We start from the raw sequence: 72,089 nt of genomic DNA, 5'->3' as shown, positions 1-72,089 counted from the left end.
TGATCACTAGGGCTCTCATGAAAACATTTTTACATTGCATACCCTACGTACAGATCCAGAGTACAAAATATTTTTACAAACAAAAAGTATGAACACTTTTTTCCAAATTCATGGTTCAGTCATATAGACTGAGGGGCCAATCTGAGAGATTGGGAAAGTTCTGGTCTGAGAGGCTAGGGAGTCAGTCTGGGAGGCTGGGAGGTTAGTCTAGTGGGACTAGAGAGTTAGTCTGGGAGGCTGGGAGGTTAGTCTAGTGGGACTAGAGAGTTCAGTCTGGGAGGCTGGGAAGTTAGTCTAGTAGGACTAGAGGGTTCAGTCTGAGAGGATGGGAAGGTAGTCTGGGAGACTAGGAGGTTCAGTCTGGGAGGCTGGGAGGTTAGACTAGTGGGACTAGGAGAACTATTTGATTGCTTATTGGTGACTAATATGATTATTTGATTATATGATTGATTGTTTGTGCATATGTGTGTTTGTGTTACAGACATCATGCCTTCATCTGGTACTGGAGAGTCGGACACTACAGATCCCATGGCTATAGTATCAGACGACATAGTTTCATCAGAGCACGAGGTGTATACTTCAGACACTACCAGCACGGACGATGACGACTTCCAGCTCTTTGCGCTGCCGGATGTCGTAGCAGAGCCTGCTGATGGCCATCTTGTTGGGGATTTGCCACTCGCGGTGATCCCTGCTCCTGTGCCCCTTGCCGCTTATCCCGCTGTTGATATGCCCCTTGATATTGTTTCCGACGATGACGTCGATTTGTTGGATGAGGACCCACTCGAGGATGACTTTGAGGGCGAGGCCCATATTGCTGCTGGTGATCTCCTACTTCTTGCTGATGCTCCTGCAGAGGAGGCACCCATCCATTCACCTGTTCGGGACTCCTTTGAGTCTGTGGCATCCGCACCTTCACACATGCAAGGAGTGTAGCACCATTCGCACGACACAAACCCTGATATGGCATCATCCGCTGCACCTGCCCCTGCCCCTAGCTTTGAGTTTGATCATGATGTTGATGATGATTCAGATCCTGTTTTTCCACCTGGCTTTGATCCCGATCATGACATTGAGTTTATTCATTTAGATCAGCCCATGGAGGATCCCATAGCCCCTGTCGATCCCTTGTTTGTTGATCCAGCTGACTTTGACATGGAGTTTGCTGATCCGGAGCCTGCTGTAGCCCCTGAGCCAGTTGTTGCTCCTGACCCCGCGTTAGAGCATGACCCTGATCATGCCGATGCACCTGCTGTTACTCCTTTCATTGGTGATATACCCGTTGATGATCATCCTGTTGTTGCTCCACCATTAGTGGATGATCATGCTATTGATGCTCATGTTGATGCTCCACTTTTGTTAGAGGTTCATGTTGTCGCACCAGCTCTCGCACCACCCGTTGCGGACCTACCTATTGTCGAACCACTTCCTGACCCTGTGCCGGTACTGTTAGACCATGCACCTTTTGCGACCCATATTGATCCACGATACGCTCACACCCACAATGGGTGGATAGACGATGATGATGATTACCCACCTTTCGTGGTACCTGTTACACCCCCCGTAGCTCCCGTTGCAGCCCCTGTTTCAGTTCCTATTGATGTTCCTTTGCTTCCCGTACACACCACAGATATTCACCGCACCGACTTACCTGTCACATTTCTCTAGGACATCCCTCCACCACGTCCTGGGGAGGGTTCATCACGACAGCCTTTTGGTTATACACCTTTCATGATAGGAGGAGATCAGTTTGTACCTCAGATTCCTCATCATACTATTGTTCCCACTGTTGCACCATTTACTGTACCATCCTTTGTTCCATCTAGTGAGTCGTTCCTCTGGACTACGCCCCTATTATGCCACCATCTGATCCGTATCATCCATATCACATGGGGTACTCTACAGAGGATATTCTCAGATCTTTCATGATACAGCAGGAGGCGCTCACCCGTTGCGTACAGGAGCTGGAGAGAGCTCAGCGACCCCCGTGCCAGTGCCGACTCCACCTGCGGTATCACACCCTCCACGTCCACTTTCACCCAATTCTACCGCTCACTTTTGGACTCCTGAGTAGTAGATAGCTTACTTGTTACGCTCTCATCGCGCTATGGAGGAGGACTGGCTTCATATGCGACGCTTACTCTTTTCTCATTTTCCCCCTCCTCCACCGCCATCAGCTTAGGCCTTTTTGTACGACACGGGTAGACCTTGATGAGAGGATCGCGATTGTGCAGACTATACAGCCTTTTTCAAGACCGCATTTTGGATGATTATGACTTTTGATGTTTTGTATTATTGATGTTGATGTCACTGATTTGATAGTTTGGACTAGGGCGATGTGGCCCTTAGATACTGATGATGTACGATACAGTTATGTACTTGTAAACCTTACATTGTGGTCTTGATTTATGACAGCGCAATCGTAGTATGCTCATCATATGTGATGTTTGATTGATTGTTTATGTTCTATAACATGAGATGTTATGTGGTTGATTTATTTATAACATGAGATGTTATGTGTATGATATTGTTGTTACATACGTATAATTCACTTACTATGACCTGACCAACGTGAAACATCTTTTAGAAGATGCCTCCAAGACGCCAGACGCGTATGCCTGCCAACGAGGCAGAGCTTCAAGGAATCATTGCTGCCGCCATAGTGCAGTATGCAGCCTCACAAGGAGGAACCAGTGGAAGCAATTCGAACAACAACGGCAATAACAATCCACCTCATGGTAATGTTAAGTCGTTGAGACATACTACGATACATTTGGATATCTTTAGCACGTTCGCTAATGCCATTTGTATATTCTAACGTATGTGCAGGGTGCACTTACAAGCAGTTCCTTGACTGCAAGCCTGTAAACTTTGACGGCACCGGAGGTGCTGTGGCATTTGTCAGATGGGCAGAAAAGACAGAATCTGTGCTCCGAATGAGCAAGTGCGCTCCAGACCAACAGGTGACCTACATTTCGGGGCTATTCCTGGACGGAGCCCTATCCTAGTGGAATTTACAAGTGCAAACTCTAGGTGAAGCCGCAGCTTATGCGATGACATGGACTGAGCTGAAAGAGCTCATGCGAAGAAAGTATTGTTCACGTGCGGAGATTAAGAAGCTGGAAACGGAATTCTGGCACTTGAAAATGGAAGGTCCCAAAATCACGGAGTATGTTCAGAGATTCCACGACTTGTCTCATGTGGTACCATATATGGTTACGCCAGAGTTCAAGCGAATCGAGCGCTTTATATGGGGTTTAGCTCCTCAGATCATGAGTATAGTCACTACTTCCAAGCCTGCGACAATCACAGAGGCCATCGATCTGAGCGTGGCTCTTACTAAGGAAGCTATCCGCTTAAATAAGTTTTCGGATGTTGAGCAAAAGAAGAAGGAGACTCACGTAGAGTCGTCCGGGGGTAATAAAAGGAAGTTCTCGAACTTCAAACAGGGTACAAGCAGTAATGGCAAGAAAGGAGAATCAAGCACACCGGTCCAAGCTACAGCCGGTGCTGGAAAGAAAAGAAAGGGTTAGGTGGGTACACATCCCAAGTGTAACACCTGCCAGCGTCACCATTCTGGCCGGTGTGGGTCAAAAGTATGTGAAGCTTGTGGAAAAGTTGGCCACCTGAAGGATTCTTGCTAGGCCAGTGCTAGCCGGGGAGGCCAAGGAGGTTTTGGTAATAGGAACAATAACCGTGGTGGTAATGGAAATCGGCCACAAGGAAATCATGGAGATAATGGAAACCGAGGGAACAATGCAAATCAAGCTGGTAATGTGAACCGAAATCAAAACAACAATCAAGCTGGGAATGGAGGTGGAAATGGGCAAAAACTTGGTTGTTTAAAACTGTGGTGACATTGGGCATTTTAAGAGGAACTGCCCAGAATTGAACCAAGCACGAGGAAGAGTGCTTAACATTGAGGCGAAGGAAGCGCGCCAGGATCCCGATGTTGTTACTGGTACGTTCCCTATAAACCAACGCTTTGCATCCGTTTTGTTTGATACTGGTGCCGACTATAGTTTCGTATCATTAGAATTTAAGAATATGCTTGAGTTAGCCGCTAGTAAATTAGATATCCCGTACTCAATTGAACTGGCTAATGGAAAGCTGGTTGAAGCTAATGAAGTTGTCAGAGGTTGTGTGATCGATTTGGTAGAGCGTGAGTTTACTTTGGATCTACTACCAGTCAAGTTGGGAAGCTTCGACGTGGTAGTAGGGATGGATTGGTTATCGAGCAACAAGGCTGAGATTGTCTGCCACGAAAAGGTCATTCGCATCCCAACAGAAGATGGAGAAACAATCGTTGTTCATGGAGAAAAGTGTGATACGCCTTTAAGAATCATCAGCTGCCTGAAAGCCCGAAAGTGTTTACAGAAAGGATGTGCTGCCTTCCTGGCACACATCATGGATAAGAAAGCTGTTGAGCCAAAGATCGAAGACATCCCTGTCGTAAAGGAGTATCCTGAAGTCTTTCCAGAGGACTTGCCAGGATTGCCACCCCAAAGGCAAGTGGAGTTCCGTATTGACTTAGTTCCAGGCGCTGCACTTGTAGCTAAGGCACCTTATCGACTTGCCCCTTCAGAGATGCAGGAGTTGTCAACACAACTCCAGGAGCTACTAGATAAAGGATTCATCCGACCAAGCTTCTCACCTTGGGGAGCTCCAGTTTTATTTGTCAAGAAGAAAGACGGTAGTTTCCGTATGTGCATTGACTACCGGGAGTTGAACAAGTTGACTGTCAAGAATAGGTATCCTCTGCCAAGGATTGATGATCTGTTTGACCAGCTTCAAGGTTCAAGCTACTACTCGAAGATCGATCTGCGATCAGGTTACCATCAGCTGAGGATACAAGAGGAAAGTATTCCAAAAACAGCCTTTAGGACTCGCTATGGACATTACGAGTTCCTAGTTATGCCGTTTGGATTGACGAATGCACCTGCAATTTTTATGGATTTAACAGAGTTTGTAAGTCGTATCTCGACAAGTTTGTGATTGTGTTCATAGACGATATCTTGATTTATTCGAAGACGAAGGATGAACACGAACAGCATTTGAGAGCTATATTGGAGTTGCTGAAAAAGGAAAAGTTGTATGCCAAATTCTCAAAGTGCGAATTTTGGTTGCGCGAAGTCCAATTTCTTGGACATGTGGTTAATGGAGATGGGATTCATGTGGACCCCACAAAGATTGAAGCAATAAAGAATTGGGAAACTCCAAAGACGCCAACCGAGATTCGTCAATTCTTAGGTTTGGCTGGGTATTATCGAAGATTCATCGAGGATTTTTCAAAGATCGCTCAACCATTGACATTCCTCACGCAGAAGGATAAGAAGTTTGATTGGGGAATCAAACAGGAAGAAGCGTTTCAGCTGTTGAAAGACAAGCTTTGCAATGTGCCGATCTTATCGCTACCAGAGGAAACTGATGATTTTGTGGTATATTGTGACGCTTCACGTCAAGGATTGGGTTTCATGTTGATGCAACGCCAGAAGGTTATAGCTTACGCTTCGCGTCAACGGAAGGTACATGAAAAGAACTATACCACGCATGATTTGGAGCTAGGCCCAGTGAATTTGCGTTGAAAATCTGGAGACACTATTTGTATGGTACGAAGTGTACAATCTTCATGGATCATAAGAGCCTACAACACATATTCGACCAGAAAGAGCTAAATATGAGACAAAGACGTTGGGTCGAATTGTTGAACGATTACGACTACGAGACCAAGTACCATCCAGGGAAGGCGAATGTGGTCGCCCATGCCCTAAGTCGAAAAGAGAGGATCAAGCCCATAAGGGTTAGGGCTTTGGAGATGATTATTCAGACAGATCTGTCACTGCGCATTCGTGCCGCGCAGAAAGAAGCTCTTAAGGAAAGAAACATTGAAAAAGAATATCTCCGTGGGATGGAGAAGCAATTAATGCCAAACGAGTAAGGAATGTTATGTTTCATGAAAAGGATTTGGGTTCCTCTGTTTGGTGGTTTGAGAAAGGTTATTTTTGATGAAGCCCACAAATCACGGTACTCTATCCATCCAGGAGCGGATAAGATGTACCAGGACCTTAAGGATTATTATTGGTGGCCTAGGATGAAAGGCGAAGTTGCTGTTTATGTTAGCAAGTGCTTAACGTGCGCTAAGGTAAAAGCTGAATACCAGAAGCCTTCAGACTTCTGCAACAACCTGAGATTCCCAAATGGAAATGGGAACAAATTTCAATGGATTTTATAACGAAGTTGCCAAGAACGCCAAGAGGTCATGACACTATTTGGGTAATAGTAGACCGGTTAACAAAATCTGCGCACTTCTTACCTATCAGAGAAAGACAACACGAGCAAATTGGCCGCAATCTACATGATAGAAATCGTTGCACGTCATGGAGTGCCTCTCTCGATCATCTCTGATAGAGATGGAAGGTTTGTGTCAAGGAATTGGCAGTCCTTCCAAGAAGCTTTTGGCTCACAATTGAATCTAAGTACAGCATTTCACCCGCAAACTGATGGCCAGAGCAAGAGAACTATTCAGACATTGGAAGACATGCTGAGAGCATGTGTTATGGATTTGGGTGGTAGCTGGGATAAACATTTACCATTGGTCGAATTTTCATACAACAACAACTACCACACCAGTATTGGAGCCGCGTCATTTGAAGCTCTATACGGACGCAAGTGTCGATCACCGCTTTATTGGTCTAATGCAGGTGATAGACAATTGGTTGGTCCTGATGTGGTCCAGGAAACCACAGATAAGATCGCACAGATCCGAGATCGCATCAACGCGGCTCGCGATCGACAAAAATGCTATGCGGACCGAAGAAGGAAACCTCTAGAGTTTGAGCTAGGTGACATGGTACTGTTGAAAGTATCACCCTGGAAGGGTGTGGCACGCTTCGGGAAAAGTGGAAAGTTGAATCCGCGTTATATTGGTCCATTCAAGATTCTGGAAAGAATTGGGTTAGTAGCATACAAGTTGGATTTACCTACCGAGCTGAATGGTGTTCACGATACATTTCATGTATCAAACTTGAAAAAGAGTCCAACACAAGATACTGTTGTCATTCCCACAGACGAGATTTATATTGACGATACGCTCCATTTTGTCGAAGAACCGGTTGAGGTTATAGATTGGAAGATTAACAAAACCCGCAGGAGCAGTGTCAAACTCGTCAAGGTTCATTGGAACGCAAGACATGGTCCAGAATACACCTGGGAGCGTGAGGACCGAATGAAAGAGAAATACCCCCACTTATTTCCCGAGACCCCTGCAACTAGAAGCAGAACCTAAAATTTCAGGACGAAATTTTTCTAACGGGGGGAGTATGTGACAACCCTCACCAAAACAGGTATCCGTACGAATTAATTAATATTTAATTAATTCTTAATTACTGTGCTTGCTTACAATTGTGGTTAAACTGCTACTTGATTTCTGATACATACATGTTCATGCATCATACTTTATTGCTGTCACTCCATTTATTTACACAGAACTATAGTGACAAACTTGATGCACAAAAGCACAGTAGCACAATGAACGGATAACCCAGTAAACATGCTGACATAGCCAGCACTAGACAGACACTGTCTCTGAGGCCAGTATGAGCCGAGAATAGTTTACTACACTAGTAGGGAGTGTAGGGAGGTGAGGATTGTAAAACTACGTCGCTAGGTGATAGTTATAGTGACTGGATGTGCCTAAAACATGCTCTAACTACAAAATCCTGCACTTTATTACAAAATTCAGCATTTAAACTAACTAGTAAAGTGCAACATGGGAAAATAATACTAGACACTTTCCAAAGTGTCGGGAATTCTTTGTGTCACTAAAAATAATATTAAAGACACTCTAAATGCTTATTTAGCACTTTAACGGATCAATATCCAACCGAACAACCGGACTTTACCCGGAACATAAAAATAATGTCAATGACACTGTTTTTCCTTTTCTGAGCTAGTTAGGGTCCCCGAACACCCTAACACCCGTTATAATACACCACACACTAATAACTAACTTAAACCCCTAACTAACCTAACTAGTACTTAGCCATATCATTGAAATCCAACTAAATACCCCCCCCCCCTCAACCGAATCGGTCCCCATGTGGGACACAATCCACAAATTTTATGATTATTTTATTTATCCATGTCCCATATCTAGAATGCACATTATACAATGGTTATTAGTTAAGTTGGTCTATAAGTATGTATGAGGGTTAAGCACATCATTTACATCAAACACTTAACAAGAAAATTGCACTCTCCCTCTCCTCTCCTTACAATCGGCCAAACTCAACACCCACCATCTCACCATCTTCGAGTCTTGTTCTTGTAATTTCACATACACACAAAGGTGAAAGGTCACACACAAGGAGGCTCGGTGCTTTCGGAATCTCAAAGACCTCACTACGTTGCTTTTATCCACCTAGTTTTCGCTTTGATTCTTCCCTAGCCTTGAGCTAGTTGTAAGTGCTTCTAAACACTCTCTTGTTCATGTTTAAAGTGGTTAATAAGAGGTTTAACGGATAAAAATCAAGAACACTAAAGATCAAAACTTAAAGTCTTGAATGAATGATCAACTCGATGGATAAAGAGTAACAAATGGTGTAAATTTTGTAGATCTTGTTTAGATGTGATTATTTTATGTTGTTTGACACTAGTAGTGGAACGTATCGTCATCTAACCACGCTAGATCATGTTCATGGAACATGAACTAGCAATATGTTAAGCTTGAAAGATACAAGATGATGAACCTTTTCACACATAAACATGAACTTGTGTAATGATTTTTCTTGTAAAATGGAGTTCTAAACTAGTAGATCTAAAGATCTACAAGTGGTATTTTCGAAGAACCAAGTGTAAGATGCAAACCTTATTTAAAAGCCGGATCTTTCATGAACTAAAAGCATTTTTGTGAACAAACAAGTGTGTAAACACTTGTGTGACAAAAGGATTTAACAAAGAAATATTTTCGTAAATTTTGACTAAGATGTTGTAAAGTTACATCTTCTTTAAAAATAAAGTTTTTCGAGAAACTGGTTTTATTTTTAAAGATGGAAAGATCTACTATATGTGTTGGAAAGTTACTACATACTTTTACACAACTTACAAGTTCATGTGTTTGCGATTTATGCTTACTTTTGACTAGTTTGAAGTTTGAATGATGTATGTTGATGATTGGAAAATTTTTGATTGAATTTTGAAAAGAAAATGATACGCTAGTAAGCGTGGTCACCTCCAGTTACAGAGGAAACTCTGGCAAAATTTTTCCAGAAATATAACACTTGGAAAATATTTTTGCAACAAGTGTTATGAGTATATTTTTAACTTGCTTTTCCTAAATAAAATTCGCCATGATTTTTATTTCAAAATTACCAAGTGTCGTAGGTGGATTTTCATAAATAAAACTTGTTGAATATATATTTAGAATATATATTTTTCATAGTAAAACGCTTGTGCGATTTTATGATTATTTTTGTGAACCATATATTGTTTTTGGAGTAAAAATAATATAACCTGGAAAATATCATGAAGTTACGACTTCCAAAATAATACTAACGCCCTCACAAATAAATATTTAAGTTACACCGGTATTATTATTACCACACGAACCTTAAAATGTAACTTATGTATTTTCAGAAAATACTCTTAAATGCGTATTTCGACAAAGGTGTTATTTTGGGAAATTGTATAGAATAAAATATAATATTTTTAGGAAAAAATATGTATATTTTGGAGATAGAATATTTTAGACAAATAAATTAAAATATATTTTATTAAGTGAGACTTAATAATATATTTCGAAGTTATACAAACGCACATGTATTAAAACCCTCATCCTTGGAAAAGAATATAATTAATAAATAATTAAGAAGTGTAAATACGAAATAGTTGCCTAACTATTTCCCAAAAACTTAAACCTTAAGCCAAGGCACGGCCGTCCGTCTAATAGAAGTTAGTACGTGTAGGTCGTTACGTAGCAGGTTGATTGGGAGTTACTATTTCGAGACGCACTTCTGTGAGTTCATGTCCCCCTTTTCTCTTAATTGTTTTCAGTTTTTATACTTCGGGGGTGAAATACATGTTACTATGATTACGAAGACTTTTTACATGGTATGGTTAGCGTAAGGAGGGTTACTACTTAGATCATGTGAGTGAGTAGGCGGGAACTGGAGGCCATTAATCCTCATTGTAGGACCGAGGGTCATTAGCGGTAGATCTATCTGGGTGTAGCAAGCCCAGCCCCAGGCCCAACAGAACGGACCTCGGGGTGACTTTGAGCCCGACGCAAAAATCTGCTAGGTTTGAGTCTTCCTACTGCACTTCACACATATCAATGGCCTTGCAAACCATTGGTGATCTCTTTATTTCCTTATTTGCTACATACCAGGGATTTTTATACTTACAAAGGTTTTACATACTCACTTTACATGAACTCGCTCAACATTTTTGTTGATTTTTCCAACTTACATGTATTTTAGGGAATTAAGGATCTGGCGAGGTATGCTACGTTTCCACGCTGCGTAGGAGTTATGAGGTCATCCAAGTTTAGGGGTTGTGGCTTTTACCTGGACGAGTCACAAGTCTTAAACTGTGTTTATTTCATGTCTGTGGTTGTGTCTTATGAACAAGATTTTATTTTATTGTGTTGTATTCCGTTGCATGTGTCGACGTTTGAAAACAATGTTGTGGTATTTTGTCTTTAAAACTTGAATCAATGGATGATCTTCATGGTTTTACTTTCATATAGCTTTGTTGTGATTAAGCCAGTGGCGGAGCCACATACTCGGCAACGGTGTCGGCCGACACCATTCAAATTTGCGCTTTATATGTATCGTATAAGAACAAATACGAGCGACACCATTGTTTTTTACGAGCGACACCATTGCTTTTTTTATGAGCGACACCATTGCTTTTTTCGAGAGACACTTTTATTTTTTTTAAACATTTTACATAATAAACAAATTTCTAGTTTAAAAATTAAGCCTAATTAGGTATTTTTTTATATTGTAAGCTTTTAATCATCAAAAAGCCCATATTTTTCTAACTTTTATAACCCAATAACTATTATAGGCCATATCCAATTAGTGAATTCAATTGTTAAACCTAACTTTAAAAAAAGTTGCGTGATTGATCTCCCTCCCTCCTGCTGAATCACAATTAAATTACCAAAATACTAAAATTCATCTTGCCTCTTGAATCGTAATTTTGAATTCTGATCATTATCAATCAAATAAAATAATATGAGTAAAGGTTAGTTTGCTCATTCATTTTTTATCATTCAAATATTTAATGCGTATGTATATATTATAATTTATAGATCAACATTGAAGTGTGAAGATGGCATATTCGCATGAGTGAATGACAAATAGCAATTCTCTGATCTCAAATATTTGGTGTTACATACTTATGTATTTTATTGATTTACACCGAATTCCGAACCCTAATCCACTGTACCCTAATCCACGACAAGTGTTGAGAGATGATTTTCTGCTATGAAGCATGTGAAGACGGATTTACGAAATCGGATGGGTGATGAGGATTTGACTAATGCTTGCATTTGTTATATTGAAAAGAGTTCTTTGCGAAAGTTGCAATTGAAGACGTTATGAGTCATTTTCAAAACATGAAAACACGGAGGGAGAAACTATAAAATGTATTATATATATATATGTATATATATATATATGTTGTAAATGACTTTGTATTTTTATTTTGTGTTATTTCAATGAAATGGCACTTTTATTATGATATTGATTTTTATTATGTAATTCGACCCGACTTGACCCAACCCCATTCGAAAATTTGGACTCCGAGTTATTACAAACTTGGATATCAAGAAAAAACGACACCGTAGGAAAAAATTTCTGGCTCCGCCACTGGATTAAGCTATGGTATTAAGAAGTCACACCAAATTAACCCACGCTTCCGCAAAGCCAGGGTGTGACAGATAGAGTTTGAACAGAATGAAGCTTAACTCGCTCTCTTCGACTTAGCGCATTGGCTACGACATTCGCCTTACCAGGATGGTAGCGAATCTCGCTATCGTAGTCACTCAAGAGTTCAACCCAACGTCGTTGCCTCATGTTCAACTCCTTCTGATTAAGAATATGCTGGAGACTTTTGTGGTCTGTGAAAACCACACACTTCGTGCCATAAAGATAGTGTCTCTAGATTTTGAGAGCAAAAACTACAGCTCCTAACTCAAGATCATGAGTCGTGTAATTCTTCTCGTGAACTTTCAATTGTCAAGATGCATATGCTATAACTTTACCTCGTTGCATAAGAACACAACCAAGGCCTAAGTTGGACGCATCGCAGTAGACAACGAAATCATCGCTTCCCTCGGGCAAAGATAGAACAGGAGCATTACACAGCTTCTGTTTCAGCGTTTGGAATGCTTCTTCTTGTTGGGGTCCCCACTCAAAAGGCTTATTCTTTTGAGTCAAAGCAGTGAGTGGAACCGCAATCTTCGAGAAATTTGAAATAAACCGTCAATAATACCCAGCCAGTCCGAGAAAAGAACAAACTTCTGTGGGTGTCGTCGGTGTGTTCCAATCCTTAATTGTGACAATTTTGGATGGATCCACATGAATACCCTGCTCGTTGACAACATGTCCCAAAAATTGAACTTCCTTAAGCCAGAATTCACACTTGGAGAATTTAGCAAAAAGTTGTTCCTTCTTCAGGAGTTCCAAAGTTAAACGAAGGTGTTGCTCGTGATCGGCACGAGACTTTGAATAAATAAGAATATCATCAATGAACACAATAATGAACTTGTCTAAATAAGGTTTACAGACCCTATTCATTAAGTCCATAAAGATAGCTGGAGCACTTGTCAAACCAAAAGGCATGATAGTGAACTCATAGTGTCCATATCTCGTGCGAAAAGCAGTTTTGGGAATATCTTCTTCGAATACACGAAGCTGATGATACCCAGAACGCAGATCGATCTTGGAAAAACAGGTAGCACCTTGCAGCTGATCAAAGAGATCATCGATTCGGGGTAGGGGATATCGATTCTTGATGGTAAGCTTATTAAGCTCACGATAATCGATACACATTCAAAAAGATCCATCTTTCTTTTTCACAAAGAGGACAGGAGCTCCCAAAGGTGAATAACTCGGGCGGATGAATCCTTTATCCGATAACTCTTAAAGCTGTTTCGATAACTCTTGCATCTCAGATGGTGCAAGACGATAAGGTGCTTTAGCAATCGGGTTAGCATTGGGTACAAGATCAATATGAAACTCGACTTGATGAACTGGAGGCAAACCAGGCAGTTCATCAGGAAACACCTCTAGATAATCCCGAACAATCGGAATATCCTGAATATTCTTGTTCTTGCCTTTCTCCTCGGTGGCATGTGCCAGAAAAGCAACATATCCTTTTCGTAAATAACGTTGGGCCTTCGTGCATGACATAAGTTTTAAACCAACAGATGGTTTCTCGCCACGAACCTCTAGAACATCACAAGACGAAAGAGGAATACGAACGATCTTATCGAAACAAACAACCTCGGCATGATGTTTGGTTAACCAATCTATCCCCACGATGATGTCAAAACTCCCAAGTTGCATTGGCGTGAGGTCGATTGGGAAACGATGGTTATCGAGGTTCAATTGACAACCACGAAGAATAGAATCGAGTACGAGTGGTTTACCAGTAGCAACTTCGACAGAAAAGGGCTTCCTCAGTTTAGTTCTAGGTATTGCAAGTAAAGGCTCAAAGGATAACGAAACAAAACTCCTATCAGCACCAGAATCAAAAAGAACAGATGCAAGTTGATTGTTAACAAGGAACGTACCGTTAACAACCTCATTGTCCGCCCTCGCCTCGTTCGCGTTCAGATTGAATGCTCGTCCACGAGCGGGATTCACATTCGTGATCGCGTTACCATTCGGATTCGCATTTACCAATCTCGGGTAGTTGTTGCGGAAATGACCCATTTCTCCGCAATTAAAACACGAACCTGGTGGGAATCTAGCAGCATTCCCTTGAGCTTGTGCTGGAACCTGAGCAGCCTGATTTTGACCAAAACGACAAATGTTGGCCAAATGCCCAAGTCTACCACACGTAGCACACTGTTTACAGGCCTGTTGGGCAACATGGTGACCATTACATCGAGCACAGTGAGGTGCGGTACCAGCATACGCTTTCTTTGCAGGAGGTTGAGTCGGTGGGTTCTGAGGGTTCTGATTGGTGACAGCAAAATTTTGAGCACCCTTTCGCTTCCTCGACTTCTTCGACGACTCACCTTTCTTACCCTTACCCTTTTCCTTGTCAGAATCGGTTGACTTCTTTTTATCACCCTTGCGGGTGAGTTTACCCTTCCTGACTTGAGACTCAATCAGGGTAGCAGACAACTCGATCGCGTGACGGACGGTAGTAGGATTAACACCGGTCACAATATCCTGTATGGAATCGGGTAAACCATTGATATACCTCTCAATTGCCTTATCCAACGGGGTAACCATCGTGGGACACAACAAACTGAGCTCCTCAAATCGATCCGTATAAGCACGGTGTTCTCCCCCGTCTTGTTTCAAATCGTCAAATTCTCGTTCCAAAACTCGAATCTCGTGATGGGGACAGAACTCTCTCATCATGAGAGCTCGGAGCTCTTCCCAAGTTTGTGCTAGTGCCACTTCGGCACCCCTATCACGCATCACTCTGTTTCACCATGTAAGAGATCGCTTCTCGAACACACTAGATGCAAACTCAACTTTGCGCGCATTCAGACACTGCACATGTCTGAATGTGCTCTCGATACTCTCAAACCACTGCAGGAGCGCGGTTGCTCCTTGCGACCCAGAAAACTTAAGCGGCTTCGCAGAATTGAAATTCTTGAAATTACACGGTGCATTATTGTTGTTGTATAACTCGTGGATTTGGGTCACAATGCCTGGAAGCACAGCAGTCATTTGCTGAGAGACAAGGGTTGCGACTTCCTCAGCAGTAAAAGTTTGAGCATCACGTCGAGGAGGCATTGTCTAACAAGGAAACATGCGAAACGAGTGAGGTCGACAATTGGAGAAACAAAAGAGGTATTGAAAACATCAATAAAACACAAGGAAGGCGACCATTTGTTCGTTACCTCGAACAAACAAACGACACGCGGTGACTAATCAAAGTAAATGGATCAGTATAATGTATCGCGAAGACATGCTCGCCTATAAGTGAATACTCACCCCAAGAGTTCCCAGGTAAGAGTGACTGGTCCGATAATGCGGATTTGTACGAACACTCTAGCCTTAGACAGAAAACTCAGGGTACAGGCATTCACTCTTCCAGTTTGCACGTGTTCACATTATTTAGACCCAAACTTTGACGGGATTTTAAAAACTCAAAAGGCACAAAGCCAAAGAGGAATCAAACCAGAAGGGTTCAAAACCATATAATAGAGGGTTCAAAACCTTATAACAGAAGGTTCAAAACCTAGTAATCAATCATCCAAGAATAGATGATTAATTTTTTAATCGGATTCGTTATTGTGTTCTCGTTGTGGTTATCACCTAAGGATAGGTGACGGTATTGTTTTAAAATCTAAACACAAGTAAACTTGCGTTGGGGTCCTAGAAAGTTATAGTCTAGGTCAAAGCATTACTAATAACCTAATTCCCTATAACCATTGGCTCTGATACCAACTCTTCTGTCACACCCCGACCATGGTAAAACAACAAACCGTGGCGGAAACATCGGGGAGTGTTACAACAGAATTATTGTTCCACAACCATGGTAGTTAAAAGTTTCGTTTTATTGAAATATTATGCAATGTACATTGTCTTTAAACCAAAACAAACGAACGACACATTGTTTATAACTGTTTTTAAGTCACTAAGGCCTCGTCCAGGTCCTATGTGACACAAGCTTCCTAGCAAGCAACATCAAGCAATATCACCTGAAACATATGTAAAAATAAAGTCAACAAATAAATGCTGGCGAGTACATAGGTTTTATGGGAGTATCGGGTTCATGGCTCGTTTATATGTTGTAGTACCTCGTTAGACTACAAGAGTCAAAATACAAACCTCGTTTTGAAAAGTGTATTGCAACATAATTAACCAACTCAAATCAAGATGGTTATAGTATAGAAAATCTCGTAGCCATGACTCTTAACCCAATAACGTTTGTTTTAGTATAATAACTTGTAAACATCTCGTAAAAGCTCGTTAATAAAACTCGTATGGTTTATATCGTTTCAAAAACCTCGTTGTGTGACATCGTTTCAAAATCGTTTCCCCAGTGAACTAAATAATGACACGCAATGTAATATGATAGAAGCACTTATATATAAGATGTACCAGCGGCATATCTACCATGATTCTATCATACTACACCCGTCCCATTATCTAATCACTACCCAAAACCAATCGTTTATCTCGTTGAAGTCGTCTCAAATCGTTTAACTCGTCTCAAAATCGTATTCGTTTTAATAGTGAAACTACTTTTGGTCGTCTCGCTAATAACATTCAAACCTTCGTGACTCGTCTATCTCGTTTCTCGTATTAACAAACCACCAAAGGGTAAGTTAACAATCACAGATTCGGTCGTTACCTACATAACCCCCACACATAACCATGGGTGTAGTCTGATAACGGGATTTGTCAGATCCTATGGTACCATAACCTTATACTGGTCGGCTCGCCCAAAGCTAATGAATGTCATTCGTTATGTAACTACAACCAACAAGTCTTGTCACTTTATTGAAATCGTTATTAGTTTAGTATAAACCACCTTATTCGTTTTTGAAATCATCGTTTAAACCGTGAAATCGTTTTGTACATATGATTCACCCCAAAACAATTGAAAACACTAAAATAGGGGAACTATGTACTCACATTGAAGTGCAAAGTATCCTCAATCTAAAGAACTCAACAAGCTCAATCAAACCAAGGAAACTCAAGCAGCACCTAATAATCGAATCACTAGTCAAACAATAGACGCCTAAATCGGAAGATCGGAAAGAATGAGGTCTGGTAAACCAAATGAGTGTAGGAACTCATGTGATATGGTTTAACAAAGCCTACATTCTAAATCGGAACCTAACCTAAGTGCTTTCGACCCATTGCGACCCATTTAGGTAGCTTATGCAACTTTAACGCGTCGTGCGCGCAAACGCGTGTTCGAGACGTCTAACTAGTCCTATGACAAGTATTATATGCCTAAACATGTTTTAATAGGTTGCATAATCAGTTTAGGTGACAAAAGTTAGGTTACATATGCTTAAAGTCCAATTATGCATGAAAAGGGCATTTTGGTAATTTACCTAAGGCATATAGTCTACCTATCATACAACTACTTAAACTCGGTGACCATAAGGTATAACCTCGGAAGGTTATTCCCTATGAAACTATGGTCACTAACCATGCTTGGTCGGATCCTAATGATCGACCAAACGGGTCGAGTTCGAAAGTCTAAGCGGTGGTTTAGACCACTTGACTTACGACTCTAAACAAGCACTAAACTAAAAGTGACGAGCTAAGCATGTTAAAACATGCTTAACTAAGTTTGAAAACAGGTTTTGATATCAAAACATAATGTTTTGATATCAAGAGTAGTTTGGTTGCAAAATTACGCTTAAATGCGCATTTTGACCGAAACTACGACTCGTCACTACGCCTAGTCAACGTGGTAATCAGTAGGTATAGTCACTAAGGACTATAACCATCGTGGTTACGCTCACGTTGCGAAGTTCAAACGAACTTCTCGTTGACCAACTCGTGGTCAAAGCTGAAAGTCAAACAATGTTTGACTTTCAAGCTAGGAAAGCAACAAAAGAATGAAAGAGGACTTACAAAGGGTCCAAATAGATTTGATTCCAAGTTTTCTCAGGTAGGAAGTGAAATATCACAACCACTTAGAGAAATCTCAGATCAAATGTGCAGAAAATGGAATGGGGACATGGCCTTATATAGTTTTTCACAAACCGTTAGGATCATTTCTTGGCAAAGAGGGAATGATCTAGGCCATACAATTGTCAAAGAATGATTGGGGGACTTGTTCTCCACACAAACCAGCCCATAGCATGAAAAACCAGGGATTAAAACCATTGGAACAAGTGGAATGGACCAGATTCAATGTTTCTGCATTTCTGCTGATCTGGGGACTGCTTACGGACCGTAAGCACATGCCCATACGGTCCGTAAGGGACCTGCAGACCAGCACTTTCATAAAATGACAATTTAGCCCCTGAACTTGCAAAACTTGCATTTCGGCTCATTTTTTACATGTTTAAGCCCCATTAACCTCATTTCAAGGCTCTAAAATGAAGTTAAAGTATAGAGAACTTAAAATGTGCTCAAAAACATCTCGGATGTCGGCTCATTTGGTCGTACGATCGCGTTGTTTGGTTAATTACGACGGAAGTCATAACATACACAAAAACGATCCAAATCAAGCGACGAATGGAATTTTATCATGCCAATCACTAAAATAAAATATTTTAATGATTACATAAATTTTTGGGTGTCTGGATATATTCAGAACGTAAGATATGCGCGAAAATGCAAACTTGTGCACTTTTTGACGCTTTTAGTCCCTGAATGACCAATAAGTTTATTTTTGCGCACCAAACACCTCAAAGCCTATTTCTAAGCTATGTAAAGGATATTTAGGGCATATTTAACTTATGATCAAGTTCCGGAATGTTCGTTACCTTATGAATCGGTATAGTTTCGCAGTTTAACACAAATAGTCCCTGCGATCGAACAAACTTGTTTTCGATACACCAAACCATCCAAAACTTGTTTCTAAGTTATTTGAAGGTTATTTAAGGTGTGTCAAGCCTATTTCACTATTCCGGAGTGTTTGTCGCGTTTAACTGATTGCGTTTACGCACCAGTTTGCGTATAACTTTCTAGAAAGCGATTTAGAGCTTGAAATCGGATCGAATCAAATCGTAAAATCACCAAACACATAAAACACATATAGTAACACCAAAACACATTGTTTTATTAATAATTGACTTTGTTTTGCATTGTTCATCGATTAAAGAGCACAGTTGTCACATATTAACTTCAAATTCTTGTAATTGATTCTTAGAAATGAAATGAAATCTACTATTTAAATACTTGTCACAACTATTAGTGTTATGATATCTCGAGCAATCTACTTCATCTCACTCCGATGTTTTCACCATTGGTTAGGGTGTGACAATTATCCATGACGAAACATAGATGTTTCGCCACCTGCAATTCCGACGAAAGCAAGGTGTTTCGCCACACACATCTTCACGGCGAAACATAGTGTTTCGCCACACATATCTTCATGGCGAAACATAGTGTTTCGCCACACCTATCTTCACGACGAAACATAGTGTTTCGCCACACATGGTGTTTCGTCTCTATGATTCTTGAAATGTGAACTGAAAATAAATGATGCAAAGGATTATCTGTATTAGATGATGAAAAAGTGAATCTTTGTTAATGAAACAGTGGTTTTGACATGATAATAACTCTCTTCGAAATAATGAAGAATGTTGATATTTGAATCTGCTAATCGAGAGGTGACACAGATGATGATGTTGAATCTGTTAAATGAGTTAAGTAATGACAAAGATGCTTGAATATGAATGTTATATGAATTGGAAATAGGAGCTGCCATTAGAGGTGATAGATTCTGGGTATTCTTGAATGTACAAATATACTAGCATAGGGTACAACCTACCTTTATATTGCATGTTTTGAAATCTGTGAATTTAATGGAATTTATCCTATTTGGTTGATTTAAGGAGATTGTGATGATTGGGCTTAGTAAGTAGTTGGGCCGTGTGAGCGAGTGGGCTGCACAAAGGGCCGCGGGTCATCTGTGCTGGGCCGCATGCGTATTCGGACTGATGCTGGGCCACACAGATTGATACAAAGCTGATTTGGGCTTCGGGTTAATGGATCACACACTTTGGTTGGGCTGTGTGCTGATTTGGGCCGCCTACTGTTACGACGAATGTATGGATGGATGTGTGACATAAACACTTGATTTTGTGTGAATTAGTGGACTGTGTTGTGATATGATTGGCTATTGTGACTTGCATAATAATAAGTGAAATACATGTGCGCTACTTGTGAAATGTGAGTAAGAAACTATGTGGCTTGGGTTTATGTGAACTGATTGGCTTTGATAATCATGCTAGGACTTGATTAATCAACTTGAATACGTGAATAAACATACCGAGCAATCTAAGGTGAGTTCATTTCTCTTAAGCATGCGTCCCGGTGGTTGGGACAGTCATTGGGTATCCCGGAGAAGGATCGGTTTTTGGGTAAAATCTGGTATGTTGGATAATACACTCGTCCTATCACCTTTAAGTCCCATCTTTTTGTTACCGGAGAGGTAGCGTGGTATTAGTTGGTAGCGCTACTTAGGTTTGGCACCCTCACCCCATACCAGAGAGGACGGGTGTGAACTAATGACCCAGTCATGCCCAGTGCTTTGATAGGAGCACTGGGGAACGGGCAAAACATAAATCAGGAGCCGTCTTGTATCCGAGGTATTATCAATATTGTAATCAATGAACGGAACTAAACAGTTGGTAACTAACGTTTTTGTAAAACTATGAACTCGCCAGCGTTGTCTGATACATGTGTGTGCATGCTCGCAGGTTATTGATAGGCGTAGATGTGGAAGTTGCTGTCTGGGATGCTGGAGTGGACATGGGTCGAGAATCATGGAATGGCGAGACAAGTCTAATGGCTTACATACATATGGTTTATGAAACACATCACAAATGATTTATGCTTCCGCTGTACCTGTTGTATTACATTTAATGTTTTGTAACAATTCATGTTAATGAATGAAAGTTTTACTTAATATCTTAATCTCAGTTCAATGTGATTGGTGGCTAGTTCCTGGTACGTCACACGCCTGACGGGGGTTTCCGCATGTGGTATTTTGTGGGTGTGACAGTTTGGTATCAGAGCCACTGGTTATAGTGAACTTGGTTTTAAAACGTTTTTATAAAACCAGACTATAACCGAACAAGTTCTGAATACGACCATGACACTCAGCTCCAGACTGCAAGGTTCGTCTCTCGTTTACTCATTGTACTGCATAACTAGTGAACACTTACATATGATATTACATATGATTGCACGTTTAGCACAACAGTATGAATTCATTACTTGCATGTGTTATGTGATTGGTAGTGTGGTGTTTCCTTAGACATTCTTGACTCGCGTTTTGTGATGTTCTTTGCTTCCTACTCGAGTTTGACGAACCATTTGACATGAGTTAGGAGGAGCTGAGATGAGCATGCAAATCACAATATTATTGTGGGTGCAGACATAATAATAATGTGGGGTGCATGTGAGTCCCAGTGAGACTTAACGAGTGAAAAAGGGGTTCTGTTCCATTATTTTATCGATGTGAAACACAACAGTCTATAAGAGTCATAGCAGTGACTGTCTCTTACTCGAACGTGATCTTTTCACTCCTCTCTGAATCTCGATGCTATCGAGTATTACCTGAACATCCATCTGAACGCCTAGCGAACTGTGTAGAGTATTAGGTGTTTGTACGAACATCCCTGAGTTGGATGTTGCAGCATCAATGATTGGTCAATACCTTTTCACTCCTTTTCATTGGTTAGAACTCTGTGTATTGACGCCTTAGATCCCGAAGTGCGATCACTTCTGCAACACTCTCGCAACATACCATGCATTACTCAATTAACTTACAAGATCGATGGACAAGAGGATGAGCGTAGTGCATTACCGACCTCAATATTAGAACGACCCTGATTACCGGCAACGGACACCAGCACACTGACTTCAATCGAACCCTTAACCCTAGTCAGTGACTTATGGGAGTCAACTCTTACGAACCAAACGGGACATACACAATGATAATTGACTATACAAAGGAATGTATAACTGTCAGCGCAATGAGCAGTGCCTTAGGACGCGGCACGGAATGTGTTATGATGGACCCTGATGGGGAGAGATCATAGGGCTCCGTTTCGAGCAACAACAGTAGAGGCAACAGTCATGGCAACATCAAGGTACTCGTAATCGTAGCCTATAGTATGGAAATGAAGGAGCCTACGGCATGGTTCGGCCGTTGTTGAATCAAGACGACAAAAACCAAGGGAACGACGGCAGTACTGGAAATCCTCGTAACGATAACAACACTGGAAATGATGCTCGTGGAGGGGCATTTAGGATTGGCGTAGGCAACGCCAGGAATACAACAGCATGGTGGCCTGCACGTTCTTGATAACGAATCGCTTCGTCTTTGTTCTGTTTAACCCTGATGCTTCTTGAAACCGAACCTGTTATGGAATCGAGTAGTGGTAAGTTAATTGAAACTTCATATGTTCGTAGGGATGCAAACTCGACCTTGTGAGACAAGTGTTCGACGTCGACCTTCCTTCTGCTATCCTTGATAGTTTCGATGCAGCAGTTGTGTAGGTTGGTTATCTAGATATCGCGTAGATATACCCTGTGGGAAGAAAAATTTTGCGTCGCTTTATACTTTGAAGTGTCAGAATGGTGTAAAGGTTAGCATCACATCAGCGATGAAAGCCCAGAAAGCGTCCACGGAAGGATTACCCCGCTATGTTAGCACTCATTACTGATGTTAAGGCTAAGGAAAAGAGGATCGAGGATCCACCAATTGTTCGTGATTCCTCCCTATGTGCTATCAGAAGAACATCCAGGATTACTTCCACAACTATTAGGCAAAATCTCAGTTTGATCTCACGCCAGGAGCAGCCCTGATTACTCGTACTCCTTACCGTCTTGCACCAAGAGGGTTGCAAGAACTGTCTAATCCACTACAGGGACTGTTGGACAGGAGTTTTATCGGACTTAGCTTTTTTGCTTTGGGGAGCCCAAGTTATATCCGTGAAGGTAAGCCTTTTCGTATATGTACTGATTATCGAGAGCTTAACAAGGTGACAGTCAAGAACCGCTTGCCTCGACCATGTATTGACAACCTGTCGACTAGTTGCGAGGGACAAGCTTTACTTCGAGGATTGATTAACGAACGAACTATTATCAGATGGAAGTCTAAGGGGGAGAATGTTCCTGAAACGGTATATCGAATGCAATATGGCCATTGCGACTTTGTACACCATGACCATTAAGTTAATCAACACACCAACAGTTTTATGAACCACATGAATCGACTGTGTTTATTGATGACGTTTTGAATCATTACCAGGAGGAAGGAACCACGTGGCGGCATATGTATTTTATTTTAGAGCTCCGGAGGGAGGAGCCATTCCGCGCGAAGTCTTGTTAAAAAGTAACCTCTGGATTCGAGAGGTACAATTTTTGGTCATATAAACAACGAAGTAGGAATACACGTGGATCTCGCTAAGATCCATTTTGTTAGAAACTGATCGACACCAAAGATCCCTTTGAGGATACAGCAATTTCTTGGTCTCACTAGATACTATCGCAGATTCACCACAGGATTTACGAAGATCGCGTAGCTTTAATCTCTTTAACACAGCAGGGTGCTGTGTTCGTGGAAGACAAAACAGGAGGACATCTTTTCAGCTCTCGAATCCCAATTCTGCAAAGCACTGAACATCGCCTTTACCCGAGGGTGCGGGTGATCTAGTGGTTATCATGAAGATTCGAATCAGAGTCCCAGTTACACGCCGATACAACACGAGAAAGTGATGGCTTACGTAGTTGAATTACAAGACGAATTGCACGAATCACAACCTGCGATGGAAACCATGGTCTTTGGATTTAAGTTGGAGGCATTACTTGGATGGTACCAGATGCGCTACTTAGACCGATCACAAGGGCCTCCGTGTACCGTTGTTTTGAAGGAGCTAAAACATGTAATGACATCGCTGGATGGAACCTTTGTAATGATTTCAACTGTGAAACCTAGAGGTGTATGAACCTCACGACACACCATCGAATTTAACCTACGTGATCAGATTTTCCCTGCTCAAACCGAAGCATTACAGGAAGAGAAATTTCAAGTTGGGTCCATGCGGGGCATGGAAGAGCAACTTTTGGGCACGTTGAATGATATTCGCTACTTCATGGGACGAATGTGGACCTCACTATACAGCAATCCTAAGGAACTTGTGTTGAGTGAAGCACACCAGCCTTGATATTCTAGTCGCTTGGATTCCGATAGGAGGTATTAGGATCTACAAGCCTGGTACTGGTAACTGGGCATGAAGGCCCACGTAGCCGAATATATGAACGATGTATGACTTGTGCGAAAGTCAAGGTGGAATATCAGAAACCTACTGCTTTGTGCTAACGACCAGAAACACCCATATGGAAGTGAGAACAGACTGCCATGGATCTTGTCACTAGTCTACTTAAAACCCGAAACGGAGACAATACCACCTGGGCGATCGTTGATTGTCTCACGTAACCAGCACACTTTCTTGCAATCAAGGAAACTGATGAGTTTTTACAGCTTGTGAATGTTCCTCTGAGAGAGGTGACTTTTAGGCACGAGGTGCCAACTCCTGTTACCTCTAGTGTAAATCTATACCTGATTTATGACAGGCACTACACGACACTCTTGGCTCACGTCTAGGCATGAGCATTACTTGTCACCATAGGACAGATGGTCAGAGTAAACGAACCATCTAGACACTTGAAGACATGCTGCGAGCATGTGTGTGATTGACTTAGTAAAATTGGAAGGACACCTACCTCTGGTTGAATTTACTACAACAACTACCATTCTAGTACTCAGACAGCTCTGTTTGAGGCATTGCATGGACAGTAACGCTAGTCTCCTTGTTGGATTAAGGTGGGTGACAACCTAATCACAGGTCTTGAACTTATACTTGAAACTCTTGGGAAGATTACTTAGATCGGAAATCGTTGGCGGCAACGCGTGACCGTCAGGAAAGCTGATGAGCTTAGGAAACACTGGGAGTTCGCTGTAGGCGAACGTATCATAATCGAAAGTCTCACCCTGGGAGGGTGCGGTACGCTATGGAAAACGTGGTAAGCTTAGCTTAGGATAGGTTGGGACATACGGAATACTGGAAAGCATCAGGGGCATGGCCTACAAACTCAAGTTATCTGACAAACTGGGTACTGTTCACAATGTTTCCACATCTCAACCCTAGGGAAATGTTTGTCTGATGGAACACTTGTTATACCGTCACATGAACTGAAAGTCGACGACAGGTTGCGGTTTGTCGAGGAAACCATCGAAATCATTGATCGAAAAGTTGGGGTTCGTTGGCATAGTCGAATCCTAATCATGAGAGTTAGTTGAGTTCACGCGGGAACTCGAATATCAGATTTAAGCTCAAGTATCCTTACATGATTCAGCACTACTTGATAAATCCTGATGCAACTAGGTAAATTTCGGGACGAAATTTCCTTCAAGTTGGGGATGATGTGGCACCCACGGAAAATATACAGTCATCTTGATCTAACGCCGTGTTATTTTGGATTGCTTATCAAATTTCGGGACGAAATTTCTTTCAAGTTGGGGATGATGTGACAACCCGAACTTTCAAGGTTAGTACCGTTTGATCTTGTGATTCTAACTTCTCGTAATTCTCTCCTTCCACGCTCTTGTTATATTAAACTTTTCATTTAACTTCTTATTATGATAAACTTGTCGAATGTGAATTTACTTGATTATAACTTGGTGTGGTTGGATCCATTTAAGTGTTGGGTTTACGTTTAGGAGCCGCACATGATACTGGGCCACCGTATATGCATTGGGCCGCGAGTGTGTTGGGCCACGCACACACACACATTTTAGTTTTGTAGACATGGGTCCGACCCGAGTTGTTTGAGCCCACACATACACTTTAATTCACTTAAAACCTTGTGAACCTTTGGCCCAGTTCTCGCAAACTTGAATCCAAACCGGCCCAAACACTGTCCCATGTATATGTATTTAGGATACGTATTATCTCTTGCTTCAAACCCTAGAATCCCCTCTCCCTTATCAACCTCTGAGCGACGGCATTTAGGAGGCCCCGAAGCTTTCCCATCTCGATCATTCGGATCAATGCGGAGTTATGGTTAGTGTCTTGACTTTGTTCAATAGATTAATTCCAATGTGTAGTTTGTGATTGAATGATTATTGTTGCATGAACTGTGGTTGTATGTATATCACGTGTAGCCGTAACTGACGATTAGTGATTCGATGTATTGTGATTAAATGGTTATTGTTGATGATTATTGTTGTATGATTAGTGAATGATCCATGATTGCATATAAATGTATTGTGATTACTGTTAGTGATTCGTTGTTGATGATCGGCAAACTTAGGGTCGCAGGTCATCATAACTGTTCTGAGTTATCCACGAGGAAACATAGATGTTTCACCACCTGCAATTCCGACGAAAGCTAGGTGTTTCACTACACACATCTTCACGACGAAACATAGTGTTTCGCCACACATATCTTCACGGCGAAACATAGTGTTTCGCCACACCTATCTTCACGACGAAACATAATGTTTCGCCACACATGGTGTTTCGTCTCTTTGATGCTTGAAATGTGAACTGAAAATAAATGATGCAAAAGATTATGTGTATTAGATGATGAAAAAGTGAAAATTTGTTAATGAAATAGTGGTTTTGATATGATAATAACTCTGTTCGAAATAATGAAGAATGTTGATATTTGAATATGCTAATCAAGAGGTGACATAGATGATGATGATGTTGAATCTGTTAAATGAGTTAAGTAATGACAAAGATGCTTGAATATGAATGTTATATGAATTGGAAATAGGAGCTGCCATTAGAGGTGATGGATTCTGGGTTTTCTTGAATGTACAAGTATACTAGCATAGGGTACAACCTACCTTTATGTTGCATGTTTTGAAATCTGTGAATTTAATGGAATTTGTCCTATTTGGTTGATTTAAGGAGATTGTGATGATTGGGCTTAGTAAGTAGTTGGGCCGTGTGAGCGAGTGGGCTGCACACAGGGCCGCGAGTCATCTGTGCTGGGCCGTACGCATATTCGGACTGATGCTGGGCCACACAGATTGATACAAAGCTGATTTGGGCTTCGGGTTAATGGATCACACACTTTGGTTGGGCTGTGTGCTGATTTGGGCCGCCTACTGTTACGACGAATGTATGGATGGATGTGTGACATAAACACTTGATTTTGTGTGAATTAGTGGACTGTGTTGTGATATGATTGGCTATTGTGACTTGCATAATAATAAGTGAAATACATGTGCGCTACTTATGTAATGTGAGTAAGAAACTATGTGGGTGGGTTTATGTAAACTGATTGGCTTTGATAATCATGCTATGACTTGATTAATCAACTTGAATACGTTAATAAACATACCGAGCAATCTAAGGTGAGTTCATTTCTCTTGAGCATGCGTCCAGGTGGTTGGGACAGTCATTGGGTATCCCGGAGAGGGATCAGTTTTTGGGTAAAATCTGGTATGTTGGATAATACACTCGTCCTATCACCTTTAAGTCCCATTTTTTTTGTTACCGGAGAGGTAGCGGGCTATTAGTTGGTAGTGCTACTTAGGTTTGGCACCCTCACCCCGTACCGGAGAGGACGGGTGTGAACTAATGACCAAGCCATGCCCAGTGCTTTGATAGGAGCACTGGGGAACGGGCAAAACATAAATCAGGAGCCGTCTTGTATCCGAGGTATTATCAACATTGTAATCAATGAACGGAATAAACACTTGGTAACTAATATTTTTGTAAAACTATGAACTCACCAGTGTTGTCTGATACACGTGTGTGCATGCTCGCAGGTTATTGATAGGTGTAGATGTGAAACTTGCTGTCTGGGATGCCACTTGCTGTCTGGGATGCTGGAGTGGTCATGGGTCGAGAATCATGGAATCGCGAGACAACTAATGACTTATATACATATGGTTTATGAAACACATTACAAATCATTTATGCTTCCGCTGTACATGTTGTATTACATTTAATGTTTTGTAACAATTCATGTTAATGAATGAAAGCTTTATTTAATATCTTAATCTGAGTTCAATGTGATTGGTGGCTAGTTCCTGGTACGTCACACGCCTGGCGAGGGTTTCCGCATGTGGTATTTTGGGGGTGCGACAGACCTAGTTATAATATTATTTTTTATTTATTTTTATAAAGTTTGTGTGCATAATTGATAAACATTATTTTGTTAGATGATAACAGTTTATATATGGTATATCTCTCAATAAGTATTATCACTTGAATTTATAAATTTATTTGAACATAATTTTATTCAAGTAATGGAATAGACGAGGGAATGGAATAGATGAGGTAATGGAATTGATCATTACCATTCCATGTCTTGTTTGGTTACCGTGTGTGAATGAAATGAACAATTACTTTTTGTTGTTTGGTATGCGAAAAAAGACGAAGGAATAAAATTAAATGGCGGTGGTCAGTGATGAGCGATGATGGTGCGTGGTACTAGGTGTTAGTTGTAGCGGCGGCGGTGGTGGGTGGAGACAACAACGGATGGTGACAACGGTGGTGGTGGTGGTGGATGACGGTGGAGGTAGGCGACGGCGGTGGCGATGGTGGTGAAGGGGGTGGTCAGAGGTGGTAGCGGCGGCTACGGTGGTCGGAGGGGTAGCGGTGGCGACGGTGATCGGAGGTCGCAGTGGCAATGTTGGTGGCAATGATCGAAGGTGGGTGGTGGCGATGATCGGAGGTGGCAGTGGCGACGGTGGGTGGTCGTGGTAGGTGGTGGCAGCGGCGGTGGAGGGTGGCGGCGGCGGATGACGGTGGTGGTGGTGGGTGGTAGCAACGGTGGTGGGTTGTGGTGTTGTTAATGAAGGGTGAAGAGGGGATGAAATGGAAAAAAGAAACATGGGAGACGGATGGAATGATTTTGAGGGAATGAAATGCATTTTTGAATAGACGATTTCATTCCATCAACCAAACAAACACTCTTTTTTCATTCTTTCCCCATGATTCATTTCATTTCACCTCTCATTACTGTATATCAAAAGCTACCTTATACCACAAAAGCCGGTACGCGAAACATATCACCAAACAACCAAACGTAGAATCTAACACAAATTTGAATCCAATGATAATGTGGGTTATTGCAAATTACGTGAAAAGTGTTGCAACTTTTTGTCAATTTTTTTATTTACATGATTAAGGTACTTTTTTTTCCCTTCTAGTGTATGTGTATACAGAATGTTCTACGGATCTTTTAGATGAGAAAAACCTAACAACTTCGTTATATTTATTTATTTAATTCAAAAATACAACATGAGTTTAAACAAAAATAAACAACGAAAAAAAAAAAGCCTAGCTTACAGTTACATAATCATTTTCCAAAACCGGTTTCGTTCTAGTCTCCATTGCCACCGGCATCTTATCGTTTCCAACGGCGGCCACCGCCAAAGGAACACCACCTTCCGCCACATACTCCATTTTCTCGACCCTCCGCCGCCGCACACACCGCCGCAGCGCCACCAACACTCCCACCACCACTGCTGCCGCCACCACCAAAAACAACCCTCCCACTAGCCCACCAACCCACCACCCATTCCTCCCTCCATCCCTACCACCACCAACAGCAATGGGCATCTCCGGCGATTTCACCGGCGCTGGCGCCGGAACATTTTCTTCAACAACCACCACAAAATGCCCTTGTTTTAAACTCAAACAAACACTCCCATTTACCACACGTGCGAACTCAACCCCACCAAACAAATCAAAAAACGCACATTTCGCCAAAACCCCATCTGCCAAAACTCCTAAAGATCCAAACCTTATCATAATAGGATTCTCAGACGCCCGGAGATCCAACTCCGGCAGCATTTCCGCCGTCATATGTGACGCATTATACGCTAACAAACCCACCACTGGCGACAAAAACAAATACCCCGGCAACGGATAATAAACCTCCGACCAATTCCCCAAGTTATGGTACACCAAAACCACACGTGCAACGTACGGATTCTCTAAAACACCCGCCGGAATATCAAACTCTTTGTACCCATAATACCCTTTTCTCCTCAACCCACCACTTCTCAACCGGAGGGCGGAGACTGTAATTCCGGTGAATTCTGGTGCCACATTGCCGTCGTAGATGATGCCGGTTTTCGGGCGGTGTTGGGAGAATGTTTTGAATGCGTAATCTTGGAGAACCGAGTCGAGAAATCTTGATGAAACTGTGGTGTTTTTGGATTTAAGAAATGGGGATTTGAAGAGTAATATTGCAAGCAATAATTGGTAGAATGTTAAAGAATTCATGGGTTATGACACTTGAGAAGATTTGAAGAAGTGGAAGTTATTTCAAGATCTGGAAATGAGGGAGCATAACGGGTCGATCTTGAAGAGGGTGTCCAATAAATTAATTTAAGCTTGGTGAAAACTTTAAAAAGGTAATATTCTTTTTTTAACTTAGAGAAATGTGTTAGGATGCACTTTTTTTAACAACCGAGTTGAATACAAAACTAATAATATAGAGAAATGATAGCAATGAGATAGTGGTGGAGTAGTTAGAGGAAGACTTAGTGTTCCTTCTAACTCAGGTTCGACTTTCACTCTTCCTATTATTTTCTGTGTCATCTAGGTGAAGTACGAATACGGGTGGCGCCGGTTCGTCTTGTATGGAAGGCGAGGTTTTACCAATTATTCCACCGTCGTGCCTTCGGGCGGGTGGAGGTTGGGTTTCCGCGCATCTGGGAGAGCCAAGGGCTGGCGGCAGTCGAGTAGTCGACCTTGGCCACAGCGCCTGGTGTCACGGTGGTTGGCAAATCATTCCTTGCCGTTCGAAAAAAAAAAAAAAGAGAGAGAGAAATGTGTCAAACATATAAACGCTTAAAACTTGAGTACAAAGTCTCTGGAAAAATTAAGGGTTATAAGTGTCAAAGCTGAAAATTAAAGAGTAAAAATAAAAAAAAGGAAAAAGTCAAAAACACTGCTCATCCAGGTTGGTTATTGTTATATCTATTTTTCTCTAAGACATGTGTATGCGTACTCGTAACACCTTTTACAAAGAGTCATGCGATAAACGTTAAAAAGTAAAATAACGGGTTATATAAGGTTGATATATTATACATGAAATATTTACATTGTTTGTAGTGATTGTCTATAAAATATGCGTATCATTTTATTTATAGTATACCTTGTATGTGGTATGATATCATCTCTATATAAAGAAAATATTGTGAGAACAAGTAAACCAAGATTATGATTTATTACTGCTATCATAAAGAGTACGAATATTTCTCAATAAGACACTCAGAATGTCATACTCATGCATCTCATTATCAAGTTATGGAAGGTCGTTAGATGTTATACTGGTAATATTATATGACTCGGACATAAAATTACTTCTCAATTGTCACACCCTGACTTTTGCGGAAGCGTGATTATGTGTGACTTGCTTAATATCATTGCATTCAACCATAACAAATAGCTATATGATAAAACCAAAGATGTTCATCCATTGATTAAGTTTTAAAACATTACATGCAACATTGTTTTAAATCCCAAAACATAGACTTCGCGTTCAGAATACAACACCAACAAGTTTTAAGTTCCATAAGGACCCCACAAAAGACATTAATGAAAACTAGGCTTTGGAATATGTATCTTATCCTGGATAGGATACACACTTCAAACCATTCGACACCGGATGACATCTTTTGTACCAAACAACACTTGAAAACTTCAACACCCGCCAGATCCATACTTAGTTTACTAAAATACATGTAGTTTGAAAACATCAACAAAAGTTGAGCGAGTTCATGTGTTTAGTGTGTGAGCTCGAATAAACTTTGTAATCATTATAAGCAAGTATGTATTTGTAAACCCTGGTATGAAAGCAATCAAGGAAACAGATCACTAATGGTTAGCAAGGCCATTAATATGTGTGACGTGATGCAAGAAGGCTCAAACCTAGTAGATTTTGCACTGGGCTTCAGTTTAAAGACATAGTCACCTCTTGGGCCAAACCCCGGTCCACATGGGTGTGGGCTCACTACACCCAAATAGATCTATCACTCATGTCCCTCGGTCCTACTGCGAGGATTAATGGTCTTAAGCGTTGTACCCACCACTCACATGATCTAGCAGTACCTTTCCTTAGCTAACCATACCAAATGTAATCGTATGTAAACAATTTGTAACATGTACTTCACCCCCGAAGTTATAAAAACTAAAAACCGTTAAAGAAAAGGGGGACATGAACTCACGGTTTTGCGTTCTTCAATTCGACTGTAACTCAAAGTTTCCTATGGTGTACACGACTACCTACAACGTACTACGATCTATTAGACGAGCGGGTCGTGCCTTGACTTAGTATTAGTTAGTGTCTTTGAGTTACGTTTCGTTTCGTTGTGCCTTCAATATTATTCCAAGTTATATAATTATTTGTTAAAATAATAAATATTTTAACTTAAATTATATTTATTAAATTTAGAATAATAGTTAAAATAATATATTTTAACTTGTTACTTTTAATGTATTTATACATGTATATCCTTCCCAAGGATGGGTGTATTTGTGTTCGTATTCTTATACTTGTATATTTTTGCCAAGTATTGGTGGCGTATTCCGGTGTGTATTTATACATACGAGAATACGTATTTTTATTGTGTTTATTAAGTATCCTTATACTTAATTTTTGTATTAACTTTTCCGGAATAATATCTTTAATAAAAATACATCAATATATATTTCCGAAATATATATTTTAAGAAATATTATTTAGAAAAAATTATTCAAAATTTTTCCCTTGGCAAAAATATTTATAAATCTCATACAAGTCTAAAAAATAATATAGTTCCAAGTCTAACTTAGAAAATATATATAAATCCATTTTTCTTCCAAAAATAGTATATTTCAAGTTTATTTAAGAAAATACATTTTCTCCCAAAAATAATGTATTTCATGTATGTTTGAGAAAATATATATTTTCTTCCAAAAATAATACATCTTCTAATAATTCCAAGAAATATATATATTTTTACTTGTCAAAAATAATATATTTTCTCCTTGTCAAAAATATGATATATTTTGTAATAATTGTAAAAATCATATTTTTGTTATTTTGTTGTCCAAAATACTTATTACCAAACTATACTTATGAATAAATTTTCCGGAATATTTTGTAAGTTATATTCCTTTGTTTGGTTTTCCTCCAATATTGTGGTTATAATTTATATATTCATTTTCTTGGAATTTTGGTAATATTTTGGATTGTAATTTTTGGTATTTTGATAAGTTATATTATTTCAAGTCCTAAAATAATATAACTAATCTTTATACTTATAAATAAAAATGATATACACTTGGCTGGATTTCAGCCCCCTTTTTTAATTTTCTCCTAACTAGATGTATTCCCCAACTGCCACATAGGAATTTTGTACACGTGTCCTGTCATGTTCATTCTACGCGCTTTTTGTCTTCTCTTCATTCTAATTCTAACTAGGATTGCGATCCGCCGCAATGCGGCGGGGATTCTTTAGTTATAACTAAGTCAATCTAGGACCCGCACGTTATGTTAAACTGTCAAACAGGAAAAAATAGACGATGTAAAAACGTTCACCCACACACGCACGTTGCGTCATTATGTTAACTCGCAAAATTTAGAACGAAACCTAAAAACGTTAAACCAAAGACGCACGTTGCGATGTGTTAAGTCACAAAATTTAGAACCAAACATAAAGCGAAAAATTTGCGGAAAATGAAAACTATAAAGGAACAAAGTTGAAAGTAAAAAACGTTATGAGGATAGATTGCAAAAGATAAAAAGTTTTGGGTTAAAAGTTAAAAAAAAAAACAAATAGTTTTGAGTTAAAAGTAATTTATGAAATACTTTTGGGTGAAAAGTAAAAAAAATCAATTTTTTCTGGAAAACCCCAAAGCCAACGTTACGACAAACATATGCATAACTATTTTTTCTTTGAAAACCCCCCAAAGCACACCCCGCGTTGTGGCAGGGCGTAAAACGGTGTCAAATAGTACTAATGTCACACAACCGTCATCGACCACCAAAACTGACTCGACCTAGGATATGCGTGTTGCGACGAACCTGTCAAACATGGAAAAATAGAGGTAAAAACGTTGAACCACACATGCACGTTGCGTCGTATTAACTCGAAAAATTTAGAGCTAAACGAAAATTTGCGAGAGATGAAAAGTATAAGTGACAAAAGTTGTGAAATTAAATTGCAAATAATGAAAAGTTTTGGGTTAAAGTTAAAAAACAAATTATGTAGGGTTAAAATTGTAAAAGGTAAAAACCTTTGGGTTAATCTATCCTGAATTCTTGTACAAAGCGACTCTTGTTGGTCCTTGGCCGGGATTTTTAACCATGCCCATAGCATCATGCACACATGATTAGCATATGGACAATGGATAAATATGTGACCTGTCGTTTCTGTTGATGATCCGCCAGGTGTCCAAAGTAACCTGCACCCCCTCCTTTTTAGCGCATCCATCGTTGGGATCTTCTCCTCCACAGCTCTCCAAATAAACAAGTTTGCTTTTGGCGTTGCGATTCCGTTCCATTCCAAACAGTTAGGCTCGCTATTTAAATTCACAATTCCGCCCAATTCTGGTTATTTAGTTCAAAATGCTACAACTTAATTAATTAAAAAAATATTGTTTCGTAAGCAAAATCAAGAAAATGACACTCACAATATTATAAACAGTTTGTTTATCAGTTAATCAGTTAAGTAATCTTGTCATTTCTTTCAAATTTGTTCATAATCCAAAGGGTAAGGGTGTCATTATATACATCTACAACAGCGGACACCATATGACACCTGACAAATCATACGACTCATATGATGTAACCCTTTCAATTGGGTCGTATAGCAATCTTAGCCCTCTCAAACCTTGGGGCCGTATAAGGGTTGGTGTCTGGGTGACTTCAGAGTTTAGGAAGATTGAATATGAGCTAATACTATTCTTACAGGCTACAAATATAGCAGTGAAGTGAAAAACATACAAAAAATAAGGCAAGTGGAGAATTTTAATTTAAAAAGCCAAACTCATAATAACATCAGCAAACTCATTATATTTCTTGTAAAGACACTTATTTTAACTATTGGGATTATCATATATTGTTCATGAAAGACAACTTACTTGAAACAAAAACAGTCTTCATCAAGTGTCTATCATAAAACGAACCTCAAGTCCTCAATACGTTGACTACCTCCATCCTCCCCACGAATCTTACACTTGAATTTCCTTAAACTGATTGTTGTTGGAATAAGCATTCCAGTTCTCAATATACATCCAAATGGGTATAACCTAAAAGGCCATTCCAGTTCTCAATGGCAAGTCCACACTGATCTCATCATCCAAGTCATCCAAATGGTAGAACCCCCTTGTCTGGTGCTAAGCCCTTCTCTGTAAATAATTTTAAAGTTCTCAATACCTCCAAATGGGTATAAACTAAAAAAAACTTTACATAGTTTTTCATTGGCGAATAAAGAAAACATTACGGAAACATGGAAAGGTCAAAAGTGCAGTAGTCTAGGTCCACTCTCAAATGGCCATGTAGACAGTTACATGCGACAATTTTTCACGTATCTTTCTTTTAGAGGCAGTTAAGTGTGCATCTACAAAATTATCGAGAAAAAACTTCAAAAGGAATCAGCAAAACATATACCTATATGGAGCAGCACCATAGTAACCACCATATTGCCTCCAAACTACCAAACATTCCAAAACGACGCCCACAAGTTACTTGTTGCTGCTTTTGGTAGCTGTCCTGTTGTGTAACTGAATATGCAGCTAAACAATATTATTTTTGAGCATCCCAACTGAATTAAAATGGATTCCATATATCAAAATTCAAAAGTACACCTGCCATAATGATAACAACCAGCCCGCAATTTAACTTATTATATATAATGTAATGAACCATGAAGTTGACCTAAAATAGTCAAATTACATAATTCTTTTACAAAAACAGCAACAGTTATACTCTACGCCTACCATTAACATACTAAAAGAATACAAAAAAGAATCCTTTAAATCTATCTTCACTACAAATAATATAAAAATAATCCCATTAACCCTTTCGTAAAAAGAAGCCAAAGGTTTTGAGCTTGAACATGAGCGTACAAAATTAAACCCATATATAATTATTAACATTGAGTCTGGATGAAGAGATATTAAAGGGGGTTTATGTGGAAGTGGAACTCACATTCGTTAAATGTGTATAACTGTCAAGGCCAGACTATTGGATTCAAATTGTTTAACTTAGTGGATAGGAGTGGGTCTGGTAAATTGATGATGATTTTCAAAGAGGCTTGTTGTAGAGGTTTTTACATATTCAAATAGCTTCAACTAAAATCACTAAGATCTCAAATGGGTTTGATGAATAAGAGTGTGCTCTTTTGCAACTCGTTCGTTCTCTTGCAGTCGCACCGCAGCCCTCTTGCAGCCGATTCGAAACAAGACAAACCAATAAATATGATTCCACTCACATATTCAATCCTCTTGTCGAAGAATTTTTTATTCTTCACTGAACCGCAATTGAATCTTATGGCATAATCCGAGTGTTTTGTTTAGAAAAGAGAGCTATAGGGTTTTAAGTTTTTTTGAAAATGGGATCGAAAATTATATTGGGGTTTCTTGAAAGTAAAAACCAATTAATAGAAGCAATAAAAGTACAAACCTGAGACAGATTTGAATATCAAATGGCGTTGATGGTTGAAGATCGAGATTGATACAATTAGTAGAATATGGTGGGAAGGGTTTTCTTCGTATCGGGCGGCTGGAGGTAAGAGAAGAGTTGGGAGGATTGTCTAAACTAAAAACCTAATTATTCCATTCCATTCCATACATATAACTTTGTAACTTTTTTTTTATGCATTATCACTTGTACATTATGCTTTGGGTGTTTTTCAAAAAAAAAAATCAAAAATAATTCATGCCATATACCTCCTAACTGTTTGGAGTATTTGGATAAATAGAAATAAAAAGGTTTTTAATGATGAAATATCTGAACTGAGCAAACTAATAGAAGAGATCAAAGAGGAGTCGTTTGACTGGATAAACAAGAGATCAAGATTCTAAGGCATAACATGGAACGAATGGAGCGAGTTCTCGATCCCGGAATGATGAAATATGTATAGTCTGTTTGTTTGTTTTTTCTTGATGTATATGTTCTCTTGATTTCCTGGGATGTACTTATGGCTCTATAGCACCTTGCTATGTGCCGGGTTTTGTGGTGAATAAAGGTTCCGTTGTTGTCGTTCAAAAAAAAAACTAAATAACCAACTGTATAATCTAATAAGTTATAATCATGATAAGATTTTGAAAATACCAAGATTCATACTTTCAATCTTAATTTAGTTGTGTACACCCGTTATTTAGTGTTATTATTTCAACATTTATTTTACATAATATATTAGTTCAGCACGTGTATCACACGGGTAACTAACCTAGTACACATAATATACAGATAATCACATACATGATAACTTCTAAATATATATTTACTAAATACATATTTAGTCACTTTTATTTATAAAATCCAACCTCCAATATTTATAATTTTTGTATCCAAAATTATGGCAAACTTTATGTGAAAATTCATGATTTAAAATATACTTGTAAATATTTGTTTGAAAATATTTTTCTAAATGTTTAATTTTTAGAAAAATTTTGCCATAGTTTCCCCTAAAAAGGAGGTTTCCATGCCTTCAAGGCATATCATTTTCTTTTGTAAATCAACACAATCATCAACAAATCAATCTACACTTACAAATTTGCCAAAATCAAGCATAAACTACCACCTCATGAACTTGAAAATTTATAAAAGTGTGTAGTAACATACTAGTGTACTTAGTAAGTCTAGTTACCCATTAAAGTGTAGTTGTTTATTTAAAAACTTCATTTTTGAAAGAATTAGCTCTTTGCAACTTATAATTAATTTTTCTAAAAATGTTTCTTCTTGGATTTTTCTTGTTAAATACATGATCCTACACTTGATTAACCACTAAAAATGTGGTTTATTTATTTAAGAACCAAAATTAAGTAAACTTTGTATTTTTAACTTGATTTCTTGAAAAACCATTCTTGAAATCAAAGATTTACAAGACTTTTATACACACTTTGATCATCACTTAACAAGAAAACAACTTATTCTTTCAAGTTCATGATTTACATGAGGATGATCTATGGATCTTTAACATTTTCATCCTCTCATCTTGCTAGATTATGTTTTTAATCATTATCTAGCAAGATCATATGATGATCATCATAAAAAACATGAGTAAACAACAATCAACAAGCATAACAACACATAAACATCATGATTTCTTATGATTTTAAGCTTATGTTCAAGTTTTAAGTTTAAGATTCTTAGTGTTCATCATGATCATTAAATTGTATCTTCTTTTAACCACTAAAATAAGATGTAAAATGAAGAGTATGGTGTTCTTACTACTAGCTCAAGGCTAGGGATGATCAGTAGATGAAATGGAGTGGATAAAAGCACAAAAGAAAGGTCCTTCAACTTCCACAAGCTCCAAGCTTCCTTGTATGGCTTCTAGCACCTTTGAGTATATGTAGAATGGATGGAACTTGAATGAAGATGGCGGTTGTATAAGTGTGGGTGTTCGGCCGAGACTAAAAGGAAGGAAGAAGAAGATTGAGTGTTGGTGTTGTGTGATGAATATGAACTTATGAAACTAGTGGGTTATCTTATAATCTTTCCAACAAGTGTTAATCCATGGGTTAATATGTTATGAAAAGTGAGACAAGATCTAATAATTTAATGAAATAAAATCCATGGGGTAGGGGGCACATGAACCGTCCACAAGGGGGGTCTTGGTTACTTTGTAATGGTAAGTTAGTTTGTATGGTTAGATTCTAAGTATATTAGTTAGGTATTGTTGGGATTGAACCCTGCCAAAGGAACAGATAATAAAAGCCAAAACTGGATCAGAGCAATGGATCCAGAATAAGCAGATGTTTGGTTGCAAGTCTCTCCCCTTGAAAGTGGTTTCAACATCTGCTGACCTCCTATCTGCTGATCATGCAAACTGCTGACCTACAACTGCTGATCAAGTCAAAGTCTGTTGAAGAACTAAAGCTCTGCTGCTCAATCTATTGCCTTGGTTCAAGCACTGCTGATCATAACAAGTACTGTTGGGTTCACAGCAGTGGAAGGATGCAGCAGCAGTTTATGTTTGTTTTATGTATTGAAATGTAATATCAGTAGTTAGCATAGCAGTGTTTATATAGATCAGAGGTTAGAGTTTGTTAGGAGGTTAGATGTCACTTTCATGGTGACGTCAGCTTAGATGCTCAGTGGTTTGCAAGTGCCTATAAATAGAACAGTACTCTGTACTGTTCTGTTTAGCTCTTTCACCATCTTCTTCCTGCACGAACAAATACTGAGCTCGGGCTGAGGGGGAGTTTGCATATCATACATGCATTGTAATCAGAGTTTAAAAATAAATTTAATCATTTGATTCTGTGTTGAAAATGTATGATTGAAAGCATTTCTTCTGTTTGATTGTGAAAAGTTTGCTTCCATTTAAATTCCGCTGCACTACTCTTTCATTTGTTCATCTAAATTCAAACACAAATCACAATCAATCCAAACTCAGATCCTAACAATTGGTATCAGAGCTCGGACAGTCAAATTTGATTTATCAATCATTTTGACGTAAATAGTTCAACTCGAAATTGTTGATACTGATAGTTTGTTTGTTGTGTTGAAAAACAGAGTAAGGTTTAATCATCATCAAAAGTTGATTAATCAGTGCCTGTAAAACAACCGGGAAGATGTCTCAGTCACAGGATGATAAAAATAACATTGGCTCTTTGTTTAAACCACCTATGCTTAAAAGAAATGAATACAACATCTGGGAGCGAAGGATGTGTCATATCCTTGCTCAACAAAACACTGGATGTTGGAGGTCTGTTGTTTTCGGTCCTCATGTTCCTATGGTGCCAAGTGCGGAGGACACCAAAAAGTTCGTTCCTAAATCAACTGAAAATTACACTGAATCAGATTTTCAGAAGTTCGAACTTGATGCCAAAGCATTTAGCATCATAGCCTCTGCACTACCCAACGAAATCTATGCTGGGCTATTACATTGTAACAGTGCCAAAGAATTATGGGATGCCTTGAAGGAACAATTCGGGGGAACGGAAGAGGTTATTGAAAACAACAGGGAAATTCTGAATCAGCAGTATGAAACATTTTGTCACATCAAAGGGGAATCACTAACCCAACAATTTGAACGTTTCAGTTGTCTCATCAGTGAACTAAGGCTTGTTAAGGTTACATTTCCAAATGCAACCCAAAACAGCATGTTCCTTAGATCACTGCCAGAAAAATGGGACACAATTGCTTTTGTCACCAGAAATTCAGCTGAGTTCAAAGATCTGACCCTGACCCAACTCCATGGTAGACTCCTGACCTATGAAAGGGAGTTAAACCAGAAAAGGAAGTTGCAAGAGTCTGGGAAAGTTGCTGATGACTATTCATTTGGCAGCACAGCTCTGTTTGGTCAGGAAGAATCTGGTAGCAGCTGTAAGGATCAGAGTTATGATCACTTTATTGACATAACTGGTAGGGGTAATTTTAACAACTCTGATTCTCACTCTGCAAATTATGCTTTCACTGCAAATACTGAAAACCAGATATCAGACAATTTGTGCTTTGAGCTGAATGATTTGCAACATTTTGATCCCACTGACTTAGAAGAGATGGACATCTTGCATCAATTGGCTTTTCTTAGTGTTAGAACAAGCAAATTCTACAAAAGAACAGGGAGAAAATTCCCAGGACTTCATGGGAATTTAAGGGTGGGGTTAGATAAATCAAAAATCAAGTGCTTTAAGTGTAATAGGCTAGGTCATTTTGCTAGGGAATGTAGGAGTCAAACCACTGGTCCCATAATCACTCACCCTGGCTCAAACCCTAGACCACAACAACAAAACACTGTGCATTATACCCAATATGCCCCTGCAGCACATGTTAACACTGCTCATTATGCTGCTACCCCTGTGCCTGTGCATTATGTTCAAACCACTGTGCCACAAATTCAGTATGTTCAAGCCCCTGTTCCTCAGGCACAAGTGCAACCTGCTGCACCACAACAAGCTGCTCCAACAGTGACACAACCAGATCAGCAAAGCTTTTTCACACAAAGCTTTGTTGATTGGAGCAGCATGCCTGAAGAACTTGGTGATGAAAATTTTGCTCTCTATGCTTCTAATGATGCTTTTGATGATGAATTTTGTTTGATGGCATTGAGTCAATACCAGAAGGGGTTGAAACTGAAGGTGAACAGCTAAGTGCTGAAACAGTGGATGAAGTTGCTGAAGCAGTGGTTACTGCAGTTGCTGGTGAACTACTGCTGGGAGAAAATTCAGAAACCCTGCTTGAACCACTGTCTGACCCCTGGTCCAAAGAAGACAAAAAGGAAGAAGAAAAGAAGAAAGCTAGTGAGGAAGAAGTTAGAGCTGATGAAGAAGGTGATCATCAATGTGATTGTGCCATGATGGCTGCTGCTAAGGTATCACCTCAAGTTCTTGAAAAACTGTGTTAAGACAAATGTATTATTGCATTTGCTAACATCAAAGAGGTAAATGAAAACCTTAGGAATAAAGTCCTATCTGATGAAGTCAAATTTGAAAAGTCATTAAAAGAACTTAAAAACAAATTGACTGAAAAAGATAAAGAGATCAGCAGTTTAAAAGAAGAGCAGAGCATAACCAAAACTCAACTCCAAACTATGGTAGAAAAATACCAAGTTTGCCAAAAGGAGTTGGAGTCTACCCAGATCACCTGTGAGAGATGGGTGGAGTCTTGTAAAGGGTATGAGGTTATGCTTGCAAAACAGCTTGAAAGCAATGTTAAATTTGGTATTGGACATAGAAAATATGATGATCTTGAAAACATTGCTGGAAAACAAGCTGATTCAACTGAGATAATTCCAACAAACAAAAATGGCCAAGAGGTTAAAATAACTGATGTGAGTAAAATGCAACATATAAATTACATCAAATGAGGCATAAAACTAACCCTTTTTAAGTACTAATGTTGGAAAAAGTGTGCTTTTGTCTTCCTTTTGTATTTTCAGGGTTAAAAGAGCTTAAATGAACAAAAGAAGCAAAAATGCAGCCAAATCCAACATAAATACAAAGAAAAGGAAGAAACCTGGCATGCCCGACTCCTCGACAGCATCTCCCAAAGCAAAAACAAGAAGAAAGCTGAGCATGGGGCTGTGCCCAGCTGAGCATGGGGCTGTGCCCAGCTGAACACGGGGCTGTGTCCAGCGGACACGGGGCGTGTCCAGCTCAACACGGGGCCGTGCTCAGCGAGCACGGGGCCGTGTCCAGGATGGTCAGCCCTGGCAGAAAAGACAAAAGTGATAGAAGCTTCTATTGCCCACCACGGGGCCGTGCCCAGCGGACACGGGGGCGTGGTCAGAGTGCTGCAGGTGCATTTATTGTAATTGCGAATTACAATTAATGAAGAGAGAGAGTGTCAGACGGGCACGGGGCCGTGTCCAGCGGACACGGGGCCGTGCCCAGGCTTCTGTTCAGCCTATAAATAGGAGTGCTTGGCTTCATTTCAACTCATCCCTTGGCACACCACCTCTCTCACACTTCATCCACCACCCACCACCACCATAACACCATCATCCACCACCATCATCCATTGTCCATCGTAGAGTGTGTGAGTCGTCTCGGGATCCAAGATTGATCGTAAGAGTTCTTGACAATCAAGGCCATGTTTGCCTAAGTCTCTTACATCACTTGGTGAAGACAAGTGTTTAGTATAATACTTTTTATTTTTAATCTTTTGCACTTTTTATTTGGTTTTGTATTAATGACTTTAATAACTAGTTACTTATGTTGAAGGTGATCTTTCCTTATCGTTTGTCCGTGGTGTCTTGGCGTTATTTTACTGTCTATATAAAATAAAAGATTTTCACCATTCATATCTCCACGGTCTATATGGAGGTATGTTGGCTACCTGGTCGGGGGTTAAGGGAACGGTTTGGTAAGGGTCTTGCCCTTGTTCAGCGTTTAGAGGTCCTGCTTGGGACCTGGGTCAAATTTAGTAGGATCTCCTTCAATACCCATAGGTATTGGATGGCGGGGATCCAAACTCTTTGACCCCCTCATAAGTTAACTACTATTAATACTATAACCCGGCTATTTAGGACTGTATCCCTGCTGACTCAGACTACTTAGCCGAGGGTAACGTCACCGCCAAAAGCGGGGCCTACCACAATTTGCATTAATAACTTAATTCATTATCTTTCAATAATCCGACCCTTTAGGATTGTATCCTTGCTGACTCAAACTACTGGGTTGAGGGTAACGTCGCCTTCAAAAGAGGGGCCTACTACAATAACTAAGATAATCTCTTAAACAAGTGCAAAAGTGCGAAAATAATCAAAGGTTATACTAATACACATGTCGGATCCAAGTGATTCATCTTGTCTATCTGTTTTTATTTTATTTTACTTTTCAGCATTTAGTTAGTTTTTATCTTTCTTAGTTTAAAACATTTTTCTCACTTTTTGATTTGGTTAGACATTGAGGATAAACCGGTATTAAAAGCTCTTGTGTCCTTGGACGACCTCGGTATCTTACCAACACTATACTACGTCCACGATGGGTGCACTTGCCCATATGTGTGTTTAGTGTTAGTAAATATCGTGTTTTATAAATTTAAAACTTGGCTAAAAGTGTAAAAAGGGGCTTAAATATACATCAAAATTATATCACACTTCACGCACATCAAGTTTTTGGCGCCGTTGCCGGGGACACAAGGATTTTAAGAAAGCTTAAAATCGACGGCCTAATCAGTTTTTCAAAACCTTTTTAAAACGCGCGCACATTTTTCTGCATTTTAGTTTAGTTTGCATTTACAGTAGCCTGAACACGGGGCCGTGCTCACTGAACACGCCCCCGTGCTGCATATTTTTAGTTAGATACCCAGATACAGAGTCTGAACACGGGGTCGTGCTCACTGAACACGCCCCCGTGCTCAACGTGACCAGTGACTTTAATTAAAACGCCCAGATACAGACCCTGACCACGGGGCCGTGTTCACCCAACACGGGGCCGTGTCCCGCTTCTGTTTCCGTCTTTATTTTTGTTTTCTGGTCCCGAGACTCAGTTGTGGTCTGTTGAGTGATTCTTATGGATCAATACTCAAGAGGCTACAACTACACCTATGATGAGGATGATTATAGGGGTAATTATTGCACTAATTGTCGTAACACACGCTCGGTTCAATATAATAACTCATATCAACCATCCAATTCATACAACTACTATGAGGAGCCCAGGTACGAGCCATCAACTTCATACACATCCTATGAAGACCAAAGGTATGAACCTCCTCCCTCATACTCATATTTTGATGAACCAAGGTATGAGCCTTCATACTCATGCTTTGAAGACTCAAGATATGAGCCACCACCTTCATACTCTTATTATGAGGAACCATGGCGTGAACAACCCACCTCATATGAGTGCTATGAAGAACAAAGTTTCGACCCTTATCCATCATATACTCACAATGAAGAACAATGGTGTGAACCATCTACTTCATATGAGTACTATGAGGAACCAAGGATCGAACAACCGGATTCAAGCTTTGAGGATCCAAATTCTTTTTCTCTCACCGAAGTAACTAATAGGATATTAGAACACATTAAAACTATCGAACGTTACATGAAAGAATCTCACGCAAGGGAAGAGGAGTCCCGCGCAAGAGAAGAATTAAATTGTAATAATAACGTAGAGATAGTTGAAAATGTAAAAATGGAAGAACAAGAAAGTGAAAAACCGACACATGAGTTAAACAACGAAAAAGGTGAGTTCGATAATGTTAAATTACAAGAAGAGTCTAATTTTGAAGAAATTAATCTCTTGTCACCTACTTTCGAAAATCATTGTTTAGTAACCCCTCATGCCAAGTTTTTAAAAGAGTTAAACACTAGTGCTAAAATCAAAGAAATGGTAAGTGTTAAGTTAACTAATGATCAAACCTCACTAATAAAAGAAGATCCTTTTGAAATTAACATTACACCGGTTCCATGTTTCTTTCAAAATTCCTTTATTAGTAATATCACCATTGATAAAGATCTTTGTGTTAACATAATGCCTAACTACATTTTTGAAAAGTTAAGTATTAGTGAATTCGCTCCACTTTAAATACCCATTTTTCTATCCCATCGGAAAGTAATAAAATCAATCGGTGTAGTGGAGGATGTCTTGGTTCAAACAAATCAAATGGTAATCCCAACTGACTTTGTCATCCTCGATGACGCTCTTCTAGTGTTGGGACGACCTTTTGTAAAAACTCATGAAGCTTTGAAAAACCGGAAGTACAACAATCTACCTCTTCAATTAGGGGCATTCAAAAGGAGCATAGATCTTGAGCGCTCAATGAAATATCCTTTTGGCAATGACGACCCCCTAATTGAAGATGAGCCAGAGCCACCTGATAAGGTGGGTCTAGCCAAGGACCCTTATAAACGTGGCGCACCACGGAGGCATTCTGCGGAACTATCCGTAGTTTAGTTTAGATTAACCTTTATGTTTTCTAGTTTAGTTTTTAATTTCCAGGAATAAAACACACTCGGGATGGTGAAGGATGCTAAGGGAAGCTTGAACCAACACCCCATGCACAAAAACAGAGCCTCTCGACAATTTTTCTTCATTACGGCAAGTTCAGCACGGGGTCGTGCTCAACCCAACACGCCCCCGTGCCCAAAACTTTGCAGAAATGCCCAGTTCAGGTATCTGGACACGGGGCCGTGCTCACTGAACACGCCCCCGTGCCCAGCCTTCTGTTTACTTTTGGTACTGGCAGTCTAGACATGGGGCCGTGCTCAGCCAACACCACCCCGTGTTCAGCTACCCAGTAACATAAAATCTTGTTTTTAACCTACTTTTACACATTCTAATCAACCGAAAATCTTATTTTTGGGACACATTGAGGACAATGTGTAATTTAAGTGTGGGGGGATGCTAAAACCTTGAATTTTGCAAGTCCTAATTACAAGCCTTACACAAAACTCTATTGGAACCACTAATCACCCCAATTTTTTTCAAAAAAAAAAAAATTTCGTTTTTTTTACTTGTCTTGGTTTAATTTGGGAATAACAAGTTCTAAGAAGGTTATATTTTTACAAATTTACAACCGACAACGTCGTGATAAAAAGAACCAACATAAGAAAATTATGAAACGGCATGACAAGCTTAGTTAAAATTTGATTATATATACTTGATCACATAAAAACCCATTCCCACAAAAGTGAGTTTTGAGCATTTATTGAGCATACAAATATATATCTTTAAACTAAATGCTCATTTTTCGTTTCTTGTGTGAATAGCCGCTTGGTTTCTTACGACTCTAGAACTTGCCACGACGATACATTCCCAGTCCTTACCAACTTAAACCCAAGTAAGTAAATGATGGAGGCATTAGGACTAACCCTTTTTTTTTATTTCTACCCCATTATTTTTTTTACCACCTACCCAAAATCCCCCTAGTTAACCCCTTTGAGCCTAAACCTTTTCATTTCTTAACCCAAAACAAACACCTTTTTTCCCACCAAAACCCCTTTTTCATTTTAAACCCTTTATTTTAGTAACAAGGCGCGGTTTTTCTTATGACTTCCTTATCAAAAAAAAAAAAAAAAAAAAGAGAAAAATGATGATAATAATGAAGCCAAAAGAAATAAACAAACAAGGTTATCAAAAAGAACTTTGTTTGAAAAATTGCTTCATTAAAATAAAAAGTCAAAAAAAAAAAAAAGTCTTACGAAAACCGACGCTTTTTACGCTTTTCGCCCTTTTACTAACCACTAACCCAACCACCCACCTTTAGCCCAAGCCTAACCCTTCACCCAAAAAGTCCTCTTGATATTTACAAAGGTATAAAGTTAAAAAGGAGGAGGATTGATTGCTTGGCAAGCTTATGGTAGGAATAAGTTCCATGCCGCTCTCGAGTGATTCACTAAAAATACACCTTCGGCCGAGTGTTGAGTGATCCCCCGTGAGGTATGTGAACTTGTATATAAATGAAATTTTAAAAAGGCATGTTATGCCCAAATAAGTAATTTATCTTATGAAACGTTCTAAATAAATCATAACGAATAGGATTGTAAATAGTATAAAAATAAAACCCAATAAAGATCTTGGATTCCCGACACTCAAGACAAGCCCAAAACCTTCTCTTCTACCCATTCCATTTGGGAGTGTAAGCCACATATTAAAGAGTTTTGCTTGAGGACAAGCAAAGATTCAAGTGTGGGGGTATTTGATGTGAGTAAAATGCAACATATAAATTACATCAAATGAGGCATAAAACTAACCCTTTTTAAGTACTAATGTTGGAAAAAGTGTGCTTTTGTCTTCCTTTTGTATTTTCAGGGTTAAAAGAGCTTAAATGAACAAAAGAAGCAAAAATGCAGCCAAATCCAACATAAATACAAAGAAAAGGAAGAAACCTGGCATGCCCGACTCCTCGACAGCATCTCCCAAAGCAAAAACAAGAAGAAAGCTGAGCATGGGGCTGTGCCCAGCTGAGCATGGGGCTGTGCCCAGCTGAATACGGGGCTGTGTCCAGCGGACACGGGGCGTGTCCAGCTCAACACGGGGCCGTGCTCAGCGAGCACGGGGCCGTGTCCAGGATGGTCAGCCCTGGCAGAAAAGACAAAAGTGATAGAAGCTTCTATTGCCCACCACAGGGCCGTGCCCAGCGGACACGGGGGCGTGGTCAGAGTGCTGCAGGTGATTTATTGTAATTGCGAATTACAATTAATGAAGAGAGAGAGTGTCAGACGGGCACGGGGCCGTGTCCAGCGGACACGGAGCCGTGCCCAGTCTTCTGTTCAGCCTATAAATAGGAGTGCTTGGCTTCATTTCAACTCATCCCTTGGCACACCACCTCTCTCACACTTCATCCACCACCCACCACCACCATAACACCATCATCCACCACCATCATCCATTGTCCATCGTAGAGCGTGTGAGTCGTCTCGGGATCCAAGATTGATCGTAAGAGTTCTTGACAATCAAGGCCATGTTTGCCTAAGTCTCTTACATCACTTGGTGAAGACAAGTGTTTAGTATAATACTTTTTATTTTTAATCTTTTGCACTTTTTATTTGGTTTTGTATTAATGACTTTAATAACTAGTTACTTATGTTGAAGGTGATCTTTTCTTATCGTTTGTCCGTGGTGTCTTGGCGTTATTTTACTGTCTATATAAAATAAAAGATTTTCACCATTCATATCTCCACGGTCTATATGGAGGTATGTTGGCTACCTGGTCGGGGGTTAAGGGAACGGTTTGGTAAGGGTCTTGCCCTTGTTCAGCGTTTAGAGGTCCTGCTTGGGACCTGGGTCAAATTTAGTAGGATCTCCTTCAATACCCATAGGTATTGGATGGCGGGGATCCAAACTCTTTGACCCCCTCATAAGTTAACTACTATTAATACTATAACCCGGCTATTTAGGACTGTATCCCTGCTGACTCAGACTACTTAGCCGAGGGTAACGTCACCGCCAAAAGCGGGGCCTACCACAATTTGCATTAATAACTTAATTCATTATCTTTCAATAATCCGACCCTTTAGGATTGTATCATTGCTGACTCAAACTACTGGGTTGAGGGTAACGTCGCCTTCAAAAGAGGGGCCTACTACAATAACTAAGATAATCTCTTAAACAAGTGCAAAAGTGCGAAAATAATCAAAGGTTATACAAATACACATGTCGGATCCAAGTGATTCATCTTGTCTATCTGTTTTTATTTTATTTTACTTTTCAGCATTTAGTTAGTTTTTATCTTTCTTAGTTTAAAACATTTTTCTCACTTTTTGATTTGGTTAGACGTTGAGGATAAACCGGTATTAAAAGCTCTTGTGTCCTTGGACGACCTCGGTATCTTACCAACACTATACTACGTCCACGATGGGTGCACTTGCCCATATGTGTGTTTAGTGTTAGTAAATATCGTGTTTTATAAATTTAAAACTTGGCTAAAAGTGTAAAAAGGGGCTTAAATATACATCTAAATTATATCACACTTCACGCACATCAATAACCGACAAACTTGGTAACAAAATTACTCTGGAAAGATCTGAGGGATCCTCAACTTTTGAGGAAATTGAGAAATACCAATTTAAACCCACATGGTCTGATGAGTGTGATATCCTGGAAAATTTCAAACCAATGGATTTCACAACCACGGATGGTGTAAAAGCTCCAAAAGCAAGAATCATTCCTATCAAAGATATCCCAACAGAGGTTCAAAACTCTGTTGCAAAGGAATCTGAGAAAAGGAAGAAAAGAGAAAAGATCAAAAACTTGTTTTGTGAATTTTGTGAAAAGAAGAATCATCTAACAAAAGATTGTTTTCATCTAAAAGCATATGATATAAACAAAACAAGCATCATTTTACCTGCTGAAAGCTGCACCATCTGTGGTAAAGATAATCACAAAACTCAAGAATGTGTGTATCTCAAAAACTTTGACATAAAAAAGAATGAATACACTGCAAAAACATCCTTGGGTCCATCAACATCATCTGTCAAGTTCACCAAGAAACAACCACTGTTTGTCCCTGTCTAAACTGCTGTCACAAAACACTTGAACCAAACATCTGTCCAAAGAGATGTACAGGTGACTGATGCACCCCCTGGCAATCAATTCAGAAAAGGCAAGGAAAAAGCATCATACCAAAGGATTCCACACGTTTATGAGACCTACAAAAGGCCCTCTAAACCAAGAGTGAACAGGCATCCTTTTGGTTATCAACAAGTGCTTGGCCAAGACCCCCAACAGTGGTTAGAGAAAAACATTCTCAAAAATGTTCAAACCCCTGTGCTAACCACTGTCCATGCATCTTTCTCCATCCCAGACACTGTTGAGACCCCATCCAAAGCCCTGTTGGCTTTGGAGACCTTTATGAACTAATCCTTTTACTTCATGTGCAGGGAGCTTCTGCATGCTTAGATAGTGTTTGGTACGTAGATAGTGGAGGCTCCAGGCACATGACAGGATGTAAAGCCCTTCTTCAAGATTTCAAAATTCATGGAGGGGGTGATATATCATTTGGTAATAATAGTAAAGGAAAAGTTCTGGGGTCTGGTACAGTAAAGTCTGGAAATGTAAAATTTGAAAATGTCAATCTTATTGACAATCTGAAATTCAACCTCCTGAGTGTATCTCAAATGAGTGATAAAGGGTTTGGCTCATTCTTCACAAAGGATTGTTGTAGGATTGTTGGACCAGAAATGGTTAGTAAGATTAAAGCAATAATCAAAAAAGGCTCAACAAAACTTGTTGCTCAAAGAAGTGGCAATGTTTATGTTGTTGACATGTCAAGTGAGTGTCCCAGAGCTGATGCCTGTCTGTTCTCAGCTGCCTCTAACAAAGAGACAGAGCTATGGCACAAAAGACTGGGACACACAAATCTCAAAACAATCAATGAAATTTCAAAAAATAGCTTAGTGAGAGGCTTACCACAAAAAATGTTTTCATGTCTTGAATACTGTGTTTCCTGTTTAAAAGGAAAACAACATAAAAGCTCTTTTAAGCCCATTGAAGAGTCCAAAACAAACCAGTGTTTGCAAATGTTGCACATGGATTTGTTTGGCCCAGTGCAAGTCATGAGTCCCAAAAGGAAGAAATATTGTTTGGTTATTGTTGATGACTTCTCTAGGTTTACATGGACCTTCTTTTTACACTCAAAAGATGAGACTGCAGGCATTTTGCAAGACTTTGTGACACAGGTTGAAAAGCAATTTGACCTTCCAGTAAAAGTCTTCAGGAGTGACAATGGCACAGAATTCAAAAATAAGGAGTTGGATGCCTTCTGTGTGAAGAAAGGGATTGTAAGGCAGTACAACATCCCTAGAACACCAGAGCAAAATGGGATTGTTGAAAGAAAGAACAGAACATTGATTGAGGTTGCCAGAACCATGCTTGCAGATTCAGGTTTGCCATTAACTTTTTGGGCAGAGGCAGTAAACACTGCTTGCTATGTCCAAAATAGAGTTTTGATCAACCCTAGGCACAAAAAGACTGCTTATGGAATTCTGTATAAAATAAAGCCATTAATCTCATATTTCAAAGTTTTTGGTTGCCCATGTTTTATTCTAAACTTAAAAGATTCTATCTCAAAGTTTGCAGCCAAAATCGATATGGGATACCACCTGGGATACTCAACCGCTGCTAAGGCCTACAAAGTGTTTAATACACGGACCAAAGCAGTGGAAGAGACTTTGAATGTAAAGTTCAATGAACTTTCATCAATAAAAATCCCTGCAAATCCTGCAGAATTGTTTGATCTTGAAAAATTCACTTTTGAAAATATTGTTGTCAAGACTAACAGTGCTGGTCCATCAGAAGATTCATCACCAGACTATGGATATGAAATCATCATTCCTCAAAAGTCTGCTTCAATAGGGAGAGCATCAGTTGGTCAAAACAGTTGTCAAAGCTCAACCACTGCTACCTCAACAGTTGTTGACCAAAGTAGCCCTTTAACCACTGCTTCCACCTCATCAAACACTGCTGACAAAAGTCCTTAAACAGTGGATCAAAGTCAGCAGGTGTCCACACCTTTACCCCCTATGCCACCACCTTTCGAAGCCACTGCTGGGTCATCAAAGTCACCAGCAGTGGTTAGCTCAGATGATACACATCTGCAGCCTTCACCACTCAATGCCATTATTCCATACCATGGAGAGCTAATCTTTTTGAAATCTCATCCACCAGATCAAATCATTGGCAACATCAATGAAGGGGTGCTGTAACAACTGTCACTAAAACCATAATTAGGATGGTAATTAGCTATTAAGGAAACCCTAATTGAGAAACCCAAGTAATTCTGCACTAACCCTAAAATTTCCAGAACAATCAGAATCAGGATCAGGGCTCCTAAAACTCAGGGGGGGGGGGCAAAACCCTAGCCAACGATTATCCTCATAACTATTTGTAAAATTCGAAATTTACGAAACTGTTGACACAGCAAGCCTAGTTACACACGTAGCTACCCTATGAACATAGGTTACCACTCGCGTAGCGCGACGCCTATGGGGGTACCCCTCGCGCTACGCGACGGTGTCAAATTTCGGGTATAAATAGAGGGGGTTGGGACTTGAATTCTGTCTTTGAAACGACGTAAATCCGAGTTACGTAGATCAAGTTATAAGCAAAACAGTCCAACACACACACACAATTATCGAAACGCTGCCGCAATCAGGGTATAACTCGATCGCTATTACGATTCAACGTCCGATTGATTATAACTATCCAACGATAGTCCAGGTGCTGCTCAATTGAGCTTGTACTTTGATTATTCGTCGTGATTTCGACTTGAATATTAGAGTGCTGTTCGAATTCGGACTATGCTCTGTTATTCGTTGTGAATCCGATTGAATTATCGAGTATTGCACTGATTAATCGTTGTGAAGGTTTAATCTCGTGAATTGTCGTAATTGCTGTATTAGTTACAACCCCGTTTGTGTGAATTAGGCTAATCAGTAGACTAGACTCTGCCCAAATTGAATCAGCAATATATCAAGTATATCTGTAGACTAAACTTTACCCGTAGAAATCTGCAATGTGAGTTCATTTCTCTTTTCTCACCGTTTGTGAGTCCATACTCTTTTATCACAGTTTTATCACCTTTTTGTGAAACAATTATATTACAAAATGCTTTCTAAAAATCCTAAATGGTTACCAGTTATACTTACAGTGATTAAGTTATTATATTTTACTGGTATAGGAGGTATTATACATTATTTGATTCTCATTGCTATTACCCGGAAAGTTAGCATAACCATAATTATTATATATAAATCTAAATGGCAGATACCATAACAAAGGCAAGTATACTGTATTCTATTTGTAAGTCAAGTTATTATATCATATTATTACAATTAGTGAATTAACATATTTTGATAAGTTATAATAATTGACATAAAATGTCATTATTCTGAATTGCATGATTTGGTGCTAGAAATAATATATTTGACCAAGTAATAAGACATCATTATGTCCAAAGTCACTAGCTGAAAGAATGATCAGCAGTGATATGTCCAAAGACACTAGTTGAAAGAATGATCAACAGTGTTATAATTAGAGTCACTAGTTGAAAGAATGATCAACAGTGATAATGACCAGAAGCACTAGTTGAAAGAATGATCAACAGTGCCATGAATAGAATCGCTAGTTGAAAGAATGATCAACAGCGATATGACCAAAGACCTTAGTTGAAAGAATGATCAACAGTATTATGAACAAGTGATATGGTCAGAGTCACTAGTTGAAAGAATGATCAACAGTGATATGACCCAGTCATAGGAATTGCCTAATGATAGATAAATTGAATAACAGTAAAGTATAGTTATTTGATTAATTCACTATTGGATGAAAGTAAACCAATGAGTGATATTATTGCTGTTATATTGGAATTGCTATTATGTGACAAAATACTGATTGAGTAAGGTAAATGCAAATAAATATAAAACCTTAATACTGTAAGGTATAACAATATATTTGTATAAAAATGGATTGAATTCACTCAGCATTCCCGCTGACAAAACCTTTTTCAAACATGTTTCAGGTAATTATCATAAGGCTGGATACGGCACTGAAAGGCATCAAGAAATGGCTTATTAAAGAAATATTGTTTTATAAAATAAAATTTATCTTTATTAAAGCTACCCTTTTAAAATAGGGAGTTATCCCATCTATTTAAATCAAATCCGGTGTTTTCTAAACTCTGATATTTTTCCTAACTCACGGTCCTGATGAAAATTCCGCTGCAATGTTTTTCAAAAATAATCACCGGTACCACGGGACTGCTCACGGCACCCGATTCCGTCCAGGGTGGGTCGGGGGTCGTGACAGAAGGTGGTATCAGAGCTAAGCCACTACTTTGAGCCTATAAGTGTTGTGATAATAATATTTAAACTTAAATAAATGAGTTAGGAGATTGCTATTAACTGGTAGCACATCTGATAATATTCAAAGGTTGAATAAGAAAAGATGCCTTAGTATAAGTTAAGCCACTTGTTTAAGCTAATTAGGTGTTCTTTAATACCTAAACAATAAAGTTAGGAAATTAATACAAATTAACTTATGTGTTGTACATGAATATGTATATGTCAATATACACATATAATATCCTGGAGGTATTATTTTGTTTTAATTATTATGTGATATTAATAAGTGAAAATATTTGCAATCCAGATGTCGAATGAAGTATCACATAATCCAGAAGTTCATGCTAATAATGAAAATCCTTTGGATAAAAATGCTATAGAAAATCTAATAGCTCAAGGAATAGCTAATGCTTTACCTTTAATAATTAAAGCTGTTAAAAATCCCATAGAACCCACCAAAGCTATGAGCAGTAAGCATACCCGTGACGATAGTTTTAACCATAGTGTCAATAGTGATAATAATGATATTATCAAAACCCCATTTCCTAAGAAGAAGAAGGCGATGACTCTCGGGTGTACCTACAAAGAATTTCTAGCCTGTAAACCAACCGAGTTCGCGGGCAGTGAAGGTGCCACGGCTGCTCTGCGATGGTTGGAAAAGACAGAGGCTGTTCTTACGATCAGCAAATGTGCTGAAGAAGATAAGGTGATGTATGCATCTAATCTTTTTAAGGAAGAAGCCTTAGAATGGTGGAATACAATTCTTCAGGCAAAAGGAAGGACCATGGCTTATGCCATTAACTGGGAAGAATTCAAGGGAATGGTAGAAAGAAAATTTTGTCCTCCTTATGAAAAGGAAAGAATAACTAACAAATTCCTAAATCATAAAATGATAGATGTGAATTGTCGTGAATATACGACAACATTCTTCGAATATGCAAGAATGGTACCAACTCTGGCTTCGCCAGAACCCGTACTAATTTATATTTGGGGATTAGTTAGCGAAATCCGAGACATAGTTAAGGCCGTTAGACCACAGACTATTGAGGAAGCAGTTGAACTAGCTAACATGCTGACAGATGGACTAATCCGCACAAGAGAAGAAAACAAGAAGAAAGAGTTAGCCCAGAAAATTTTCCAAGAATTCAAGAAGAAAGAAACTGAACCGTCATTAGAGCAACCTATCTGCAGAAATAGTAACAAAACGCATTCAGGACGATGTCGTTTTAGGAACACACCCTACTGTGACTTCTGCAAGATGACCGGGCACACAGAGGAAGAATGTAGAAGGAAAACTAACATCTGTTACAATTGCGGGGAAACCGGACACATCAAACCGTATTGCCCAAAACTAACCAAAGCGTCTAACACCACGGCTAGAACAACAGACGGAGCTAAGACGAACGCGCGAGCATACGTACTTACTACACAAGAAGTAGAGATGATTCCAGACGTAGTCACTGATATATATCTAAGTTAAGTTATTATTTGACCCTAGTACAAATAAAAGTTCATAAATAAATACATTCCGTCAAATATTTCCTCTATTTCAGATCCATACCAAACTTGTTTGGTTTTCACTTTCGTTGAATCATTTATTTGGTCACGATCACCTTGTGGTGACGTTTTCACAAATTTGAAGCTTGTGCTAATCTCGTTGCACCTCTTACATACGGGTTTAATTATTCATTCATGTTGAATCACTTTGATTTATTCTATCAAAACAATCTTAACACAATCGTGTGCTAAGATAATGATACACAAATTCATTTCATATTTCCGTGTATCTATCGAGCGCTTCGCAATCTTTATTGCTTTATCATCTTTGATCATTTCAATTTCAATCCAAAATCCTAATGTATTTATTTGAAACATTCGGATTTACTTCATTTGATTTACATCATGGTGAAACTCGTTTCATTCACCACTACTATGACACCTTGTGGCGTCATAATAAATTTGTAGCTTGAACTATTTTCAATTTCACTCCTAATATACGAATTTTAATTTTTGGTTCATATTCTTAACCAATCTTAATACAACTATGTGTTAAGATAAAAGTACACAAATTCGTATCATATTCCGGTGTACTTCTTAAACGTTTCTTCTATCATCGAAAATTTTATAATATTTCATTTTGTCTTTTCATCATCAATTGAAACTCCTATTTGAAATGAGTATCCAAGTTTTCTTCATCTAAACTTTTAGTTGATTATACGGTGAAATTGTTCGAGCACCGTAATTATTGAAATTATTCCAATCATTACGACACCTTGCGGAGTCGTTATAAACTTGTAGCTTGGGCTAATCCTAATCATACGAACCATTCAAAACCACTTATGTCTTTCGTTTGACTCATCATATGAAAGTAATCTTGATATAATTGTATGATACACTAAACTTTATTGCATTCCAGTGTATCCTTGCAATGTCAACACACTGATTTTTCTCTTGATATGATTCGATAATTAACAATGATCTTTGTGCCATTATTTCTGACCTTATTGATTCTGAGTTTTCCTCAGTTGCCAATCAAAGTAAGTTTTCTTTTGATCATGAATTTTATTCTAAAAAGTCATTTCACTAACTGTAAACAGATATCTATTTGATCATATATCTGTTGACTTGAACCTAGTCCTATTCGAAACTATATCATTTCATCTCATTCAGTTATCATCGATTTCTTGAACTATTTCAGTTGAACTTTTTGAACCCTACTTATACAACTAGTATTCACAAAATTTGACTCTGTGTCATTTACCTTAAAATCCAGTTCCATTGACTAAATTATGACATAAGTCTAACAGAAATATCATAACCCAAATCTCGAGGACGAGATTTTTATTAAGGTGGGGAGGATGTAACAACTGTCACTAAAACCATAATTAGGATGGTAATTAGCTATTAAGGAAACCCTAATTGAGAAACCCAAGTAATTCTGCACTAACCCTAAAATTTCCAGAACAATCAGAATCAGGATCAGGGCTCCTAAAACTCAGGGGGGGGGGGCAAAACCCTAGCTAACGATTATCCTCATAACTATTTGTAAAATTCGAAATTTACGAAACTGTCGACACAGCAAGCCTAGTTACACACGTAGCTACCCTATGAACATAGGTTACCACTCGCGTAGCGTGACGCCTATGGGGGTACCCCTCGCGCTACGCGACGGTGTCAAATTTCGGGTATAAATAGAGGGGGTTGGGACTTGAATTCTGTCTTTGAAACGACGTAAATCCGAGTTACGTAGATCAAGTTATAAGCAAAACAGTCCAACACACACACACAATTATCGAAACGCTGCCGCAATCAGGGTATAACTCGATCGCTATTACGATTCAACGTCCGATCGATTATAACTATCCAACGATAGTCCAGGTGCTGCTCAATTGAGCTTGTACTTTGATTATTCGTCGTGATTTCGACTTGAATATTAGAGTGCTGTTCGAATTCGGACTATGCTCTGTTATTCGTTGTGAATCCAAGTGAATTATCGAGTATTGCACTGATTAATCGTTGTGAAGGTTTAATCTCGTGAATTGTCGTAATTGCTGTATTAGTTACAACCCCGTTTGTGTGAATTAGGCTAATCAGTAGACTAGACTCTGCCCAAATTGAATCAGCAATATATCAAGGATATCTGTAGACTAAACTTTACCCGTAGAAATCTGCAATGTGAGTTCATTTCTCTTTTCTCACCGTTTGTGAGTCCATACTCTTTTATCACAGTTTTATCACCTTTTTGTGAAACAATTATATTACAAAATGCTTTCTAAAAATCCTAAATGGTTACCAGTTATACTTACAGTGATTAAGTTATTATATTTTACTGGTATAGGAGGTATTATACATTATTTGATTCTCATTGCTATTACCCGGAAAGTTAGCATAACCATAATTATTATATATAAATCTAAATGGCAGATACCATAACAAAGGCAAGTATACTGTATTCTATTTGTAAGTCAAGTTATTATATCATATTATTACAATTAGTGAATTAACATATTTTGATAAGTTATAATAATTGACATAAAATGTCATTATTCTGAATTGCATGATTTGGTGCTAGAAATAATATATTTGACCAAGTAATAAGACATCATTATGTCCAAAGTCACTAGCTGAAAGAATGATCAGCAGTGATATGTCCAAAGACACTAGTTGAAAGAATGATCAACAGTGTTATAATTAGAGTCACTAGTTGAAAGAATGATCAACAGTGATAATGACCAGAAGCACTAGTTGAAAGAATGATCAACAGTGCCATGAATAGAATCGCTAGTTGAAAGAATGATCAACAGCGATATGACCAAAGACCTTAGTTGAAAGAATGATCAACAGTATTATGAACAAGTGATATGGTCAGAGTCACTAGTTGAAAGAATGATCAACAGTGATATGACCCAGTCATAGGAATTGCCTAATGATAGATAAATTGAATAACAGTAAAGTATAGTTATTTGATTAATTCACTATTGGATGAAAGTAAACCAATGAGTGATATTATTGCTGTTATATTGGAATTGCTATTATGTGACAAAATACTGATTGAGTAAGGTAAATGCAAATAAATATAAAACCTTAATACTGTAAGGCATAACAATATATTTGTATAAAAATGGAATGAATTCACTCAGCATTCCCGCTGACAAAACCTTTTTCAAACATGTTTCAGGTAATTATCATAAGGCTGGATACGGCACTGAAAGGCATCAAGAAATGGCTTATTAAAGAAATATTGTTTTATAAAATAAAATTTATCTTTATTAAAGCTACCATTTTAAAATAGGGAGTTATCCCATCTATTTAAATCAAATCCGGTGTTTTCTAAACTCTGATATTTTTCCTAACTCACGGTCCTGATGAAAATTCCGCTGCAATGTTTTTCAAAAATAATCACCGGTACCACGGGACTGCTCACGGCACCCGATTCCGTCCAGGGTGGGTCGGGGGTCGTGACAGGTGCTCACAAGAAAGCAGTCCCAAAACATTTGTCTTTTTGCAGGTTTTCTATCACTCCATCAGCCAGTCAAGTACCAAGAGGCACTGAAAGACAACAGCTGGGTAGAAGCTATGCAAGAGGAGCTCCAACAGTTTAGAAGACAACAAGTATGGGAGCTTGTTCCATTGCCAGAGGGTGTGAGTCCTATTGGCACAAAATGGGTCTTCAAAAATAAAACTGATGAAAGGGGTATTGTTGTCAAGAATAAAGCCAGGCTTGTGGTTCAAGGTTTCAGACAAGAAGAGGGCATTGACTATGATGAAACATTTGCCCCTATAGCAAGACTTGAAGCTATCAGACTCTTTCTGGCCTTTGATGTCAACCACAACATCTAGGTGTATCAAATGGATATTAAATGTGCATTCCTCTATGGTAAGATTCAAGAGGAGGTTTATGTTTGTCAACCTCCAGGTTTTGAGGATCCATTTAATTCAGATCATGTCTACAAGCTAAATAAAGCTTTGTATGGCTTGAAACAAGCACCAAGGGCCTGGTATGAAACTCTGTCCACCTTTTTACTTTCCATTGGTTTCACTAGAGGCAGGATTGATAAAACACTGTTTTTAAAATGGAGAGGGAAGGATTTGATGATTGTCCAGATTTATGTGGATGACATCATTTTTGGAAGCACATGTAATAAAATGTGTGAAGAGTTCAGGCAACTCATGACAGCTGAGTTTGAAATGAGTGCAATGGGTGAACTCCAGTGCTTTCTTGGTCTCCAAGTAAGGCAGCTGCAAAATGGTACTTTCATCCATCAAGGCAAATATGCCAAAGAACTTTTAAAGAAATTTGATATGGATGATTGTAAGCCATGTAGTACACCCATTGCAACCAATAAATTGGTCATGTCTGAAGAAAAGGATGATTTGGTTGATCAGACTTTATATAGAAGCATGATTGGGTCCTTATTGTACCTAACTGCATCTAGACCAGATATTATGTTTGCAACATGTGTCTGTGCAAGATCCCAATCAGCCCCTAGAAAGTCAAACCTTATTGCTGTAAAAAGGATTTTCAGATATCTCAAAGGTGCTCCCACACTTGGTATCTGGTATCCAGCTGATGGTAAAATTGAGCTTTCAGGTTTCTCAGATAGTGACTTTGCTGGATGTGATAAAACAAGGAAGTCCACTTCAGGAGGGTGCCAATTCCTAGGCAATTGCTTAGTGTCTTGGCAAAGCAACAAGCAAGCAGCTGTTTCCACATCCACTGCTGAGGTAGAATATATAGCTACTGCAAGCTGTACAGCCCAACTGCTCTGGCTTTAAAATCAGTTACTGGATTTTGGTATCACTGCCTTGAAGACACCACTTATGTTGGACAGCCAGGCAGCAGAAAATATCATCAAAAATCCAATTTCCCATTCAACCACCAAACACATCGACATCAGACATCACTTTGTGAGGGATTGCTATGAAAAAGGTTTGATTTCTCTGCATCATGTTTCAACTAAGGATCAGCTGGCAGATGTGCTAACCAAAGCATTAGACACATCCACATTTGAAAGCTTGATCTCTAGGATTGGCATGCTAAACATGGAATAACAGGCAAAATCCTGTTTTTCTATGAATAAAAGCATTAAAATGTTTTCAGAAAATCAAAAATAAAATAGCTAAAAATGAATTTTTCATTAAAATCCTAAAAGTCTGCCATAACCACTGATGGGTTCAAAAGTCTGTTCTACCTCAAAAGTCTGTCCACTGCTGAAAGTCATCCCCTGTTCTCATTTTCCTTTGATAAACACTGATGTTCAAAATCAGTGTTGTATCCACTGCTGAGCTATCTACTGATAGTTAAAAGCATCCACTGTTCTCCATTACCATTACAAACTACTGTCTTCACCAGTTGTTTTCACAAAATGTACTGTTCAAAAGTACTGTCCTTCATTTCACCAGGGGATGGCATGCGGACAGTACATAGTGGTCAGACCTTTTGTAACCGCTGCCACGTCAGCATTGGCTTTTCCTCCATAAAACCCCCTTTTCAAAGCCCAAACAGGGTTTTACTGTCGAATTGAATTCTTAATAATTCTCTTCTCAAAGCATTTTCCAATCCATTCCATCAAATTTCTTCACAAAATCATTTTCGATCCACATCTTCAAAATGACAAAATTGAAATCATCCGCAAAATCGTCTAAAGGGGCCTCTCAAAAGGCTACCTCCACAGAAATCCCACACAAACCGTCTCATAATCTTCTGGGTCTTCTCACAAAACCCGACAACATCGACACATTTGATTCCATCCTCGATATGCTCAATGCATCAAAGTACAAAACTTTGTTAACCGTTGATGCACCCATTTACCTGCAAACTCAGAGAGAGTTTTGGAAAAATTGTACCCTTGAAACACAAGGAGAAGATGTCATAGCCATTAACTCTACTCTGCAGAAGAAAGCAGTCCGAATCACACCGCAATCCATATCAGAAGTCTTTCAGCTCGATGATCAGGAAGGTAAAGTTTCTTTCCCTAAACACGAGTTAAAAATTGACTTCATTGAGCGAGGGTATGCAGACACAATGATGAAGAGGGATACCTTACAAAAAGGTTTCTTCCCTTCTGCAACACGATTTTTATTCCATACCCTCCTCATGTGTGTTTCAAATAAAACCACTTCTTTTAATGAAATACCAATGAAGATTCAAAACCTGGGATATGCTATTCTTCAAGAGGAAAACTTTAATTATTCCCAGGTAATCTTCAATGATTTGGTTAAAAATGTTGAAATAAAATCATTTTTACTGTTTCCAAGATTTTTGAGTTATTATTTTGAGAAAAAATTTAGTAAATATGATATTGCGGTAATAAACCAAGGTGACTCTTTTCAAATAAACAGCTTAACTGCTGAAACATTTACAAGAATGTCAACACCTTGCAAAACATAAGCAGAGGTGCCTGAGCAGATTTTAGCAGCAAACACTGCTCCTCAGGTATCTGCTGCTGAGCCCACTGCTCAAGGTGATCAAGGTAGCCAAACAACTGCCTTGAAACCCACACCTAAAATCACCAAAAAGCCACAGAAAAAGAAAAATCAAAAACCCCCAAACCCATCAAAAAGGCAACTCTGGAGGATGGGATACCAAAGCAACTGCCTGTGATAGCACAAAAGTCACAACAAACCACTGCTGCTACTTCCTCACAGCAGTTGGTAAAAATATCTCAAACCCTAGCCGAAACTCCTCCCGTCTCTTCACAAAAAAAAAAAAAAATAGGTTGTACAAATAGGGTCACCACATCATGATGCTCTGGAAGCACTCATTTCCATTATCCACAGCCCAATACCCGGGGCAATTTCGCTTTCTAAACCTACCTTCACATCCCCAATTCCCCCAAACACCAAACTACTGTTGGATGCAATTGATTTGAACCTAGCACAAACCAATTCTTCTCACTCACCTGTTCATGAGAAAATACCTCAACATGAGACTGGGCTTGATGTATCAATCTTTGCTAACCCACCAACACAACCTGAGGAGGTTACACCCCTTGAGTTACAAGTAACTCTTGGTGGTATTCCAAGTGAGGCAGCCACTACAAGTGTTGAACCTACAGGTTTACTCTTGGACAGTGGTTACATCAATAAGACTTCCTTGGAGGCAATTCCTTCCATAACACCTCTGTTATCTGCTAGTGAGTTTGTATTAACCACTGGTTCCATCAAAAGATTATCAAGTGTTAAAGGAAGAAGACCCTAGTACCAAGAAAAAGGGGCATCAGTGGTTGATGTTAGGAGTACACTCCCTATCTCAACCTCTGATACAACCACTGCTAGTGGGAAATCAGATGATCCCATTAAATTGGGCGATGATTTAAAGTACCAGGAATTGACGGAACAAGTTGAAAAACTGGATACATCTGCTGTAGAAATCAAAGAAATGCTGCAACAGTTGTTAACAGTTCAAATGGTACCATCCACTGCTGTTCCACCTCAAGCACCTGCTCCACCACCAGCAGATGTTACAAATGAGCTCTGGAATCTTTTCAACCATTTCTACACCAACAACACCAGATGGCTGAGCAGCAGCATGAAAAACATGTTCAAAAGCTCAAAAATGCAATGGAGTCTAGGTTCAAGGATTCAAAAGATGACATCAAGGCTATCAAGGCCCATCTGTTGACAACCACTGTCACTGCTCCTCCGACAGTTCTCTTCATTGATGAAATCCCCTCAGATAATGCCAAAAAGGGGGAGAAAATTAAGGAGTGGATAAAGAAAGGGATTGATAATGGGCTATATCTTGATACAGAAAAAGATGCAATGCTCAGAGAAATTCCCTTGCCAGATGGAAGCAAGAAGGTTGATGTTACCCAGAATGCACTTGATGATGGTATCATAAGTGTAAAAAGGGATAGAGCGGCAAAGGATTTGTCAAGGTGGAATGAGGAGAAAAGAGCTTTTATGAAGCTGAATGAGCAGGGTTGTTCTGGCGAAAAGGATGATCAAAATCCTGTTCCAAAAAGAAATCTTACTAGAAAAGTAAGGAAACCCAAGTCCACACCATCCAGTCTTCCAAAGCATACTCTAAAAACACCATCCAAAAGCCACCAACATCAAACCTCCACCCAAACAGTTGCTGAAACTCCTGTTGTATCAACATCTGCTGGTACCTCAGTTGTTACAACAACTGCTCTCACTTCAACACACACCACTTCAACACACACCACTACCACTGCCTTACCACCACCAAAAACAATATCTTCACCATCAGTTCCTGCCTTAAAGCAGAAGACAGCAGATATTAAAACATCTGTTGTAATGACAACAGTGGTTGAAACACCAGTTGTTTCAACAACTGTTAGTCAGTCACAAACAACTGCCACTCAAACCACCTCCACTGTTCCACCCAAAACATCATCTGCCTCTCCTAAAATAAAAAGGAGAAGGGTTATCATATCAGATGATGATTCTCCATCACCACCACCAACAGCTTCAAAATCCTAAGCACTTGTCACAATTCCAAAACCCATTCCTCTCTCTTCAGCTCCAATTTACAAGCCCTTACCTCCTGCAGGTGTCCAATTTCCTCTTGAACTCATAACAGTCAGAGAAGAAATTATGTCCTTTTACTATGAGGATGACCCTGCTAAAAGGAGTTTGCCATCAGTTGAAGGATATCCAAGACCAAACAATATTGAAGAATATTTGAAAGTCAAAGCTAAACAAGCAGAGGATATCTAAAAAAGAAATGCTCAAGGAAAATCTGATAGAGAAATTCAGCAGAATTACCAATTCTTGCTTACACAAGTCAGATCCTTAGAACAATTTGCAAAGAATGTATGTCAACAAATTTCAGAAAGAGCAGATGAAACTCTTAGAAAAGACTACATTGAAAGCATCATGGCAACCAAGAAATACAAGGGGGAGAAACACATGTACAAAAACTGGACCATTCCTGAGCTTGAGAGTGAAGCAGCCAGGATTCAAGAAATGATCAAAAATAAGGTCAAGCAGACTCCTCCTGAAAAATTCAAACAGTTTGAAGCTGACAAAGCCTTAGAGTTGAAGAGAATGAAAGAGGAGCTGGTAACAGCTGATTATGGGTCAAAGAATTCTGTGTCAAAGTGGGGAGAAGCTAGGGTCAGGGCCACCTATAAAAGGTTGGAGGAACTAAGGAAGAAATATCCAACAGCTCCACAAAAACCCGACTACTCCAAAGCAGAGGTCTCAAAACGACCACCAAAGCTGCAAGTCAAAAGAATCACTGCTCCTACTGGTGCTGCCATCTACAAAAGAAGGAGTCAAAATCAGTTGGGTGTTGAAACAGTTCAAGATCTAATTGCTGGAAATGCCATTGTAAAAAGGGGCATTATGTTAATGATGAAAGAAGAATCTGAACTGGAACAATCTGCAAGTACTGCTCAGCTAGTCATGAATTGGCCAGCATCACCAAACACCTCTTCAAATAAAAATCTCCCAAGAAACCCATCAGGCTCAAAAGTACTAAAGTGGAAAACTGATAAACAGACCCACGTATTGACTATGTTCAGGTCTGATGGCGAAGTGAAGAAATTAACAAGGGAACAAGCTCTTGGCCTGAGTCTTGAAGATTTGCAGGATCTCCTTGATCTTCCACTTAGCAGGGATGATGATGATACAGATGCCTTAACCTTTGAATTGCAACTCAAAGGGCAAATAAGGGAACTGCTGATGAGGCAATAAAGATCTACAATAATGAAGAGTTTTGGCATTATCTGTTCCAGGGGGAGATTATTGGGATTGAACCCTGCCAAAGGAACAGATAATAAAAGCCAAAACTGGATCAGAGCAATGGATCCAGAATAAGCAGATGTTTGGTTGCAAGTCTCTCCCCTTGAAAGTGGTTTCAACATCTGCTGACCTCCTATCTGCTGATCATGCAAACTGCTAACCTACAACTGCTGAGCAAGTCAAAGTCTGTTGAAGAACTAAAGCTCTGCTGCTCAATCTACCGCCTTGGTTCAAGCACTGCTGATCATGACAAGTACTGCTGGGTTCACAGCAGTGGAAGGATGCAGCAGCAGTTTATGTTTGTTTTATGTATTGAAATGTAATATCAGTAGTTAGCATAGCAGTGTTTGTATAGATCAGAGGTTAGAGTTTGTGATATTCGCTAATTTACACGTATTTTAGTCCCCCGTTTTACCCCCATTTTATGCGTTTTCGGCCGTAAAACCGTCATTCGGATACTTAATTATCTACATTTTTGTTTACAGGCCTAAAACAGCATACCAGACAAGATGATAGCGAAAACGAGGACATTCCGGACAAAACGACAAGGCTGCGAAGATTCTGTGAAGAAAACTGACCTGGGCGTTTGGCACGGTCATGCGGCCATATGCACGACCGTGCATATCCGACAAACCAAGAAGACCCGGCAGTGAACCAGGCGTGCAACTCACCGTGCAAGGCACTGAAGGCAAGCCCGATATGGAACGACCGTTCCCGATCAAGAACGGTCGTGCGGATCCGACATCCCAGGAACACCTCGGAGCTGAACGACCACAAGTCAAGGCGTGCAACAAAATGCCGGTGTGGAACGCCCGTGCCAAATGTGGAACGCCCGTGCGTGGCCGAAGACCAGTCAACGATCTGTGACGTCATACAGTATGGTGGCCCACCACCAATAATGCTTAAAGTGCACGGTTGTGCGATCGGGAGAACGGCCGTGCAACTTCGAAAAAGCATTTAAACAGAACAGAACCATTTTAGTAGGAACTCTGGATATTTTGGGAGCTCTGCAGGCGATTTTGAGGCTCCGAATGCTGCTGCTTTCACTCGGATTCAAGTCCACATTGCCCGGTTTTGCTCATTTACTATCCAGATTCTCATTCTTATGCTTGTTTATGGTTTGGTTTCTCAAATCTTTCCATAATTTTGTTATGTTTCAAGCATCTAGACTGATTATTATGTATTAATGTAAGCCTTTGGGCAAAAACACAACAATCCCTTGCTTGATTATAGCTATTAGCATGTCTATCTATGTTTGTAATGACATTTTGAAGTGTTTTCTATGATTATCTTTGATGATTAGTTTGCAACCTTGTTATTGATATTGATTTCTTGATTATAAGTAATTGTGTTGGATGATTGGTGCTTGGTTAGGTAAGATAGTTGAAAAATGAAGCTTATTTAATCATGTATTAGTAAACTTTTAATTTGGTTAACTAGTTTAACTTGGTTAAAATGTAGGCACCATGATACTCTAACGGGTTAGTGGTTTAATAAAATGCAATTATTATTAATCAAGAGAGCTTGCCCTCACGGAAGGACTCTAACGGGTTAGATGGTGTTGTTACGAATTCTTGCCATGATTTGTTAGCTTAGTTAGTAGTTTCGGCCAAAATTGCTATCTTGGTGAATTTATGTGCAAGATTTGTAAAATGAACTCGGTTGTGATTTAATCTAGTTTATGCTTGTCTCGGTGGTTGCATTGTGTTTATTGGTGTTGCTTTCCTTGATTAAGTGAGGTTAGAAAACTCCTAACGGATGACTAACTTATTTTTAGGAGATTTTTGTAGACATTAATCAATCGCACGTTAAAGAACAATTTTAGGTGGTTAAAGTGTGTTTATCGTTTTAACTTTCCGAATGATTGTCATGTTAGGATTCCCGAAAGGGATACTAATTGTCTCGAAATGGAAAATTGACCGAATGCTTCTAGTGCCAAAACTGACTTAGTTGACATGCTGTGGTTGTGTATTAAGCAAGGCTATTTATATATATTTTACTATGTTTTATAAGTATTTATTTATGCTTAATTTAGATTAATTAAAACCAAGACAATTTATGTTTTTACCGGTAATTTAGTGACAAAGGTCTAGTATTATTTCTCCGCCCATTTCCGTGGATCGATACTTGGTTCTTACCGATACTTTACTACATATATGACGGGGTACACTTGCCCCTTTTCGTGTGTGTTTTGATGTAAAAGTAATAATCACTTTTATAAATTTAAAACCAATTCGTGTGTAATTTCATTGCAAAAATATGTATAGTCGCGCACGATCCAAGTTTTTGGCGCCGTTGCCGGGGAATGGCGAGTTTTAGGAACGACCCGAGTCATTGTGTTATCGGTGTATATACTTGTTAATATTTGTGTATATTTTTCATGATTATTTATTTGTTGATTTATTTGTTAATATTTCTTGCTTTTAATTCAATTTATTCATTTTCGTGATTGATTTGTACACTTGTAAATTTTTATTCTATTTATTTGTTCAAATCCGGATTTATTTATCCATTTATTCTTTGAGTTTTCGGCTCTTAAAAATCATTCTTGTACTAGCCGATTCGATTATTTTCGTTGCTTTAATTTTTATAAAAATTTCGGCCCATTTTCGGATTTTTATAAATTTTACAGCCCATATTTATACATATTCTGCTTCTATTCAAAAAAAAAAAACAGCATTATTTTATTAATAAAATATTCATTGTGTCAGTTTTTCGTATGCAGGTTGATGTCCTCAACTCCCGCGCCCGCTATTGCTGAGCCGACTGAAGAACCAGCGCATAATCTTAGAAGAAGTAAGAGGCTGCGCGAAAGGTCGCTTGTCGTTGCACAACGCATAGCAAATGCAATCGACGAGCCGGTGATTATCTCTGAAGACGAAAGCTCAGGGGACGAGGAGAGAGTCGTCATGGCGGACGACGACCGACCGCTAAATGAAACAAACCAGCCCGGAAGGGCAGGCCTGGAGCCGAGTATCCTTCAGCCTACTATAGATACTCCTACTTTTGAAATTAGACCTAGTATTATTAATATGGTACAAAATTCTGTACAGTTTGACGGACGTGAGCATGAGGATCCTGGGAGACATATCGCTGCTTTTCTCGCTGTCTGTTCGACATTTAGGATTACAGGTGTTTCGGAGGATGCGATTCGGTTGAGGTTGTTTCCGTTTTCGTTACGTGACAAAGCTAGAGCTTGGCTTATGTCACTTCCTGCCGGGTCCATCAGGACCTGGAATCAGTTGGCGGAGCAGTTTATGCAGAAATATTTTCCACCTGAGAAAACGAACAAACTACGGAACCGGATTGTTTCCTTTCGCCAGGACGAGGGCGAGTCGTTGCATGTAGCTTGGGAGAGATTCAAAGATTTGTTGATTGATGTGCCACATCATGGCTTCTCCAAGCGACAGCTGGTTTTGACGTTCTATCAGGGGCTCAGCTATAATACGCAAGAGCGATTAGACGTGAACGCGGGAGGCGATCTTGGAACTAAGACGCCGACTGAAGCGTATGACATTATAGAAAAAGCTGCGTTGAAATCCAGCTCGCGTCGGGATGGAGATAGAGGTCGATCATCATCATCTCGCTCATGAGTTCATGCTGTAGATGACTACACGGCCATTACTGCACAACTCTCGGCTCTTACATCGAGATTCGACAAGTCCCAGATGATTGCGCATGCTGGCTCGGGATGTGACCAGTGCGGAGTGTCACACGAGCCTGGGGCATGTTTTCAGGGAGTCGTATATGAGGGCCACGAAGAGGTAGATTTTGTGAGTAATCAAATGAGGCCGCAGAACAACCCGTACAGCAACACCTATAATCCCGGTTGGAGAAATCACCCAAATTTTGGGTGGCGAGCGAATGCAGGAAATCAGAACCCATTGGGGTTCACTCAGCGTGCTCCAGCGCCTCAGCAGGGTCAGCAGTACCAGCAGTACAACCAACCCTACCAGCAGCGTCCATATTCGTACCAGAATCAGGGCACTGGGAGTAGCTCCCAGCAGCAGGCCCCTCAGTCTAGTTCCAAGCTGGAGGATATGATGGCTCAGCTTCTCTCTAGCTCTGAAAAACGATACCAACAAAGCGAAGATCGTTTTCTGGCTAACGAGGGAGAAATGAGGAGTCAGAAGGCCTCGATTCAGAACATCGAGAATCAGGTTGGTCAGCTGGCACAGATGATGTCCAAAAGACCCCCAGGCGGTCTTCTGGGTAATACAGAACCAAACCCGGGTGGACACAGGGATGTGAATGCTGTCATGACCAGGAGTGGAAAAACTACCGGACCCGTCATATCGGACTCAGTACCGATCACTGAAGCGGTCCCGACTGACACACCGGACGAGGTGCAAGCCAGGCTACGCCCAGCAAGTACAGCACAAGTCCAGGAGCCGGTCAAAGATTACACTCCTCCGGTACCTTATCCAGGCAGGCTGAAGAAGCAGAAGAATGAAGAACAATACGGTAAGTTCCTAGAGTTGTTTAAGCAACTACACATCAATATACCGTTTGTTGAAGCCTTGGCCCAGATGCCAAAGTATGCGAAATTCCTTAAGGATATCCTCTCGAATAAACAGAAGCTCGAGGATATATCATGTGTGGTGATGAATGAGACTTGTTCCGCCGTTCTGCAAAACCGTCTGCCCACGAAAATGGGAGATCCTGGTAGTTTCACGCTCCCGTGTTTGATTGGAAACATGTCTGTTAGCCATGCATTGGCTGACTTGGGAGCGAGTATTAACCTTATGCCGTATAAGGTTTTTACTAAACTGGATCTGGGTGAGCCGTCACCCACTAGGATGAGCATTCGGTTGGCAGATCGCTCAATAAAGTATCCGCGCGGATTTGTGGAAAACATGCTTGTAAAAATCGATAAATTTGTTTTCCCCGTGGACTTTGTTATCCTTGACATGGATGAAGATTCAAGGGTACCTTTGATACTTGGACGTCCTTTCCTCAATACAGCAAGGACGATTGTTGATGTGGCAGCTGGCCAAATCACGCTCCGAGTGAATGATGAGCACGTGACATTCGATATCAAAAGATCGATGCAGCATCCGCAATGTCACGATGACAAGCTTTATTACGTCGACATTGTTGATGCATGTGTGTGCTCTCATTTTCAAGGTACTATCGACGAGATTGACTCGGACACACGTCTGTCGTGTGGGGACCTGATTGGCATTACGCAGGAGGGCCACGATTTCGAGCAGCCAGTCTATCAGATTGGTGACGATGGTTCCCAGAGTCCGGAGAAATTTCTTGAAATCGACCATGAGAAAAAGGGGGAAGCAGAGCCTTCGGTTGACGATCCGACGCCTTTGGAGTTGAAAGAACTCCCGCCACATCTCGAGTACGCATTTCTGGACGAGGAGCGTCGCCTACCGGTCATAATTTCAGCATCTTGGAAAAGGATGAGAAAAATCGGCTTCTCGAGGTTCTGAGACTTCATAAGAGAGCCATTGCATGGAAAATCATGGATATCAAGGGCATCAATCCTTCTTTTTGTACTCACAAGATTCTGATGGAGGACGAGTACAAACCATGTGCACAGCATCAGAGGCGTTTAAATCCAAATATGCAGGACGTGGTGAAGAAGGAGGTGATTAAATTGTTGGATGCCGGCATGATTTATCCTATTTCTGACTCTGTGTGGGTGAGTCCGGTGCAGGTTGTACCTAAGAAAGGTGGTATGACTGTAGTCTCGAATGATAGGAATGAGCTAATTCCTACCCGTACCGTCACTGGGTGGCGAGTTTGCATTGACTACCGCAAGCTCAATGATGCTACTCGCAAGGATCACTTCCCGCTTCCATTCATCGACCAGATGTTGGAACGTCTGTCGAGGAAGTTGTATTACTGTTTCCTTGACGGATTCTCTGGGTACTTTCAGATTCCTATCGCTCCTGAGGATCAGGAGAAGACTACCTTTACATGCCCCTTTGGCACATTCGCCTACCGGCGGATGCCTTTTGGGTTGTGTAATGCACCAGCGACCTTCCAGAGATGCATGGTTGCAATTTTCCATGACATGATCGAGGATTCCATGGAGGTTTTCATGGATGATTTTTCGGTATTCGGGATTCCTTCGATCACTGCTTGGAAAATTTGAGAAAGATGTTGAAGAGGTGTGAGGAGACGAATCTGGTCCTGAACTGGGAGAAATGCCACTTCATGGTGAAGGAGGGCATAGTTCTGGGGCACAAGATTTCGCATGCTGGTATAGAAGTCGATCCAGCCAAAGTGGATATCATTTCACGACTTCCGCCTCCCACCTCTGTTAGAGCGATATGGAGCTTTCTCGGTCATGCCGGGTTCTATCGGCGATTCATCAAGGATTTTTCAAAAATCGCCAGACCCATGACCCGTCTGTTGGAGAAAGACGCTCCGTTCATATTCGGAGATGATTGCTTGAGAGCCTTTGACCTTCTCAAGCAAAAGTTGATTGAGGCCCCTATTTTAGTTGCACCAGACTGGAGTTTGCCGTTTGAGATTATGTGCGACGAGAGTGATTACGCTATAGGGGCCGTTCTTGGCCAAAAGAGAGAAAAGCACTTTCACCCGATCTATTATGCGAGCAAAACTCTTCACGACGCTCAGGAGCATTATACCACGACAGAAAAAGAGCTCTTGGCTGTCGTTTTCGCATTTGACAAATTTAGATCGTACTTGGTGCTTTCGAAAACCGTTGTGTATACTGATCACGCAGCCATCCGATATCTCTTCAGCAAGCAGGACGCTAAGCCACGTCTGATCAGGTGGATCTTGTTGCTGCAGGAGTTTGATATTGAGATTCAAGATAAAAAGGGTGCGTTGAATGTAGCGGCTGACCATCTATCTCGATTAGAGCATGGAGACATCGTGGACGCGCGTTGGGATTCCATAAATGACAACTTCCCACACGAGTCTTTGATGAGTGTTGAGATATGCGATGAGTCGCCATGGTTCGCTGACCTTGCGAACTACCTTGCTTGCGGGATTCTGATTAAAGGGTGGACTCACCAGCAAAAGAGCAAATTCTTTTCGGATGTCAAGCACTA

At 39.7% G+C, this 72,089-nt stretch overlaps 2 protein-coding genes and 1 long non-coding RNA gene across 7 annotated transcripts; 1 reads left to right on the top strand and 2 right to left on the bottom strand.

Moving 5' to 3' along the window:
- Positions 1-963: 963 nt before the first annotated feature.
- Positions 964-1,668, top strand: LOC118484039 (BCL-6 corepressor-like protein 1). Its single transcript, XM_035979927.1, has one exon. The coding sequence runs from the start codon at positions 964-966 to the stop codon at positions 1,666-1,668; it is 705 nt and encodes a 234-aa protein (XP_035835820.1).
- Positions 1,669-29,116: 27,448 nt separating this feature from the next.
- On the bottom strand, positions 29,117-30,818 carry LOC110889579. Its single transcript, XM_022137134.2, has one exon. The coding sequence runs from the start codon at positions 30,158-30,160 to the stop codon at positions 29,210-29,212; it is 951 nt and encodes a 316-aa protein (XP_021992826.1). The 5' UTR covers positions 30,161-30,818; the 3' UTR covers positions 29,117-29,209.
- Positions 30,819-33,908: 3,090 nt separating this feature from the next.
- Positions 33,909-36,706, bottom strand: LOC110889580. Of its 5 annotated transcripts, XR_004870962.1 has the most exons (5): positions 36,552-36,702; positions 35,538-35,734; positions 35,009-35,275; positions 34,163-34,475; positions 33,909-33,950 (listed from the first exon to the last, which is right to left on the bottom strand). It is a non-coding gene; the product is annotated as an uncharacterized LOC110889580 (long non-coding RNA). The 5 variants fall into 5 exon arrangements; XR_004870961.1 differs by lacking the exon at positions 33,909-33,950 and having other exon boundaries at positions 34,114-34,475; positions 36,552-36,701; XR_004870963.1 differs by lacking the exon at positions 33,909-33,950 and having other exon boundaries at positions 34,114-34,447; positions 36,552-36,701.
- Positions 36,707-72,089: the final 35,383 nt, after the last annotated feature.

The sequence above is a fragment of the Helianthus annuus genome, chromosome 11 (assembly GCF_002127325.2).
Source record: "Helianthus annuus cultivar XRQ/B chromosome 11, HanXRQr2.0-SUNRISE, whole genome shotgun sequence".
In the NCBI taxonomy this organism is placed as follows: Eukaryota; Viridiplantae; Streptophyta; class Magnoliopsida; order Asterales; family Asteraceae; genus Helianthus; species Helianthus annuus.
This window is presented reverse-complemented; position numbering and strand designations above follow the sequence as displayed.

Bases quoted from the DNA above. Each gene is read 5' to 3' on its own strand.
- LOC118484039 (XM_035979927.1), top strand. From the start codon at position 964: ATGGCATCATCCGCTGCACCTGCCCCTGCCCCTAGCTTTGAGTTTGAT.
- LOC110889579 (XM_022137134.2), bottom strand. From the start codon at position 30,160: ATGAATTCTTTAACATTCTACCAATTATTGCTTGCAATATTACTCTTC.